Source organism: Eupeodes corollae, chromosome 2 (assembly GCF_945859685.1).
Source record: "Eupeodes corollae chromosome 2, idEupCoro1.1, whole genome shotgun sequence".
NCBI classification, from domain to species: Eukaryota; Metazoa; Arthropoda; class Insecta; order Diptera; family Syrphidae; genus Eupeodes; species Eupeodes corollae.
The window spans coordinates 15433890-15491352 of NC_079148.1; the positions used below are offsets into that span (position 1 = coordinate 15433890).

The 57463-nt window shown below is 31.8% G+C and overlaps 3 protein-coding genes across 3 annotated transcripts; 2 read left to right on the plus strand and 1 right to left on the minus strand.

The window, feature by feature from the left end:
* Nucleotides 1-24899: 24899 nt before the first annotated feature.
* Nucleotides 24900-30810, plus strand: LOC129948177 (uncharacterized). Its single transcript, XM_056059057.1, has 2 exons — nucleotides 24900-25737; nucleotides 29139-30810. The coding sequence occupies exon 2, from the start codon at nucleotides 29141-29143 to the stop codon at nucleotides 30422-30424; it is 1284 nt and encodes a 427-aa protein (XP_055915032.1). The 5' UTR covers nucleotides 24900-25737; nucleotides 29139-29140; the 3' UTR covers nucleotides 30425-30810.
* A 1281-nt stretch (nucleotides 30811-32091) lies between these two features.
* LOC129944759 (uncharacterized) lies at nucleotides 32092-37877 on the minus strand. The gene is made up of 7 exons (XM_056054424.1): nucleotides 37698-37877; nucleotides 37245-37448; nucleotides 36973-37176; nucleotides 36072-36264; nucleotides 35834-36006; nucleotides 35390-35552; nucleotides 32092-34934 (listed from the first exon to the last, which is right to left on the minus strand). Exons 1-7 carry the CDS (start codon nucleotides 37875-37877, stop codon nucleotides 34471-34473), a joined length of 1581 nt encoding a protein of 526 aa, XP_055910399.1. The 3' UTR covers nucleotides 32092-34470.
* Nucleotides 37878-46456: 8579 nt separating this feature from the next.
* LOC129944760 (uncharacterized) lies at nucleotides 46457-49891 on the plus strand. The gene has a single exon (XM_056054425.1). The coding sequence runs from the start codon at nucleotides 46457-46459 to the stop codon at nucleotides 49889-49891; it is 3435 nt and encodes a 1144-aa protein (XP_055910400.1).
* The last annotated feature ends 7572 nt before the right edge of the window (nucleotides 49892-57463 follow it).

Sequence of the window (57463 nt, forward strand, 5' to 3'; positions counted from 1 at the left end):
GGCCCAATTCTGAGGAGGCCTGAGTAAATCCTTTAAGTTCCTGGACTCAATTTTAAGCAAAGCTAAGGAGAAATTCAATGAATGGTTGTGAACAGCAGTAAACATTGGTGAATAGTAATGAATAGTAGTGAATGGTAGTGAATAGTAGTAAATGGTAGTGAATAATAGTGAGTATGAGAAGTAGATTTTAATAGTAGAATTAGTGAACTTACTAGTACCAGTTATTGTTGTAGTTGTAATAATAGCAGTAGTAGAGGTAGTACTGTTTAAGTAGTAAAATAAGTAATGAAAGCAGTAGAAGGAGTAGAAGCAGAATCATTTTAGTAGTAGAATAAGTAGAAACAGATGTAAAAGCCCTTTTAACTGTAGTTAAAGTGCACTTTAAAAGAGAGTGAGCTGTCAAAGGTCTAGGGACCTAATTCCTGCTTGCATTAATATCTCCGATTGGGCCCTTCACTTAAACACGGTGTCATCATGATCATATATAGTCCGTCCCCTATTCATAAAACTATAACACTGCTTCTAAATCCACGAACACGAGAAATAAAACTAAAGTCTCGTTTATAAAACATTTGGTACTGGAATTTATTCCAATGTCATCACACCATTTATTATATCTGTTTTGCATTTAGTGTTGCCTAAATAAGATAACAGCAAGGACTAACGCGTATTCCAGTTAGTTTCATTTGTTATTTATGAGGACAATTTAGTAGGGTTTTCTATACCATATACTCGTATATATTATGTCCTATAATACCTTTACCTGGTTTCTAAAGAAAATTATTGCATATAAAATGCAACCTTTGCGCATTGGATACTATAAATTTGGTTCTGAATGAGAAAGTTTGCAGAAAAATAAGGGACTATGAATTTAGGGAAAAATAATTCAAAATTTTAACAACAGAATAAAAACATCTAGTAAAAGGGTGACGCGGAAAGAAGAAACTATCACAAACGTAACAAGAGATTAAGAAGGTAGCAAAAATGTTTATACATAAGTATTAAGAAATTTCAATTTCACTCACACAAATATTTAAGATTGAAGACAAACAAGTTGTTTATTTGGACAGTTTGAACTAGTAACATAAACTTTAGGGTTTAACATGAATATATCAAATCATTGGTGATGTACATAAATACATTTTTAAAATGTCAAAAACGCAACTTAAAATTCGTTGGTAGTTTTGAAGAGTATTAGAAAATTGCCATACTATGAGTGTCTGGTGCAATGTTATTCAATTTTTTTTTAAAGTGGCATGCGTCACAAACATAACAAAAAGTTTTCCTACAAATTTCGATTTACCAATCGTTAAATACCATTTTTATTTTTTATTTTAAATTCTTAGATGTAGTGCATACAGAGGAATATTGAGCTTGAGTTTTTAAAATCAATGTCATTTGGGTAGCAAAGGGGATTGCTCATTTTATAAGGGACATCCGGCACGGAGTGTACACCAATGAATTTGGTATCAAATTAAAGGTTGTTCTTAGCCGGATATATCTGCAAAAATATTTTGTCGATAACTGATGGGAGATCCGAGATATTTGAGATTGAAGTTCGAAATGTCCAACCATTAAAAATCAGCACTTTTTCGACATAAATGCTAATATCTTTGGATACAGAAAAGTTAGAAAAATCCTGAAAAAAAAACTTTAGATGGCACAAGTAGGGTTTGAACCCAAGACCTCTGGTATGATGTTCTAATGCACTTTTTTTAAAATACATTTTTATTAATTTATTTTTAAAGCTAGACAAAAAATCATAAAACTAGCCTACTTAACCATAACTTATAACTAACTGACTGGTCTTATACGGAGACTCTTAGTTAAACAATAATACTTAATTCTAATGCATTTCGGCCCTAAGATCTATTTAATTTATTTATTTTTTATTCATTATAAAAAAATTAAGAAAAAACTAATATCAATATCCTTTCTTATTTTTACTTTAAAATTACTTAAAATTAGGTCCTTAAATAAAACTTAAACTTCCCATTCTACTATTAACAACTTTAAACTAGAACAACCACAGCAGCAAATTTAACAACGAGTATCTAACATTTTTTGTTTTTCATTTTTTGTTTGCCTTTTTTTTGCTTTATTTTTCCTTATTCCATGTTTTTTTTTAATTTTTAACTTCCCATAGGAAGTTATTGTAATGGGTCCGATTTGTCAAATTGAAAATTTTGACATTTCTCGACGTTTCAAGGTCCCTAGAGTCGAAATAAAAGATTTTTAGAAAGATGTCTGTGCGTGCGTGTGTACGTACGTTTGTACGTCCGTACGTCCGTACGTCTGTACGTCCGTACGTTCGCGACGTTTTTTTCGTCGTCCATAGCTCAAGAACCAGAAGAGATATCGACTTCAAATAAATTTTGTTATACAGATAATAAGGCAGAAAGATGCAGAAAGGGCTCTCAAAAAAATTGCGTGGGTGGTTTTTTTATCATAGGAGTTTAAAAAAAAGGTGAAAATTTTGGTTAACCCTAAATATCTTACGAACTAAAAACGCTAGAGGCTTGAATTAAATTTTATATAATAAACTGTAACGTGAACTCAAAGAAGTATATTTTTTGAAAAAAATCTATCTAACGGTTTTTTTTCTAAATCAAAAAAACTGAAAAAAAAAATTTGTCACCTCCCAAATTTAACGACTAACATATGATTTCATCTCCGAAACAATTTTGAGCAACGGAGAATAATGTTCTTGAAATCTGATAAAATTTTGAGAAAAATTGAATTGACAGTTTTTTTATAAAAAATAAAAATCTAAAAAAAACATTACTCAAAGTTCGTAAAAATCAAATATCGATTCAAATATCTTTTCAAAAACTTGAAATTTAGGCTTCAAGCTCATTTTATCTTATAAGAAATATTGTTTTCAACCTTCAGTAAAATTTTGAGAAAAATCGAATTGACAGTTTTCTTACAAAAAATTAAAACCTAAAAAAAATTAATAAAAGTTGGTAAAAATTGATTTTCGACTCAAATATCTTTTCAAATCTTTGAGATATTGGCTTTAATTTACTTTTATCTTTCAAAAAATATTGTTGTCAACATTCAGTAAAATTTTGAACAAAATCGAATTGACAGTTTTTTTATAAAAAAATGAAAAACCGAACAAAAATAAACAAAAGTTGGTAAAAATTGAATATGGATTCAAATATCTTTTCAAAAACTTGAAAGTTAGACTTCAAACTTATTTTATCTAATAAGAAATATTGTTTTAAGCATTCTGAAAGATGTGGAGAAAAATCGAATTGACAGTTTTTTTTACAAAAAGTAAAAACCTTAAAAAAAAATTTATAAAAGTTGGTAAAAATTGATTTTCGACTCAAATATCTCTTCAAAAATTGTAGATATTGGCTTTTAACAACTTTTATCTTTCAAAAAATATTGTTGTTAATATTTAGTAAAATTTTGAAAAAAATCAAATTGATAGTTTTTGTAAAAAAAATTAAATACCTAAAAAAAATTTAACAAAAGTTGTTAAAAATTGATTTTAGACTCAAATATCTTTTCAAAACTATAAAATATTGGATTCAAACTAATTTTATCTTATAGAAAATATTGTTTTCAACATTCGATAGAATTTTGAAGAAAATCGAATTGACGGTTTTTTTACAAAAAATAAAACTCTAAAAAAAAAAACAATACTAAAACTTGGTAAAAATTAACTTTCGACTCAAATAGCTTTTCAAAAATTAAAAATATTGGCTTCAAACTTATTTTATTTGACAGAAAATATTGATTTCGATATTAAGTGATTTTTATATTAAAATCCAACAGTCCGTTTACGCAAATTTGGTAAAATTGATACTAGTACATATAGACAAACTTTTAAGCAAGACAAATCGACAGACGGGATGGGAAGTTATCAGTGTGGGTCGCATCCCAGCCTCTTTTTTTTATTTTGTTTGTGCCACGGTGCCTATTCTACTTAAAACTTAACCCTTAAACTATAAAACAAGTATGTTAGCCGGCTAGAAACCCTATCCCGACTACCCACTATCAACTGCCGATTGAAGCCACCAAAACTGGTTCTCCACCCTATCAGTTCGGTCCCGTTTGGACACAGCCCTACTGAACCGAAGAAGCTCTGCTCCGCCTTGTTTAATAGCGTCCCGATTGTTCAGGAGTCACCTATCTACGGTTTGTAGTCTGACGTGGTAGATTAGCGGAACTGCCCATCTATCCTGTATCAGACTGCATCTATCTAAGAAGAGGAATGCCTCTGGTGGAATGAAACCGCTCAAGCGTTTACTCTTAAAATACTCGTCTTTTGGAAAGAACGCTCCGAAAATTAAATTGTTGGTCGAAGACATAGCTCTTGCAATGTCACTTCCAACCTAACCAGATACCGAGGTACTTCACTACACTTTTGCTCGCTAATCGCTGCACGTAAAGATCAATGATGACCATCTTGCGCCAATTCTTGCACGTATCCCTCGTGGGCGTAGCCAACGGAGTCCGCAACAGAATTGTCTCCGACTTCTGGACATTTATTTTCAGTTTCCAGTCGTCGCAATATCGCTGAATCTTATCGAAATTACGCTGCAAGCGAATTCTAATATAACCTCAAACTTTTAGGCCGTTCTGTATGCAATTATATCGTTGGCGTACGAAATTGCCCTTGTAAAACTACCTATCAGATCGCTGGTGTAAATACTGAAGGGAATCGACGAATTCACCGCTCCCTGTTGAATAGCATTTTTAATACGAATGTTGTGGTAAAAGTTACATTGCCACTTTTGACAACAAACTTTCTACCGTTAAGTATATCATACAGTATATACAACAACGGTTTGCTTATGCCAAGCCTGCTCGGTTTGAGGTAAAGACCTTCAAATCATACGGTGTCAAAGGCCTTTTCCAAATCAACCAGAACAGCACCTCTGCATTGTTGTTTTGATTTATTCCATTGGATATCAGAAACAAGTTTAGACGCAGCATGAATTGTGTCATGACCCGCCTTAAACCCGAACTGTTTATCCGGAATTATTTTGTTGTCCGCAGCCCACTAAGTCGAAGATTTGTCGGGTTGGAGTTGTCCTTTCCCTTTTTCGGGAGAGGATGGACCACAGCGGTCTTCCAATACACTTTATAATATGCATTATTCAGTGCATTATTAAAGAGTGTGGCGTAAATTGCCTCCATCGGTAAATGTCTTAGTACAATGTTGGATATACCATCGACACCTGCTGAATTTTTGTTTTTTATTAAATTAAAGATGAGCTAAAGCTCAACCTTCGTCACTAACAAGGTCATTCTAACGAACTAACCACCACCCCACGGGTACCTCTTGTCACTTAGAATTTTGAAGTTACTATCTTAGCAATAGTTTTCGATACATGAAGAAATGAAAATATAGGTAACAAAACAGTCCGCAGTCTATATTTTTTCTAAAGATTGCCAACACTATCCAAAAAGCAATCAATTCGAATCTTGGATTAATTTTTGGATACCCACTAGATATGACCAATATCGTTACAGCAATATGTCTGCAATCACCTGTCAATGGCATACAAACAATAAACAATATTTAGTTTTAATTTTCAAATTTTGCCAGAAAGTTTTTAAGCAGGAAACAACAACAAAAGTTTACAGAACATTAAAAGAATTTGAAAACTACGAACATCGAATAAGTAAGAAGTCACCATTTGCCAAAATAACGATAAGGAAGCCATACAAACAAAGAGTTTAAAATACATGAGACGCACAAACAAATTTTACAAGATACCAGTTTAATTTTTTTCAAGTGCCTAAAATAAATGTTCATAGATATCGTATCGAAAAAATGAGTGTAACAATTGTTTTGATTCCTAAAAATGTTCAATTAATATTTTCCAACATCATAAAAATACCAAATATGCCACAAATCGACATCTGTTTGAATTTTTGTCCAAATCATGATTCGCTGTTTTTTATAGAAACCTTATGAAGTACACGAACAATTAAGAGAATGGCTTTAAACGAGAACACTTGTACCAACAAAAATGTGTATACATCCAAACCCTGTTTACAGAACTTCATCAGAATTTTGTGTACAAAATCCTCTAAAAAATTATGTACTTATACGCCATAGTGCACCATTATAGTATTAAGCGAAACTACCCTAATTTTGTTCAGCAAAGTTTCAAAAAGAGTAAAACATACAAACCCTCACACGCCTTTACTAACTGTGAACAAAACACTAAGTCCCAAAACCCAAAACCAACACAGTTCTTCAGATGTTTAATGACATTTGACGATATATGGGCGTTAGAAATTCTGTTTCAAGTGATAAAATACACTCAAATTTTAGTCACTGTAATAAATTAACTTATAAAAATGATACATACGAGAATTTTGTTGATGATCTCATTTTTCATTTTATTATACCTACACTACGAATTTAATATTTGTTTTTAATTCCCTGGCAATTAAATGAAAACATTGAAAATTTAGGGCAAAATTAAATGACAAAGAAACCCTTTAAATTTATATTATTATTATTTGCTAATGGGCTTTGCATTAAAAAAAATACGTAATGACTTGACGCTCATAAAACCATCCAGAGCCATGAGCTGGAGGGTGGAAACTAGAAGAAGAAGAAGAAGCTCTTTAACAACTCCCAATGAATATATTGGTTATAAGCTCTATATCTCTATAAACCTACATATACATACATACCTAACATTAACGAGAACATTTTCATTTATAATTGTTCGTTCAATCTGGATGCTATACATATAAAAGCAAAGATGCGCAATGTAACGCACAAAACGACATTAATAACGAGATTGTCGTCTCATTAATTATATTAAAATCTAATTACCATTATTTAAGTTATATGTACAAGCAACAAGGAATTTAAAATTTGTCCTTAAAATTTATACAAGGATTTTGGCAGCGTTAAAGAGAGATATCAGATCATCAATTTCGATAACAATTTCAAGACTTATTTAGCTGTAACTGGGCGATTCTGGAACGAAATTATAATTTATGAGTCATATGATTCGCGTTAACTTAGTATAAAATCCTTGAAAATCGAACAAGGACATCGGACTCCTGACTACTGACGACGACAACCAACGACAATGCATGAATTAAATTAAACAAACTTTATAAAACAATTATAGAGACGTATGCGGTCGTCAATGATGGTGGCATTGAACGAGTCTTAAACGATTTCGTCCAAACAATTTAAAGCTTAAAAATTGACCTAAATCCTGCTGAAATTTCGAGAGAAATGACATTCAAATTGTGTTTGTACATCTCTACCAACCACACTAAATTGCGTTTATGTGACTTTCATTTGTTTTCATTTCAGCAGATAATTATGTGCCTGGCCAAGGATTTGTGGTATAAAATGCTCTTCCACAATATAGAACGTAGTATACCTCTAAGGATATAATAGGAGTATGCGGAGTATACCTGTAGTCATAGACACATATAGGATGACACAATATGGTTTAAGTTGAAACAATTTAATGCAAAATACTCCGGACAACACTTTGCTTGCTTGGTTGGTGTTTTGTGATTAATTAATGCAAAATACGAAATTCCTTGCACACAAATTGCGAACAATGAAGAAGAAGCAGCAGCAAAATCAGGAGTAAGGACAGGATTAGGATTAGAAGCAGGATGCATTCTTCTTGAAGATATTTTTAGAATCGAAGCAAAATTTATTTATTCAAGCATTTTTGAAATTTTCAAAAAAAAAACAAAAGATTTAATAACAAATTCTTGGCGAGTTTAATCTTGAAAAGTTTGTTGAAGTGATGGTACCAGTTTTGAATATTTTAAGGTAGATTAGATAGAACAACATTCGATGAAAACTCGGATACAATTTTATTTATTTAGATTTTAACAGGGTTTTCCGATCAGTATACCCTTTCGTAAAACTTTTCACAATCTTCCAGAGAAGGTTTGTTCGTAAAGAAAATTAAAACAAAAGTCTTGAAAAGGTGTAAAATCAACATCTTTCTATACTCCCATATACAAGAAATTTATACTAATACGATTTTTTGATAACCTTGGAAATGTAGAACGAAGCTGTAAAAATAATTGAAGATATGTGTCTAACGGTTGTAAATAAAGCATTAGCACAATTGGGTATGACCGCACCAAATCATGAGATACATGATTTTTTTGATCGTGAATTGCAACGTGAGCAGGATTTTAATTTTAATAATTTACGTTTATTTGTACAATAGAATATTAGCAAATTAAATATTCAACAAAAACATGTGTATGACATAATCATGCAAGCCGTTTCCAATAATGCAGGTGGATATATTTCTTGGATGCACCTGGTGGTAACGGCAAAACATTCGTTGTATCATTGATTTTAGCGACTATTCGATCGGAACAGAAAATTGAATTTGCACTTGCATCTTCGGGAATTGCTGGTGGTGGTCGGACCGCACACTCTGCATCAAAATTGCCATTGAATGTACGGGCGATTGGAACTCCAACTTGCAATATTTCGAGAAATTCTGCTATGGCAAAAGTTCTGCGATAAACGTCAATTTTTTATGGGATGAGTGCACAATGGCGAATAAAAAATCAATAGAAGCATTTAATCGAATAATGCACAATTTGCGCGGTAATCAACAGCTGTTTTGGTGGTGCTCTGATATTGCTGTCAGGGGACTTTCGTCAAACATTGCCTGTCATTCCTCGATCAACTCCTGCTGATGAAATAAACGCCTGTTTGAAGTCATCAGTTCTTTGGAGGTATGTGCGAAAGTTGACACTGAACATTAATATGCGTATTCACCTACATAATGATGCAACTGCCCATGAGTTATCAAAACATTTGTTGGAAATTTTTAATGACAAAATACCAATCGACAGTACCAACGGATTGATCACTTTACCGAACAATTTTTGTACAATTGCGCAATCTATAGATGAGTTGATTGAATGTGTTTTTCCGAATATTCTTCAGAATTACAGAAATCATGATTGATTGAGAGAACGCACCATTTTAGCACCGAAAAACAATTATATCAATGCCATTAATTTTCAAATTCAATAGAAACTGCCAAGGTAGTCAGGACATATAAATCAATTGACAGTGTTATGAATCAAGATGAGGCAATGAATTATTTAACTGAATTTTCAAATTCATTGGAACCACCTGGTATACCACCACATTGCTTGAATCTGATAATTGGTTCTTTGATTATTTTAATGCAAAATATTAATCCACGAAAACAATCACATGGCACCAGATTGGCAGTAAGAAAGTTATTGCCAAATTTGATTGAAGCTACAATCTTAACTGGTAAAGTAAAAGGATAAGTGTTTTTAATACTAAGTATCCCTATAATTCCAACGAAAATGCCATTTTAATTCAGAAGATTACAATATCCTGTGCGTTTATCATTTGCGATGTTCATAAATGAGGCCCAAGGGTAAACACTTAACGTTTGCGGTCTCAATTTGGAGGAATCATGTTTTTCACATGGCCAATTTTTTGTTGAGTGCTCCAGAGTCAGTGTCCCCAACTGTTATTTATTCATGCCCAAAATGAAAAATAAAAATAAAAATATTGTTTATCCAACTGTTTTAGACTAACCCATATAGCCCACCATAGTAAAGGTACCCAATTCTTTTTTATTTTTACTCTTTGCTGATAAATATATAAATATAAACAATATATCATTTGGGTCATTAGACTTTTGAATATATAGCAATTTAAATTAAAATTTTGTTTGAATTAATGAACTTAATAATAATTTTTTTTATTACTATGCCTCATACGTAGCGAAGCACGTACCGAGCCGCTAGTATCTTCATAAATTCTACTTTTAAGATCTTAAATTGGTCCTGGAATATTGGCATAGATCATATTTGGCACATGAAAAAAAGTTAAGAGATGTTAAATGAAAAGAACAAACAGTACCTTTTTTGAAGATGAAGAGACATTTTAGCAAACATTCTAAAAATGTTCAGCCTTTAATAATAATCAAACACTCAAGGATTTACAATACCCTTATTATGTAAAGACACAGCGTGAACATTAGGAGAGGAAGAGAGGTTTTGAAAGGAGATATACATTGGTCGTAAATTCCTCAATATTGCAATGGGAAAGACAGAGGAATGCAATTGGATATTTTTCTTGAGCATTCACATGCAAAGATAATGGTTGTGAATCTAAAATCAAAAAAGAGGCTAGGATGCGACCCACGCTGATAACTTCCCATCCCACCTGTCGATTTGCTTTGCTTAAAAGTTTGTAGGTTTTCGTGTTGTGTTTAAAAAGTTGTCAGTATAATTATTCTTAAAAATTCAGAATTAACAACAATATTTTTCCTATAATGAAATACTGTTATTTTGAAAATCTAGTTTTGTTAACGAGATTTTCAATCGTAAACCACTGTTTGGCAGTTTTATTAAAAAATTCTTAAATTGGGTGACTTACAACTCTCAAACATTCCATAGTCCCTAACGCAATTTTAGTAGCTTTTCTTAAAAGTTTTTAATCCTTTTATAAATAAATACAAATTAGATGAATAAAATTAATTTGAAAGATATAGAGAACCAAACATCAATTCTTACCAAATTTGCGTAGCTACTATTTTTGGTATAGGTCTCATTTTTGTATGAAAAAACCGACTGTCGAAAACAATATTTTATGTGAGATAAATAAGTTTATAGCCAATATTTTTAATTTTTAAAAAAACATTTAAGTCGAAAGTAAATTTATAACAAGTTTTAGTATTGTTTTTTTTTTTAGATTTTTATTTTTTGTGAAACGAAAGATCACTTCTCCAAATTATATAACGGCGATGACGAACCGAATTCCGCTGTAAGGGAGACAGAACTACTCAACCTCGGCTACGCAGATCAACAATTCCGCCTACCCGACCTTGACTAAGTGAAAATAGCTATATCTAAACTAAAGTCAAACAAAGCTGCTGGAGCTGACGGCATCGCTGCCGAACTATTCAAAGCACCAGGCTATGACTTGGTACGAAACATGCACCAACTCATCTGCAAAATATGGTCGGAAGAAAGCATGCCCGATGAGTGGAATCTCAGCATAGTGTGCCCGATACATAAGAAAGGAGACCCTCTAAACTGCGCCAACTACAGAGGCATCAGTCTCCTTAACATTGCGTATAAGATCCTCTCTGCTGTATTATGTGAACGTCTGAAGCCATTCGTCAACAACCTGATTGGTCCTTATCAGTGTGGCTTCAGACCAGGAAAGTCCACTAACGACCAAATATTCACACTACGACAGATCTTGGAAAAAACCCAGGAACTTTAAATCGATACCCACCATCTCTTTATCGATTTTAAAGCCGCGTATGACAGCATCTATAATGAAGAGCTCTACCGAGCAATATCTAGCTTTGGCATCCCTGTCAAACTTATTCGTTTGTGCAGAATGACGATGTAGAATGCACGCTGCTCTATCAAGGTCGGAAAAGATCTTACCGATGCATTTGATGTCAAAAAAAGGTTTTAGACAAGGCGATGCACTGTCATGCGACTTCTTCAACACCGTTCTGGAAAGAATTGTGCAAAACTCAACCGTCAACACTAGAGGCACAAGCTTCCAACAATCCATCCAATTATTCGGATACGCAGATGATATTGACATAATTGGACGATCAAAGCGTGATGTCAGTGGAGCATTTTTGAGCATTGCAACGGAAGCGAAGAAGATGGGTTTAGTGGTCAATGAGGGCAAGACCAAGTATGTGCTGTCATCAAAAAAGGACACTGAACGACGACGTCTTGGACAAAACGTCACCATGGACAGCTATAACTTTTAGGTAGTTAAGGACTTTGTCTATCTAGGCACCGCTATTAATGCAGACAACGACACCAGTGCTGAAATCAAACGAAGAATAACTATTGCAAATCGCTGCTTCTTTGGACTTAGAAGGCAATTGAGAAGTAAAATCCTCTCTTGAGCATGTAAAATCACCATCTATAAGACACTCATCATCCCGGTTTTCATTTATGGCGCTGAGGCCTGGACCCTGTCAAAGAAAGATGAGAGCGTCTTAGGATACTTCGAGAGAAAAATTCTTCGGGTGATTTTTGGTCCCGTACGCATAGATGGAGAATGGAGGAGAAGATATAACGACGAACTGTACGGGCTGAACAGCGACACTGACCTAGTTAGCAGAATTAAAGTCCAACGGCTTAGATGGCTAGGTCATGTAGAGCGGATGTACATCAACGCTCCAGCCCGGAAGGTCTTCGAATCCACTCCTGAGGGACGGCGCAGTAGAGGAAGACCGCGACTCAGGTGGCGCACCCAGGTGGGAGAGGACCTCAACCAACTTGGCGTTTGAAACTGGAGACAGCTAGCTAGGGACCGAGCTGGCTGGAGACGCTTGTTGGTTGAGGCCCAGGTCCGCCCGGACTGTAGCGCCACCTTAAGTAAGTAAGAAACGAAAAAGTCGTTTCGGGTTTTCTCAAAATGTTTTCAAATGTTGAAAACAATACTTTTTATACGATAAAGTTTGTTTAAAGTAATTTTTAAATTTTTCAAAAGATATTTGAGTCGAAATCAATTTTTACCAATGGTTTTTTAGTAATGCTTTTTTTTGGATTGTATTTTTGTAAAAAAACTGTCGATTTTTCTTAAAGTTTTAGTGAATATTAACAACAATATTTTCTTAAACATAAAATTAGTTGAAAACCAATATTTCAAAGTTTTGCAAAGGTATTTGAGTCGAAAATCAGTTTTTAACAACTTTGTTTTCTAGGTTTTTAATTTTTTTAAAACAACTGTCAATTCGATTTTTCTCAAAATTTTACTAAATATTGACAACAGTATTTTGAAAAGACACATTTTAACGCTAATATTTTAAAGTTTTGAAAAGATATTTGAGTCGAAAATCAATTTATACCAACTATTTTAATTTTTTTAGGTTTTTATTTAAAAAAAACACACTGTCGATTTTTCTTAAAATTTTACCAGATGTTGAAATCGTTATTCTTCGTCGCACAAAATTGTTTTGGACATAAATCTTTTTTTTTCAAGCTTTCAAGATTTTCAAGCTGATATTTTTGTCGTTTTTTTGAATTATAAAAAAAAACCGTTGATTGGAATTTTTCACAAAAATCTATTTGTTTGGTATCACAATTTATTATAAAGTAAAATTTCATTTAAATCTCTAGCGTTATTCGTTCGTGAGATATTTAGGGTTAACCAAAATGTTCACCTTTTTTTTAAGCTGCTATGGTACAAAAATCCGCAATTTTCCTGAGAGCACTTTTTGCATTATTATCTGTATAACAAAATTTATTTGAAGTTGATATCTCTTCTGGTTTTTGAGCTAAGGACGACTAAAAAACGTCGCGAACGTACACACATCCTTCTAAAAATCTTTTATTTCGACTCTAGAGACCTTGAAACGCCGAGAAATGTCAAAATTTTCGATTCAACTTATCGGACCGATTACAATAACTTCCTATGGAAAAATAAATTTTAAAAGCTTAGGCTACTATAGCCAACGAAGCATTCAACCGGATTAGAAGTTTCAGACAAAAGATTATTGATAGTAATGAGAAAGAGTGTCGGAGACAAAACAAAGCCCTGGGCCACACTAATATTTATTTTGTGTTACTCGGACTTGAATCCATCTAATACTAATTGTATTGAACGGTCCAAAAGGTAATTTCTAATTCAACGCAGCAGGATTCGTCAAAACCGTAGGCAATCAATTTCGATAAGGAGCTTGAAGTCAAACTCTATCAAATGTTTTCGAAATATCAAGTGAAATAGTCTTACTTTCTTTAAAACCAGATTTAATAATTTGCTTAAATGATCGGTGGTATAATTCTTCAGATCACGATCAAACCTATTTCTACAAAATCCCGGTCATTAAGAAGTCTTCGATCTTCGAGATATTTCTTAAACTAAAAGAGTTATTAGCGTTTTCATAACATTGGAAAGAAGGGATGTAGGTGCAATCGATCGAACTAGACATAAGGAATAGGACAGATGAAAAATCTTAAGCAGTTGTTTTGTCAACGTTGAATAACACCTCATGATGGTTAGGATGCCATCCGGGTCAGCGCATTTATGTATTTTGAGCTCTTCATAAAATTCTTACAAATTATAATTGTTATTTCAAGAATGAAATGATACAATTGTTTGCTCAAAGTGCACTTCAATCCTTTTAAAGTTTATCTTTTTCACGTTAGCTGGGTATTTTTCAGCCTTTGATGTATTCACTGGTTTAGTCTTTGTTATCAAAAAAAAATGTTTACTCTAGAGCTTAGACAAAAACACTTTAAAAATGTAATTCACTAGAAAATGTCGCGACCCTGCCATGCAAAAGAAACGACTTAAATGTTTCTTTTAAATTCATTGAAGTCAACTTTGTCAAAAGTCATACAAATGATTTTTAATTTTCCTAAAAATCAAACCAGACTTTAACTCGAGCGAAATACTTTGAAGAATTAAAAACTGCTACAAAAAAAAAAAAAACAAAAACTTCCACTGACAAAATTTACTTCTTCTTGGTGTCACACTATCTGCATTCTACAAACTGCAACAGTTCGGATGACATTTAACAGATTACACTTGGACTTTTGGTGGGAAAAGTTCTTTGGCCATCATACATAACCAATGCATGGATGGCTTTTTCTTTTGCATTAAACAGTGGGACAGGTAACTATCGAAACTTGGTATTTTTTGGAAGTCACTTACTTTTATTGCACTATTTTCCATGGATATGAACAGATGACTTCTGTTTACGAGAATTAGTATCAGTTGACTTAATTTATTGATTTGAAAAGTTGTTTTTCTTGAACAATTTGTATATTTGAGACATTTTTTTTGCAAAACTTCCAACTGCAAACTATCATTGCAAAATGTTTACCAGTTATAAAGTAAATTTTACCGATTTAATTGCTTTTTTGAAGCATGTATCTCTCAATATAAATTAATGGCTTAGTTAATACATGTCAAGTGTCAAAAGATGACAGCATTAAAAGTGACATATACTCTAATTGGGTAGCTTTCACATTTAATGCTTTTAATGGGTATTTAAAACGAAATCTTTTAATTGAAAACTCAATATGGAATACGTAAAGGTTTTTAACTTTCAGACAAAAAGAAGTGAAAAGAGGAGATAAACTTAACATAAGACCATCCCTTCAAATTTGAATTGCATTGAAGTAAAAAGCCCTACTGTAGGTGCATTTGTTTCTTGTGACGGGGTGCGCCCGTGGTGCTCTGTTTCCACTGTGGTCTTCTAAACTGGAGTAAAATATTGCAATAAAAATGAAAAACCGAGAATGATTTTTCAAACAAAGTGAATCTTAACGAAATTCCGCACATGAAGTGCAGGGACACACCATAAACTGATCAAAAACTTTTGCAAGCTTATATTTTTTCAAGAAATAAATGTCAAAAAATTGGTGTAAATTTCAACTTGGATTTTTTTTCGTAGTATTTTTTATCATGATTTGATTTGGTTTGGTTTATTAAGTTACAACTTATATATAACTTTTTTTGATGATTTATTTTCTTGTGTCGCGCTGTCAGTTAAATAAAACTTATCTCTTTGCTTGCGTCAGACACGTGGCGTGGTATGCAGTCGAGTTGGTCGTCATCGTTTGATAGAATAAAACGAAGTTTAACAAAACTTGAAATGTTATTATTTGAAGCTTTCAAAGTTAATAAGCCTCAGAGGAAAGGATATTTTTGGGGGATGATGGAAAATTATGTTTTTTTTTCTTACTGATTTTTTCCCGAAACTGACATTGAACATTAGGGAATTCAACATTTTGTGTGGGTGCTGCAAGTCTATAACAAGACAAGCAATAATAACCCACGCACAAAACATAAAGGGTCGAAAATCACAAAACTTTTTGTTATTATTTAAGAATAAAGTCTTGACATTAAACTCATCAGAATGTTAAAAATAAAAAAAGAGTTTATACGAACAATATTTCTATTCAAAGAAATAATATCAGTCTTTTGTTAGTAGCGTTTCAAGTAGTGTGTAAAAATATTACATAATTTAAAAATTGTTGAATATTAGAATTTTGATTTCGTTTGGCGGGATTCAGATTAAATTAGCTGGGAAATAATTTAATTTAAAAAAAGGAAATCTTGGTACTCCAATATTTTTATTATTTTTTCTGGTCAACAAAATTAAGGTTTGTTTTTGCGCCCAAACAAAAGAGTCCATTTTTAATGGATTAAGATGTCCTAAATTCAAATCTCGCCTTTAAATAATCCTATCACTTCGGTTTTTTATAAAATCTAGCTTAAAAATGCTTAAAACAGTCCAAAACAGGGTTTTTTTAAGGCAGGTTTAAACTAAAAAAAAAGAGGCTGGGATGCGACCCACACTGATAACTTCCCACCTTGTCTGTCGATTTGTCTTGCTTAAAAGTTTGTCTATATGTACTCGTATCAATTTTTACCAAAATTGCGTACTATTTTTGTAGATTTTATTTTTTATTAAAAAACGGACTGTTGGATTTTTATATATTATTACGATATATTACTGAATATCGAAAACAATATTTTTTGTGAAATAAAATAAGTTCGAAGCCAATATTTTTAATTTTTGACAAGCTATTTGAGTCGAAAGTAAATTTTTACCAAGTTTTAGTATTGTTTTTTTTTTAGAGTTTTATTTTTTGTAAAAAAAAACTGTCAATTCGTTTTTTTTTGAAATTTTATCGAATGTTGACAATATTTCTTATAAAATAAATTTAGGTTGAAGCTATTATCTTGAATTTTTGAAAAGATATTTGAGTCGAAAATCATTTTTCACCAACTTTTGTTAATTTTTTTTCGTTTTTTTTATTTTTTGTAAAATAACCGTCAATTCGATTTTTTTCAAAATTTTACTGAATGTTGACAACAATATTTTTTGAAAGGTAAAAGTAAATTAAAGCCAATATCTCAATGTTTTGAAAAGCTATTTGAGTCGAAAGTAAATTTTTACCAAGTTTTAGTATTGTTTTTTTTTAGAGTTTTATTTTTTGTAAAAAAAATTGTCAATTCGTTTTTTTTCAAAATTTTATCGAATGTTGAAAACAATATTTATTATAAGATAAAATTAGTTTGAAGCCAATATTTCAAATTTTTGAAAAGATATTTGAGTCGAAAATAAATTTTTACCAACTTTTGTTAATTTTTTTTTAGGTTTTTAAATTTTTGTACAAAAACTATCGATTTGATTTTTTTCAAAATTTTACTGAATGTTAACAACAATATTGTTTGAAAGATAAAAGTAGTTTAAAGCCATTATCTTAAAGTTTTGAAAAGATATTTGAGTCGAAAATCAATTTTTACCAACTTTTATACTCTTTTTTTTAGGTTTTTATTTTTTGTAAAAAAAACTGTCATTTCGATTTTTCTCAACATTTTTCAGAATGTTGAAAACAATATTTCTTATAAGTAAAAATTAGTAAGAAGCTATCATCTCCAATTTTTGAAAAGATATTTGAGTCGAAAATCATTTTCACCAACTTTTGTTAGTTTCCATTCGGTTTTTAATTTTTTGTACAAAAACTGTCAATTCGATTTTTTTTTAATTTTATGGAATGTTGACAACAATATTTTTTGTAAGATAAAAGTAGTTTAAAGCCATTATCTTAAAGTTTTTAAAAGATATTTGAGTCGAAAATCGATTTTTACCAACTTTTATTATTTTTTTTTAGGTTTTTATTTTTTTTTAAAAAACTGTCAATCGATTTTTCAGAATGTTGAAAACAATATTTCTTATAAGACAAAATAAGTTTGAAGCCTAAATTTCAAGTTTATGAAAATATATTTGAATCGATATTCAATCTTTACCAACTTTGAATAATGTTTTTTCTTTAGATTTATATTTTTTTATAAAAAAAACTGTCAATTCGATTTTTCTAAAAATTGTATCAGATGTCAAAAACATTATTCTTCGTTGCACAAAATTGTTTTATAGATGAAATCATATTTTAGTCGTAAAATTTTGGAGGTGACACATTTTTTTTCAGTTTTTTAGATTTATAAAAAATCCGTTAAATGGATTTTTTTCAAAAAATATACTTCTTTGATATCACGTTACAATATACTATATAAAATTTAATTCAAGTCTCTAGAGTTTTAGGTTCGTAAGATATTTAGGATTAACCAAAATTTTAACCTTTTTTCAAACTGTTATGATAAAAAAACCACCCACGCAATTTTCTTGAGAGCCCTTCTGTATAACAAAATTTATTTGAAATCGATATCTCTTCTGGTTCTTGAGCTATGGACGACGAAAAAAACGTCACGAACGTACGGACGTACGAACGTACACACGCACGCACAGACATCTTCTAAAAATCTTTTCTTTCGACTCTAGGGACCTTGAAACCTCGAGTAATGTCAAAATGTTTAATTTGACAAATCGGACCCATTACAATAACTTAAGTTAATAATTTGAATATTCATACAGATTTTTAAAATCATCATGGATTTTATTTAAAAAAAAAGCTGCTTCATAAATTTATGTGGCGTTAAAAAGTGCGTTTTCGAATTTTAAAAAGTAATATCTCAAAAAACTTGAGCGATACATTGATTTGAATTAAGGCCATCAAAACCCATTGAAAAAGTGTAATTTTATTGCCAGTAAGAAAACCTTGTCGACTAGTGTAATGAATGACACTAAAAACCAGTGTATGTAGTGTCTTTCTTGTTGTGGTATCAATTAGGTTACGCTGGCATTTGATACGTCTTGAACTCAGCTGTCAATTGAAGGGTCCTAATATTATTTGAACGATATGTTTAAAAGAGACATTACCTTATTTATTTATTGCCTTAATACGTTTTCTCGTAAATTTTAAATAAATTATAAAGAAGAGGCCCAACATGACTACCTTGTGGTACTCTAAAGAAATTTTGTTTTATTTCAAATTTTATGTCCTGAGTAAAAAAACACTCTTTTCTCTTTGATAATCAATGCCTGAATTGATTATTCATCAAAGACTCATTGATTAAAAAATGGGTTTAAAAAATACTTATAATATAAATAAATAATTTATTTAAAAACAAAGAAACCATGCGATGTTTTTACCTATTTGAATATGTTATTTTTTGTTCTTCTAAGTCTTATAAATATTTTACCGGCGTTAAAAAAATGTAACTTAAACATTTGAAAAATAAAAATAGACTAGAATTCGACTGACACTAATAAATAACAATTCGTGCTAGTCGGTCGATACGTCTAAAAGTTTAACAAAATATAAAAAAAAAATTGTGCGTGTAAGATAAAAAGTCGAGTGAATCCGTCTTAAGAAAATAATTATTATTTAAAAACAATATTTAGAATATAATATTCTTTTTGATAAGATATTTTAGTCGAAAATTATTTTTTTTCAATTTTAGTAGCATTTTAGAAAGTTTTTGGTTTTCTATAAAAAACAGTACCTACTGATTGAATTTTTATAAAAGCGTTTTCTTACGTTAACAACGAAATTTTGCAAAGAATAATATAAATTTGAGGTCAATACCTTCATTTATGCTCGAGATATTAGAAACAAGCATCAGTTTTTACCAATTTTGTGTAGAAATTTTATTTTATCTTCTTATTTTTAATAAAAATGACTATTAATTCGATTTAAATGCAATATAAAATAAATATACGTGTATACCCTCTCTCATTTCAATTCGACAAAGAAAAAATATGAAAATAATGTTAAGAACAGGTGATTTCAAAATATGAACAGATAGTTAAAATCGAAGTTCAAATACGAAACTAGCACTAATACGAGAATGTTTTGAAGTGTATCTAAAAGACAAAGATTGGTCTTTGCATCTAACAATTTATTTTAAAAAAGTGTGCTGTGTTTTATTTTGGCCTTAAAAACATCATTTTTGTGAGTCTTAAACGTTTTTAAAGAAGCATATTTTAAAAACCTGATGTGATACAAAAATAATAATAAATGGAGATTCGAATTAAAAACAATTAATTCTTAAAAAAGATTTAGTTTTGGATTTATTTTAAAAAAGATTGGGACTTAAGTCAGTGTTTAATGCACTGTGAAAAATGATGATTTATTGTTTTTTTGGCCTTCCGTATATAGTACAGTGAGAAATTGCCAACAAAACCATCCGCAGTAGCCAGATTTTTTTAATTAAAAGTTGGTACAACTGAAAGAAGATCTGTCAGAATATTAATAAATAAACACACAAATAGAAGAAAGTTTTGTGAAAATCAAAAGTTAAAATTGACTAAGCAAAAAAACTAACTAAAACTAAAATGGATAATTTTCAAGGAGAAATGTTAAGAAAACATCTGGAAATTGAGATTGAATAAAAAAAAGCTAATTTAAAAATTGCTTCAAGGAGGGGGTTTCCTCGTAGACTGCTGCGATGAAAACACCAAAAAAAATGTATTTAATCTAAAATGAGATAAACCTTTATTACTATTTTATTAAAAATAGCAAAACTTAATTATCTTTTCTATTGTTTTCTCTTCTAAAATAAGCCCAATTGGTCCATTTTCAGTAACAAAACTAAATAATATGAACAATAATAGATTGATTTTTTTTCCCAATGGAAAGCCCACATGATTCCAAATGCACAACTACTCAACGAACACAGCCATCGAAATACAAATGCAATATCAATCGTACCAACATTTGAGAACGAAACTACATAAGATCTATTCGAGACTCGTATAAATGTCAAAAACCCATCCATAGTAAGATTCTACTTTAACTTTTATCATTTTTATTCATACTACGGATATTGTTTTTGCTATTCGTGTAAAATCCTACTATACTATAGATAGATTTTCCAACAAAACACGGGTAATCTTCATCATTTTCAAAAGTCGTTAATTTCATTTAAGAACTGAATCATTTCAAATGTTTTCAAACTAAATATTTTTTTCTTTGAATGAAAGATCAAAATTTTAAAAATAATTTAAAGCAGAGAATTTCATGTTTCTAAATATTCATTAATCACCGTCAATTCTTGTCATAATTGTTCACTAATTTCAATTTGTAACCATTCAAATCAAAAAAATAAAGTTTTCAAAAATAAGTGTCGAACATTTTTGAGTTATTTTGTACTTAAGTTTTAATCTTCATTAAATCTTTTTAAAAATCAAAATTTTGTAACTTCTTATATTCAATTTTATGTTTTAGAAAAATACTTTTTTTTTAATTATGAATATGAACCTAATTCAAAATCCACTCTTATGTCCATGTTTAAGTTCTTTTTAAAACTAGGTCTACGAGATTTAAAATTTTATGAAATTTTCTGATATAACTTATGAACACAAAAACATCAACACAACCGTAACTTCAAAATATTTTAGTTTTCGATTTGACTAGGAAAATTTTTAAAGGAATTTTAAGTAAGTTTTATTCAAAACTAAAATCTTTAAGAGTTCTTATATTCCCAAAGAGTCTATCATAATATTAGAATTTAAAAGTGAGTAATTTCAAAAATCAATTTGTACTAAGGCCAGCCTTACCTCAAACTTTTGAAAAACTCTTATTAACTTCCTATAGGAAGTTATTGTAATGGGTCCGATTTGTCAAATTGAAAATTTTGACATTTTTTAACGTTTTATTGGTGCCTAGGGTCGAATAAAAGATTTTTAGAAAGATGTCTGTGTGTGTGCGTGTACGTATGTACGTACGTCCGTATGTCCGTACGTTCGAGACGTTTTCTTTTGTCGTCCATAGCTCGAAAACCAGAAAATATATCGACGTCAAATGCAGATAATAAGGTAAAAAGATGCAGAAAGGGCTCTCAAGAAAATTGAGTGGGTGATTTTTTTTACCATAGCAGTTTAAAAAAAAAGGTGAACACTTTGGTTAACCCTAAATATCTTACGAACTTATGATGCTAGAGACTTGAATTAAATTTTATATTATGTATTGTAACGTGATACCAAACAAATCTATTTTTAGACAAAAATCCAATTAACGTTTTTTTTATTAATCAAAAAAACTGAAAAAACATGTGTCACCTCGAAAATTTTACGAATACAAAAAGATTTTATTTCTAAAACAATTTTGTGCAACGAAAAATAAAGTTTTTAATATCTGGTAAAACTTCACGAAAAATCGAATTGACATTTTTTTATAAAAAAATAAAAACCTAAAAAAATATTACTGAAAGTTCTTAAAAATTGAATTTCGACTTAAATATCTTTTCAAAAATTTGAGATTATGGCTTGCAACTTATGAGAAATATTGTTTTAATTAAAATTTTAAGAAAAATCTAATTAACATTTTTTTTTTACAAAAAATAAAAACCTAACAAAAAAAAATACTAAAACTTGTTGAAATTTACTTTCGACTCAAATAAAAAATCCAACAGTCTGTTTTTTTGTTATAAAATCTGATATCTCTCAAATAAATTCGATTCATCCAATTTGTAAAAAATTTAATAAATGCTACTTAAATTGGTAAAAATTTGTTTTCGACTAAAAATCTATTTAACTAAACTATTTCTTTATATAAAAAATATTGTTGGTAATTTTGAAATTCTTAAGAATAATTCAACTGAAAACTTTTTTAACCTAACACGAAAACCTACGAACTTTTAAGCAAGACAAATCGACAGACCGGATGTTAAGTTATCTTTTTTTAATTTAAGATGAAAAATCTAATTGACTGGAGTGTAACCTTGAAATCATCTGTAGTTGGCCTTAAAAATATCCAACTACATAATTTTAAAGTTATTTTACCGAAAGCATTTTCCACTATCATTGAAACTTTGAGTTTAAATAATAAAACCATTTAAATATTCAGAACTTTGAATATTTTGCTCATTTTGGTATCTACCCCAAAGTTCCGAATTTAATTTTCACGCTAGGATTCATCTTTCAGGGAATCAAAGAAATCTAAATAATTCTGCAACAAATTCTTCTTCTATATTGTTTTTTTTTTAATTATCCTCAATGAAGCAGTTAAAGTGAAAAGTTTTTCATTACTTTGTTGCCATGCTCATCCCTAATTTTTAGAATGAGAATTTTCTTCAAAAGAATGAAGGTACATTATAAACGAAAATTCCCTTCTCCTTTTCGTCTTCTTATTTTTTCCTGATGGACAAGCAAACCAAAACTTCATCATTAGAGTGAACAGAAAGGACATCTTTTTTCAAGAGTGTTGCAGATAGTTTTATAACATTGGGAACCAAAGTCCTTCGAATCCCTTCACGAACATCAAGAATGCAATTTTCTTTATCACCCCTGCAAAAGACTGCAACTATGTTAAGGATTTTCAGGGCGGATTTTAAAGCACTATATATATTATAATAAATAAACAAAAATAAACGAATTTATATTCCTTAAACGGATAGAGATAAAACGAATTATGGTCTAACCTAAACCCTCTACTCGTATAACCTAGACCCTAGCTCTAGAGCCCCAGGTGTTGAAAGATTTTATTATACTGATTTCATATGATAAACGAATGCACTACTTTACATCTTTGCAACAAAATTCAACTTTAGTTCGTCTTACAACGTTATTTTGGACACAAAATAAAATTAAAAAAAAAAAGTGGAAATAATTTGTCTTCCAAGGTGATGGATCACCTCGAACTTTGAAAGATTGAAACTTCTAGAATTCAGATAAATCGGATCAATATATACAAAACTTTGCAATGATTTACATCTTCCTTTTTATTAGGGGGAAGGAAAAGAGAGAAGATATACATTTTAAACTTAACATGAGGGGAAATACTTTAAACTTCCATATATGCAGCAAGATATACGACACGACGAGAACACGTCAAAGGGAAGCGGAAGAAGCCGATATACGATAATTCGAAATAGGAACAAGGAGTGCAAAGTTGTTTATCCTTAAAATATATCTCCTCGCAAGAAAACCAAAAAAAACATTGTATAAGGATGTGTCAGTCAATTTTTGTTTCCCATTCTCAGAGAGACAGAGAAGACGCACGGATTGATTAAATTCTGGGGTGGAGTATTCTTGGAGGAACAAAACAAAACAAAACAATATTGAAAGGCTCTAGGTTGGTTAACCGCACGTAAGACAATCTCCCCATTCACCCTTAAGTTTAAAGAAGCTCAAATAAGCTTGAAAGTTGCTACAAGTGAAATCCACCTCAAATGTAATCTCTTTTAATTTGGTTCTAGGGGCCCTATAGTTTCATATTGGCTCCATAAATATTACACAGAGTGGGAATCAACAATTGTCGAAACAAGATCCCGGAACGAAAATCGAAGCAAAGTACTTTTTATACACAAAGGGATGTGTACTAAGGCCGTTCAAACGGGTGTTTTTCTTGTAGGGGTACAAAACTTTAAGTTGGCAACACTATTTTAACTGACTTGAGTTTGACATTCCAACATTAATTGACTGAAGGCCATAAATAGACTGAGATACCACTTAAATTAAGACGACGAAAGCCTTCAATCCTGTCTACCCTACTATAAAGCAAAGGAAAGATTGGCATATCTAAGCTGAAGTCTAACCAAGCTGCCGGAGCAAAAAGCTTAAATGCCGAGCTTTTTAAAGCGCCTCCATATAATTTGGTAAGAAAAATGAAACAATTTATTTTTAAAATATGGTCGGTAGAAAGCATGTCCCCTTTATTTTTATCGATTTCAAGGCCGCATACGACAGCGACTACAGAGACGAACTGTATAAAGCTGAGTCTAGTATAAGCATCCCTCGTCGTTTTGTACAGGATGACCACTAAGAATTCACGCTGCTTCAAAAAGGTTCAAACAACTTAATAGAAGAATAGTGAGAAAAGGCTCTACACAAGGCATTATTTTTCAAAATTTCGTCTAATTTGTCGTAAATGATAATGACATTGATATAATCGAAAGATCACAGCTTGACGTCAATGGAGCTGTATCGAATGCGCTTAACACATTCAAGTCAATTGTCTTATTCCTTTGTATTAGTAAAGTTATATATTTATTCTTGTAATTGTATGCGATTGTAACTTGAAGAAATAAGTTCACTCATATTTACTTTGTGAGTTAGTTGCCTTTTAACTCTCGTCACGAGCAGGCCGGCCTCGGATGAAGTATAAATATAACAAATAATTATTGTAAAGAAAAGTAATCGTACAGAGAAATATTATAAATAAAATGAATCAATAGTCGGGTTTTTTAAACACTTTTCCCGACTCTAAAATGCCGTGTTTTATTTTTCTATGGTTTTACAGTCCGCTTTATACATTTGGTCCACGTCGAGACCGGATAACGCCAGCATAGTAAAAATATACCGGTAAAAGTGCTCCCCTTGTTATAATGTGTTGTGTCCGTAAACCCTCTTTTTGGTGCGGTGCCGTGTCGTGTTGTACAGAAAGCAAAGTACAGAAAACAACAAAAAAAAATTATTATCATAAACAAGCATGCTGGTTCTTGTCGCCTCGCCAAACGTCGCGCGCCGTCGCGACGGGGTCTTATACATACCCATGCAAAAATTAGACCAAAACAAAAAACACGCAACAACACGGCAACAGCAAGCCTGTGCAACAGTTACGCAGCTGCCTATGTGCACGTAAATATGTACATAGCAGCCACAAACTAAAATGAAGAGGAGAGAAAATTCTCCGCGCAATGCGATAGCGTCACTTTAGTTTCAACCACCGGACAGTGAAGTTGACAAGTAGATAAGTAGAAGTGAAATCCAAAATTAAAACAAAATCTCAAAATTAAAACAGTTTCAAAAGAAAGTTTAATTAAAATTGAAAAAAGTACAGAAATTTCAAAAAAAAATAAAAAGTACAGATATTTCGAAAAAGAAGTACAGAAATTTAAAAGAAAAAGAAAATTTGGTACAGGTAAGTCTCTAAAATATAAAATAATTAAAAAGTGCTCAGGGTAGTGATAGATATGTGCAGTGCCGGGTGGTAAGACGTGCTAGTGTTCCTTTGCTACGGTACTTTTTGTGTGGATGTTCTGTTGACAGAAACAAGCCAAAACACAAATAAGACGAGCAAAAACAAAGCCCGCGTCGCGTGCCATCGTATGTATTCCAATTTTTTATTATTATTTATTTATTCGTCTTAACGACGCGCGCCGCTGAGACGGCAGCAAAGTATATAATTCTGGAAGTTTCCAGGTGCATACGCGCAGAAAGATATAAATATAAAAAAGGTAAATTCCCTTCTCTAGTTTAAGTTTCGTTGACGTATATTGTATATACCTCAACTTGAGCAAACCGTCTCAGGCTTCGTATGCATACATGCATACTCACTCGGCAGCAAATTTGTTCGTAGCCAGACAGCCAGCTGCAAAGAAATTGTTGGCAAAATAAAAAATGGAGGGGAAGAGAATGCTATTCCTCTATGCCGATGAGGGCATACAACCAGCATCGGCATGGAGAGGGGTATACTCTTTCTCATGTGTCCATGTGTGTGGCTTACAACCACCGCTGGCACATGCACGCATGCGAAGACAAATGGCAAGTAGAGAACTCCGCCCATAATGCGCAGTATAGTTATAAAATATAGCGAATGCATTAAATGAGTCTCTTACGTATATGAAAAGAATATAGACAGCGCATCTGGGTGAGCGACGCGAGGTATTTATATGAGAGCCCTGTTAAATAGGAGAAGAATCCGGGGCGACTTTCCATTACCGCAGCACGAATTTCCTTCTGATTTTTTTTTTACAGTTAGGTAGGGGCCTCAATAGAACATGTTTTAAATATTAGGGCGAGGAAACAACTTTAAGTCATAAAAAAAAATATTTTCTTTTTCGGACTTAACCCTACTTTTTTGTATTGCATTTTTTGAGCCTAAAACAAGTTTTTTTTAATTGATAGCACGGCGTACTAAGAGCTAGGTATGTAAGGGGGGGCATGCTGCCCCCCTGCAACCCCCCTGCTTGGGGTCACTATAGGATTTGGGGTGGGTGCGAGTTTGGGTATATGCAAAGTACTTTTCCATTTGAGCACTAAAATAAAAGAAATTACCAAGAAAAAAAAACAAGTATGGCAACACTGAACAAAAAACAGGGAAGAAATGTCAAAATCAACCATTTTTGAGTGTTTTGTATGGAAAAAAGTGAACTTTAAAAATTAATTAAAAATAGAAATAAATGTTTCCTCGCTCTAAAATTGCTATAGTTATTATTTATTTGCACATATCTATCGAATAAAAAAAACCGCGAGTCGAAATTCGTGCTGCGGTAATGGAAAGTTGAGCCAAGAATCCTTACTGTATAGAGCCAATTTGAAGTGTATATAGAATTTTGTAGTACAGAGTTTTGAATACAAAGTACATGTAGATTATTTTTTGAACTTAAAAACATCAGTTAATTAATGCTTATATAAGGGTAGTACAGCTTAGAACATTTTTTCCAATGCGATTGGCTATTGGCAGTGTTTAGTTTGAGCGCATTGAGTTACTAATGCGAACGCAAACACTTGCTTTAACCATTTGCAGATTAAGCTATCATATTCTCTTGGGATTGTACTGGTCTTTGAACATGAGTTGCAAGTTATATGGCACCAGTTCTAGATACAAGTGTGCGTTCGCAACGAGGGTATGAAGCGTTACAGTTAGAACGGTATATAGAGTAGCATAGCTTCGTGGAGGTTGTGATGAATAGAGTATAGATTAAAGTATAGATTAGTAAATTAATAAAAGAATATGTACAGACTGTCAACATAATTTGAAGTACAAAGATTTAACCTAATAGGTACAGGATTTAACAGGGGCTCTAGTATAGGATATGAAATAGAATAAAAATGTAAAAGAGTAAAGAATATAAAGTAAAGAGTAAAGACAAAGAAATGAAAAGAGTACAGAACGTTGAGTATAGAGTACAGCAAATAGAAGTAAAGACTGAATTCAGGTACAGATATATGCAAAACAAAACAAGAAATGTTATGGCGCCACTTCGACGGGAGTTGGTAGCTAACGCCTATATGCTGGAACTGCAATAGGAAGCCGTAAGTCGTATTGGAATATTAAGCGCTTTATAAGTTTTTTGGAGATCAAAAAAAAAATAATAGATATTCATACGCAGGCAAGTGAACAATCAGGTCTAAGTTCCCGTTGGTGTCTTATTTCTATTTCTTACTTCCTATCTTATATTGAAGTAGAAGAACGTCCGTTCGGGGATAGAGCGGATCAGAATGTAGGCCCTCAGTCCCTGTCGTCCGCAGCTGCAGATGCGTATTGAAGCTGTTTGGTTACACGTTAAGTGCGTACAGTGAATCCAATACTGAGGCGAGAAAACTGGGAGAGCCTCTTCGTGTTTTGTTCTCCTTAGAATGGGCAGTTCACTACGATATTTTTATTTTTATTTTTCAGGTTTCTGACACTAGCGGGGGAGTTGACCTGAAAATAAGCACGCACACTAGATAATATAGGCACTGAAAAAGCACATATAGGCAGGCACAAGATTCAAATAGAAGCAAAGCCACTACTGATAAGCCGAGCACTTATATATATAAATGAAATTTGATATTTCAAGTACAGATATGAAATTTGATATTTCAAGTACAGATGCCTAGGACAAATTCCTACAGGCTAAGATATGAAATTTGATGTTTCAAGTACAGATGCCTAGGACAAATTCCTACAGGCCAAGGTATAGATTTTGATATTTCAAGTACAGATGCCTAGGACAAATTCCTACAGGCTAAGGTATAGATTTTGATGTTTCAAGTACAGATGCCTAGGACAAATTCCTACAGGCTTAGATATAGATTTTGATATTTCTGGTACAGATGCCTAGGACAAATTCCTACAGGCTAAGATATAGATTTTGATATTTCTAGTACAGATGCCTAGGACAAATTCCTACAGGCCAAGGTATAGATTTTGATATTTCAAGTACAGATGCCTAGGACAAATTCCTACAGGCTAAGGTATAGATTTTGATGTTTCAAGTACAGATGCCTAGGACAAATTCCTACAGGCTTAGATATAGATTTTGATATTTCTGGTACAGATGCCTAGGACAAATTCCTACAGGCTAAGATATAGATTTTGATATTTCTGGTACAGATGCCTAGGTCAAATTCCTGCAGCCTAAAATATAGAGTACAGATGCCTAGGATAGATTCCTAGAGGTTTAAACATAGGTTTATATTTTGTACAGATGATAGAATACATAGATTTGATAAATTTGTACAGACGCCTAAGTATGTATGCTTACAGGCTTGTTAGGAATAGAGAAAAGAATTCATAAGGCTAACCGGAAATTTTTGTTTTTCTCTATTAAACAGAAATGTTCACGAATAGAGCGCGCTGTGCAGCCAATGCCATCAAGACCACCAAGGCCCTTGTGGAGTCAGATGAATTTGGGGAGTTATCATACCTCCATGCCAAATTGCGTTTGACCGCATTGGAAGCAGATTGGGCCAAGTTTCAAGCTCTAACCGACGACACGCTAGATGTGGTTAGCAAGAGAGACTTGCCAAAGGTCTTACAAGAATATGAAACCACGAGAGTGGATTACTTTCTGGCCAATGCAGCACTCCAAGAAAAAGTAGCAGCCACATGCCCGCATACCGAGAGCCAGCCGAGTACAGGTGACGATAGCCGTCAGATCCAAATACAGGTCAATATGCCGTTCCAACAGCAGGATGTTACTAATACATGGGGTCAGTTCGACGGAGCTTATACCAAATGGATAGGCTTCCGTGATATGTTCGAGGCAGCAGTGCACAACAATGAGAAGATCTCGCCTGCCTTCAAGTTCTCGTACTTAAAGAAAGCTCTTGTTGGCGATGCCGCAGCCACTCTCGGTGAATGGCAACTAACCGAGGAGAACTATAATGATGCTTGGGAACGGCTAAATAGCGTGTACGATAAAAAATATCTCATTGGGCGCGACCACCTGCGCCAACTATTGGATCTGCCAGAGCTGCGCAATCGTCCCTCCGCATGCGCCCTACAAGCCATGGCTAACGGCACTCATGAGGTTATGAGACAACTAAAGGCGTTGGGTCACCCAGTCGAGCACTGGGATTTTTTCGTGATCCACATCCTCACCGAAAAACTTGACCCAGAGACAGCACGCCAATGGGAACTGCAGCGAGATTCCGACCATCCCAGGCTGGCGACCATGCTCGCATTTATCGACAAACAGGCAGCAGCATTGTCGAATGTCTCAAATGCCCGTCAGCGGAGTCACGGACAGGGGCACCCGCGGGAAGCCGCTGCTCTCGGTCAGCGACAAAGGCAGAAGCCAAGTAGAGACGAGGTAAGGCCATGCGAGGTATGCAATGAGAGCCACAGGTTATGGGAGTGCCCCGACTTTATAGCCCTCTCTTTAAGAGGCAGAACAGATTACGTTGGAAGACGCGCAATCTGTGCAAACTGCCTAAAGCATGGGCATAAAGAGAATAATTGCTTTATGCGCGGCTGCGTCAGATGTCTGGGGGCTCCTAAGCACAACATCTACCTCTGTCCAAAACGAGAGGTAAACAAGCCGGCACTTGCTGTTGTGGCAGATGACGTTGCCTCCGGATCGGTAGCCAGGCGACGCACCAAGAATAAAGCCGATTGACTGGCAGCTAAGGGCAGACGTCTCAAGCCCTCATGTACAGGTCGTACAGCGTACAGACGTAGAATAAAAAATAAAAACCGAAACATCATTATGAAAAATCCATTCCAAAACGCAATCAAAATTCGAAGTACAGATCATTCAAACCATGAAGACCAGCAGAAAGACAAAAACAAAACCAGTACAGAACTAGCTCCCACAATGATAGGAAAATCATCAGGTAGAGCCTCATTTTCTAACAAGTTGGATCTTATCAGCAGCAAAATAGACCTGCTATCAAAGAGGGAAGAGAGTCCAGAGCCGCAGCTTTCGCCGTATAATAAGAGAAAATGGTCTATTGCAAAAGATGTATTTCCAAACAAAGTTTCGAAAATAAATTATGAAAAATATGTACAGGCTATTAATTATGTAGAGAGTAGTACAGATTTAATACCAACTGCTATGGTAAAAGTAGAGGTAGAAGGTATTCTTTTAGGTCCTTATCGAGCAATGCTTGACACAGGTTCCCATCTTAATTTAATGGTAGACAAACTGAGAAAGGCACTTAAAATTCAAACTAGGCAAGTATCAGGTAAGCTAGTTGGTATTGATGGAGTACCATTACTAGTCAAGAGGCAAGCTATGCTAAAGATTTTGCCATGGTATGCTACCAGAGCAAGCAAGCATAATGTAGCGGAATCATTCTGGTTTTTGCCAGAGAATTGCCAGTGGCAGCCGAGGTTGCCACTCAGGCTCGTCAATACCCAAGGGTATTCAGACTCGTACAGATATGCCGATCCTGAGTTTTACAAACCGGGGGAGGTGGAAATATTATTAGGCATAAGCACACCGAAAAAAAAACGTTGGTGATATCAATCAATATTCTTGGTTAATTTGGCGTCAACCAAGAATCATTCTTGATTTCACTATGGTCGCGTGATTAATACTTTTATCAAAACTTTACAATGAACGGTGTTGATTTCGTATTCGATGTATCACCCCTTATAGTTTTTTGACAATATTTGTGTTACACTGAGTATTTTCGTACTCAAACGATCATGGCTGTTGTGCTTCTTAAAAATTATTTTTGAGTATGACCGTGATGAATAAACTACTCTTCTGATAGTTTAACCATGTACGTTGTTGAATGAATATGTTTTTTTAGAAACACGTTCATAGTAAAATGACAATGTTCAGGCTTAAACTATAATGTCTCCGTTATTCCTTAACTACGTTTATTGTACACCTACTACAACTGTGATTGCTTAACAACGCTTATTTCGTTGTTAAATGACAATGTTCAGGCTTAAACTATAATGTCTCCGTTATTCCTTAACTACGTTTACTGTACACCTACTACAGCTGTGATTGCTTAACAACGTTTATTTCGTTGTCAAATAACAATGTTCAGGCTTAAACTATAATGTCTCCGTTATTCCTTAACTACGTTTATTGTACACCTACTACAACTGTGATTGCTTGACAACGCTTTATCTTCAGTGGTTTTTTGATTTCATACTTACTTTAAAATCTGTGAACTCTTAAAAGGTAAAATAAAAAGTTGATTTTCATTAATTTAACTGTATTTTATTGTTTTTTTTTTCTTGAATTTTAAACAATGTTTTTAAAGAATAAAATAAAAAATATACACATTATTCAAAAATAAAATTATAAAATTTTTACCACTAGGGTTTGAAAGCAAGGACACTGGAGGCCCATGAAATTCATTAATATTATAAATATAATAATTTTGAGAATCTTTTAAAATTTCAAAAGCGTTAAAATGATCAATGTATTTAGATATTACTATTTTTTCACATATTATATATGGAACATTTTTTAACAAAATAATACAATTAATTTTGTACACATCATTAAAAATACTAATATAGTCATTACTTTTATAGTAAATTTTGCGATATGTAAAAGAATTGTAACTTATCACCTCATTTAAATTCATTTTGTAGGAAGAAGCGTTTTGTAAATTTGGAAAACATAAACGATCTTTTAGTAAAGTGCCACTTTTTGGTATATTGGAAATTTCCGGAGAGATTCCCAAGCTGCAAGTTATTCTTTTACAGAACATTAATGAGGTTTTAATCCCTAAGGACAATGGAAGATTTCTACGAGAAGTGATACTATTACAATAATTTTTAAGTACTTTGTGCTTCGATTCAAACCGGAATGACCAAAAATGTTTTAACGGACCAAGCATTCGCATGACATGAGGGTAGTGAATCATAAAATGATATTTAGGTTTCAAATTTTCATTAAAAAGCTCAATATAGGTCGAGTGGTGGCTTGAAATAAGGGATTGAAGATTGGAAAGATCAACTTGTTCATAATTTGATTTTAAAACAATATCAATGATTTTATTAAGAATTGTTAATAGTTTCCAGTGCTCGTTACCTTCTGGAACGAGATCACCAATAATAATTGGTAAAAATCTGCAAAACGTCCACATTTCTTTTGCTGACATATTAAATTTATTCCGTTTTATATGTTCGGACTTGATAACTGGAGGAATATTTCCAATTTCAGATTCACTATACCTGAAAAGTTGTGTTCTGTTATTTAAAACGTCTAAACTAAAAAAATTTTCTTCAATTATAAAATGATTGATGAGCTTACACAAATCGTAATGGCATACACCCTCAAATAAATCATGCATTATATCTACAGTTAAGTTTTGAACTACATGAAACGATGGAATATTGTTAAAAGTTGATTCTTCTCTTATTCCAGTATTCAACATTCTATCACTTGATTTTGGGAATCTAGATATATCGAGATTATAACCATTAATAGTTCTATGGTTACTACTATTATCAGAACAAGTTGTATAGTTATCATTTTTAGAACAATTGCATATACGGCAATAGTATTGAGAATTAAAACTTTTGCAGAAACCTAGGATGGTATTTAACCCAAGATTATCTCCTGTTATCAATCCCAATACAAAGTAAAGATGTTTTATCTCACCTGATCTTAGTTTAATAGGAACTCCGTTTTTTTCCAGCATTTTTATTTCATCAACAAGGTGGTAGAAAATCGAATTTTCACCAAAGCATTTATATTTGGAATAAAACAACATTGCCACAAATATATTGTCTAACTCTGAATTAATGTGCTGTGGAAGACCTGGAAAATTGTAGTATACGGCTCCAATGGAATGACTTCCACCGTGTGACCCTAATGGATTATTTGATTCAAAATCATCGAAATATAAATTATATGGCATTACTTGGGAACGCTTATCTTCCGGAAACTTACTAATTCTTTCCTTCCAAATTTCAGTTGTTATTAAATGTGGTGTATTTTTAAGAGTAAGAGTTTTCATATTTTCTATTGCGGATTTATAAACTCCAGGTAATTCAAAAAACTTTCCAAATTGAAATTTCAATGGTAATATAATACCATCAGATTCTGTTATATCAATAGTGGGTGTAGTTCCACTTTTAACACAAACCTCATTATTTATAACATAACTAGAAGGTTCTCGATATAAATTATTATTTTTTGTTACCTGAATAAATCTGTGAAAAGTTTTAACTTTATCGAAAGGATTTTGTAGAAAAAGCATAGTTTGTTTAAATATGTCTTGCTTTGCCACATTGATATGTTCAAAAAACTCTTGTTGTAGTTTTTTAAATATAAGTGAAAATAATCCCTCAGTCAATGCATTAATTATATCTTCTACAATCTTCCGCGATAAATTAGCATTCCCATACAAATTACAGAGGAAACTTATTGCCGAAGATTCTACAATTTTAAACAAATCAGATTCTTCATAAGTACTCTTCGTTTCTTCTGGGTTATCGATTTGAAAGTTATTTTCAAAAAATACATTGTTCTCTTGACTAAGCGAGGGCGGAGAATCAGACGAGTTTAAATTTATGCCCTTACATGATCTTTCTAAATGTCTTCTAAAACTTTTTAGGTTGTATATTTGCTTACAGCTAAAACATTGATAGTCGTCTGTTTGTTTGAAATAATGTATGGTCTTATAGTGACATATAAGCTTTTTAACATCAAATAAAACAATTAAACATAAATGACATTTATACATTTTATTTTTTTAACGATTCTATGAGGATTATGACATCAGGCGATACTCTCTCAGAGGTTTCAATTTGAAAAAAAAATTTTTGTATAAAAAGCCAAACAGATTTACATTGGATTGGATATTTGAGATTAAGTGCAAAAAAAATTTTAAAGCAAGTGTCTAACGCAGGTAAAAAGTTTTGAAATTTATATTTAATTTCGTTAAAATATACTAAATATGTGTTATCATACCTACATTGAATTATAAGCGGCTGTAGGTTTTGCCCTTGTTGCCTCACCTTCGTAGCAATTCTATCGATGGTGGGGTTGAAATCATTAACTTCCCCTACTTCAACCACCAATGACTGCTGGGAGTCCTTAATAGTTGGCTTCAAAAACTTTTTTTTTTTTTCGCTTGAAACAGCTGCTTGTCGGGTTGTTGGCGGTAGGATGGCGTGGAGCAGGTTTATAATTAAAATATCTTCTGGATCTGAAAAAAAATCAAAATTATAATTAATATGTTACTCTTGGCTTTCGTAAAACAAACACGATTTTAAACAATTTTCAAAAGCAAAAAATACTAAAAAGATGAAATAAATAACTGGTGATTTTAAAATATACAAAAGATAGAACGATGCCTTTCTGACTTTAAAGGCCACAAAATAGTTCAAAATCGACTACAATTAAGCCGCTGCCTTAACCTTTCGATGATAACTGTTTGTTTTTTTAACAACATACATTTTTTTATTTTAACTGTAATTTTGATTCAGCTTGTTTTCTTTTTCCACCCTGTTATAATACTACCCCTTTTTTTGTGGTTGTATATTTCAAATGAATTCATATCGGAAGGTTAATTGTACTCTGCTTTAAAATAGATTGTATTTTATATCCATCCATATACTCATATCTACATAATGTTAAAAATAAAATCGATTTTTTACAAACCTCTTAAAAAATTTTTCTTGTTTAACTGACAAAGAAGGTCGTGGCAGTTTTTATCTTTAATCTTCTCATTAAAAACTGGTAGAATTGCTGATTTAAAACTGTCCCATTTTTCAATAAGAAGACTTTGTTTTCCCGGAAATAAAATTTCGAAATCAATATTGATCTAGAATTATAAAGCAAATAAATATGGGAAAATAAGATGAGGCAATTATTAATTTTTATAAAATCGTGACAATTGAAGAAATTTTGAAGTTATTGAATATCATTTTGACATCTAAGTTACGGTCAGAGTATCTGAAACATACCAAACGATCTTATATTGAAATCGATTGACGAGACGATAAAATGATGTAAAGTGAAACAAATTATTGACGATATCGCTTTGAACATTACGGAATCCAGACTATCTTAAAAAAGCTATGTACTTAAAAACGAAATATTTACCAGTGTTACTCCAGCCGAGTGCTTGAGCAAAGGCCAAATATTTAAAATGTCAGGGAAATTTTGTTTCTTTATATCCAGTTGTCTCGCCTTATGGGTTTGTTGCCATTTAAATTTAACCTCCTCCCAAGGTTCTTTATGAATCTGAAGCCACTTGACATCCACCGAAATGTCATCTTAATCAAAAAATTATGATTAAAATAAAGTTTAAGTTAGATCTGTTTGCTGTTAAAAAATATACCATTTAAAAATTCTACTTCTTCCTCATCCAAAACAGGATTTACATAAATTGAACTGGAACTACAGCCAGGTTCGTTATTGAATGCACAGAAACCAATTTTTCTATGACGACGCTTTAAGTTATAATACCGGCAGTACAAACGTCCTGAAGGATTTTCCTTTGAGCCCTTCTTAGGTGGTATGAAATAAATATTCTGCAATTTATAAATTTTGTCAAGGTTGTATAACCAATTTTAACATACGTAAATGATATCACCATCTGCGAGCAAAAACTATTTATCTTTTTTTTGAATTTTAGCACGAATTATAGTTTTATTCCTTCGAAATAGCAAAAGTTGCAAAATTGTTTTGTCACAAAAGCAAATTTTCAGTAATTTTTTCTATGAATGTATGTGTCGACTTTTATTGTGTTCGTTGAAACGTAGAATTGAATTGATAATTTCAATGGTGAAAACAATAACGTAATCTGTAATTCCATTTATGTATAAAATTGTTTTTATTCATTTCAATAAGCTATACAATAATCATCAGAAGTTAATAAATTAGAACACAATTTTATTTAAGAATGAATTGAAATTTTAAAATGAAGACAAATTGGAGGATATATAATAAAATCAATGGATTTAGAACATTTCACATGTTACATTGAACTATTTGGAATCAATTTCACTTAAAAGACCAAAGTGGTTAACAATTTATCTCCTTAATTTAAATTTTTAGAAAAAAGAAACTGTTTTCAAATTCTAAAAGAACTCAGCTATTTTGTAACTTATGTTTTTACCGAGAGTAGTAGACAATATAGATGCATTCAAGTGGTGATATTTTTCTCAATATTACAATATTTTGTATTATTGTTGAAAACTATATAAAATAACATAGATTAAAAAGAAAAAAATGCTTACAGGGTCTTCGTTAAATCGATCATGTATTTTTGTTGCAATATATTGAAATTCTTTTCGGGTCACTGATTGATTATTTTTAAGCAGCCAATTTGTGATGCATTCCAGCAAAATTGCTCGTGACGAATCTCCAATTCTGTTTAATTGCTGAAATTCATTTATTACAAAATTTCCGGATGGAAATAATTGAAGTATTGCATCGATGTCCTAAAATTTAGTATTAATTAAGAAATCATAGAAACAGAATGACCTTGAAGAAATTTCAAATAACTCACGAAGCTACCAAAAGTGACACTAGGTGATGGTGGATTTGATATGAATGAGGTATTGGATGAAGGAGACGATGGCGTTGAACCTTCTGCCGAATCGTGAGACAAATGTGAACAACAATGCTCTGCTACACGTTTTTTTACTTCTTCTTTTATTAAAAGTTTAATATCATTAAAAATGTCTATCGATGAATCTAAAGTGCGAACTCCCTGAAATTATTCAGCATAATACTATAATCATAAAATTATTTGAAGAGTATTTACATTTTCTTTTCGCCATTCATAAAGTTTTTGTTTAAACTCAACTCTTAATTTGAACGATTTATTAGCAAAAACTTCTTTCAAATCTTCATTACTAATGAACTTTAAAATGTTAACGTTTAATTTAAGACTTGAAAAATGCTCATATATGTCGACAAATCCCCAAGAAGAAAGTAAATTATACAATTCGCTATCAACTAAATTGACTTCAGGATTGTTATCGATATTATCTATTGGAGCTGAAAAATTATCAGATCCGTTAGTAAGAGTAGTATAGGTGGCCTGGTATTGCGATTTTTCTATTTCAGAATATGTATCATACTCTGACTGTTCTTGAAGAGTGTAGTCTTCACTCAGTATTTTTCTTAGATCCTCCATTTTCAGTTCCTTATTATATTAGGACAAGAGAATTAAAATATAAAAATTTATTAGTGGTATGTAAATTTTAAAGAAAATTCTAAAATTAAAGCGCTGATAAGAAGAAAGGGTTAAGTGATATTTCTGATTCTTATCCGATTCCAAATATAAACGAAATTTTAGATCAACTTGGTGGTGCAAAATATTAAATGATAAACTATTGAAAAATAGCTTTCTCAACACCTTATGGCCACTTCGAATATACACGAATGCCATTTGGAGTTAAAAACGCTTCTTCGTGTGTCCAGAAAATGATGAATACCTTTTTGTCGGATCTAATAGGAAAACAATGTTTTGTTTACACAGACGACATCGTTGTCTATGGTAGCAGTCTAGAGGAACATAATGAGAGACTTACAAATTTAAAAATTCAATTTGATAAACTTGAATTTTTAGAGAAGAAGTTCAATACTTAGGTTAATTTATTACAAACAAGGGCTTATGCCTAATTTTGAAAAAGTAAAAGCAATAAATAATCTACAAGAACCTAAGAATCCCAAGGAAACCAACAGTTTTTTTGGGAATGATATAATACTATCGAAAATTCATAACAAATTTTAGTATAGTGGAATCGCCTCTGTTCAAGCTTGTTAAAAAAATGCTAAATTCATTTGGAAAGAAGAACACTCTAAAAACTTATCGAAGTTAAAAGGCTTCTTACAAAATTTACTTTGTTACAATATCCTAATATCAAAAAATAGTTTTCTATCACAACTGATGCTAGTAATTTGATCCTTGAAGCTGTTTTGTCACGAAAAAACTCAGGTAAAGATATGTCTATCCATTTTAAAAGTAGTTACATTAAATAAAGCTGAAATCAATTATAGCTCTAAAGAAAAACAATGTCTTGCATTGTATGGGCAATACAACGGTTTAACCCGTACTTTTATGAACAAAAGATTGTTATCAAAACTGATCATTGACCAATAAATTGGTTATTTAATGTAAAAGATCCTAGATCAAGATAAATAAGATGGAGACATAAACTAGAATGATTACAAGATTTGTTATAACAAAGGCGTAGATAATGTTGTAGTTGACGAACTAAGTAGGAATATGGTTTTTCCATTATTTAAGAATCAAGGCAAAAGTAGTATAAAATATAAATTATAAAAAGAACAAACAAATTAGTACGAATGGAAACCGAAGCTTAACGAACTATATGTTACGAAAAACAAAAAAGAATGATACGATAAAAGAATACATTCTAATGTTGAAGATTTTAAGAAAAACGATTTAATTTTCATTGACAACGCTAAAAGAGCCAAGTTAAAGTTTTGGAAAATTCAGTTATAATTAGACGAAGCAATATATCTATAAAATATAATGAAGGTATAATAAAACACTACAAGAATTTATAAAAAAAAAAATTCTTTACAGATTTTTATTAACTTTAAATGGCATGTAAATTTTTGTATAAGGTTTCTGATAATAAATATATATATTCGCATTAAGTGATGAAACAAAATACAAATGTAATTGATCTGAAAAATAAATTATTTTGAAACCTATGAAATTATTGAAAACAAAGATGTACCAATGGATTTTTGTAAAAGTGTAAAATTGAATGATTTAGATGTCGAAAATGTAAAGTTGACTAAAATTAAGCTTAAAGGTTTAACCGAATTATAAGACTTAAATGTGGAAATTAGAAAACAAGAAAACTTAAGGAAATACTACCTTATATTCAAGGCGAATTGTTTGGTGTAATTGGAAGGATTGCTTTAATAACAATAAAATTTATTTTTATTTTCTTTTTCTCTTGCGTAATTGTTTCAATAAAAAGACTTAACACCGTGTTGCAGAAAAAGAGAGGATAGTACATTATCATAATAATGATAAAAGGGAAATTGTACTAAGATCCAATTCAAATGTATTTGATATTAAGGGATTTTGATATTGAAGAAAATTAATTTGTCAAGAAAAATATAATTTTGATTTTTCAAGAAGGGAATTGTTATGAATGAAATGAATCTCAAAATTATTTATTAAAATTTCTGACTTACCCTTTTTCCAGTTTTTTTTTTATTTTGATTGTTATGCACAAACACTGATGATAACTGACAGAATTAAATATCTTGAAATCTTTTGTAATTTTTCTGAAAATAAATATTTATTCGAATTAAGTGATGAAAAAAAGTACAAAGGTAATTGTTATGAAACTACAAATTAATGATAAACGTTTTTGACTTACCTTTTTTCCACTTTGTTAAATATAATTAGTAAACGTTTCGTTCAATGTCCAAACACCAACTGGAACTGACGACGGCGACTACGAGCCGATGCTGAAACTTAAACACTGGAAAAATTATTCCGTTATCGATGAAGCGCGTCCTAATGATCACGTACGTTGTTGACTGCACTGTAATCATTGTCAATTGTAACAATATTCGTGATGGAAGTTTTATATTCGTGTTCACTGCACTATAATGGAAGTATTAAGCTACTCTTACACTTCAACAAATAATTTAATGAAAACAAATCAGATTCACATTTGGAAAATGATAATTACAAAGCTTGTTAAAATATTGTCAAGATTTCTAACAAGGTTGGAGGAAAACGAAATCATTTCAATGGACTGTTTTTTCATAAATATTATGCATATATTTTTTTTCAAGAAAAAAATCCATTTTCTTAAAATTATCCTGTTTTTTACGTATATGGAAACATCCACTTAAGAATTACATATATTATTTTTTTTAAATGAAATAAGATATTCGATATTTTTGACTTAGTCGTTACAGGGCCTAAACATATTTTAAAAACTAAAACAGAAACTTCCAAACTTTTCACATTGGAATGAGCAAAAGACAAAAAATTATGCCATTTTCGATTAAGCGCGTCCTAATGATCACGTACGTTGTTGACCACACTGTAATCATTGTCAATTGTAACAATATTCGTGATGGAAGTTTTATATTCGTGTTCACTGCACTATTATGGAAGTATTAAGCTACTCTTACACTTCAACAAATAATTTAATGAAAACAAATCAGATTCACATTTGGAAAATGATAATTTCAAAGCTTGTTAAAATATTGTCAAGATTTCTAACAAGGTTGGAGGAAAACGAAATCATTTCAATGGACTGTTTTTTCATAAATATTATGCATATATTTTTTTTCAATTTACAAATATTGTATGATTTCTTTTAGGCTACAACAGTTTTTAAAGTGAGTTCTCTTCTCTCTTTTTAGTTGTAGACGGGTTTTAACAATGCTGTTTTTAATGGCATAAACAAATCTTTAGATATTTCTTTCTCAATTTGTGTGTACAACAATAAGACAAAAAACGTTTTAATTTTTAATCCACTTTCCCACTAGGAAAATAATGGCCCAGAAAATTATTTTAGATTATTTGAAATTTTTTGTAACACATACAGTCAAGCTGCTTCATTCAAAAGAAAAATAAGAAAACATGTTTTAAAAAAAATTAGAAAAGCTATCATAAAATATGTCAAACTAATAAACAAAATTTCTGCTTTAATATATTGGGTATATCTTTTTATATCAACCCAAATAAATAATGTAATAGCAGTGCATGAGTTTGACACTGATTATGGTTACAATTTCATAAGTACCTAATGTCCATTTTGAAATATGAATGATAGCACGAATTAATTTTAAAGTAAATCAAATTTTTAAGCGAATTATGATATTGTAATGCACTGTAAGTTCTGATTACAATGATTAAAAAAGTATTGATTCTCAAAACAAAAAAACGAATGATTTCTAGAAAGAAAAAAAATCCATTTTCTTAAAATTATCCTGTTTTTTACGTATATGAAAACATCCACTTAAGAATTACATATATTATTTTTTTTAAATGAAATAAGATATTCGATATTTTTGACTTAGTCGTTACAGGGCCTAAACATATTTTAAAAACTAAAACAGAAACTTCCAAAATTTTCACATTGGAATGAGCAAAAGACAAAAAATTATGCCATTTTCGATTAAGCGCGTCCTAATGATCACGTACGTTGTTGACCACACTGTAATCATTGTCAATTGTAACAATATTCGTGATGGAAGTTTTATATTCGTGTTCACTGCACTATTATGGAAGTATTAAGCTACTCTTACACTTCAACAAATAATTTAATGAAAACAAATCAGATTCACATTTGGAAAATGATAATTACAAAGCTTGTTAAAATATTGTCAAGATTTCTAACAAGGTTGGAGGAAAACGAAATCATTTCAATGGACTGTTTTTTCATAAATATTATGCATATATTTTTTTTCAATTAACAAATATTGTATGATTTCTTTTAGGCTACAACAGTTTTTAAAGTGAGTTCTCTTCTCTCTTTTTAGTTGTAGACGGGTTTTAACAATGCTGTTTTTAATGGCATAAACAAATCTTTAGATATTTCTTTCTCAATTTGTGTGTACAACAATAAGACAAAAAACGTTTTAATTTTTAATCCACTTTCCCACTAGGAAAATAATGGCCCAGAAAATTATTTTAGATTATTTGAAATTTTTTGTAACACATACAGTCAAGCTGCTTCATTCAAAAGAAAAATAAGAAAACATGTTTTAAAAAAAATTAGAAAAGCTATCATAAAATATGTCAAACTAATAAACAAAATTTCTGCTTTAATATATTGGGTATATCTTTTTATATCAACCCAAATAAATAATGTAATAGCAGTGCATGAGTTTGACACTGATTATGGTTACAATTTCATAAGTACCTAATGTCCATTTTGAAATATGAATGATAGCACGAATTAATTTTAAAGTAAATCAAATTTTTAAGCGAATTATGATATTGTAATGCACTGTAAGTTCTGATTACAATGATTAAAAAAGTATTGATTCTCAAAACAAAAAAACGAATGATTTCTAGAAAGAAAAAAAATCCATTTTCTTAAAATTATCCTGTTTTTTACGTATATGAAAACATCCACTTAAGAATTACATATATTATTTTTTTTAAATGAAATAAGATATTCGATATTTTTGACTTAGTCGTTACAGGGCCTAAACATATTTTAAAAACTAAAACAGAAACTTCCTAACTTTTCACATTGGAATGAGCAAAAGACAAAAAATTATGCCATTTTCGATTAAGCGCGTCCTAATGATCACGTACGTTGTTGACCACACTGTAATCATTGTCAATTGTAACAATATTCGTGATGGAAGTTTTATATTCGTGTTCACTGCACTATTATGGAAGTATTAAGCTACTCTTACACTTCAACAAATAATTTAATGAAAACAAATCAGATTCACATTTGGAAAATGATAGTTACAAAGCTTGTTAAAATATTGTCAAGATTTCTAACAAGGTTGGAGGAAAACGAAATCATTTCAATGGACTGTTTTTTCATAAATATTATGCATATATTTTTTTTCAAGAAAAAAATCCATTTTCTTAAAATTATCCTGTTTTTTACGTATATGGAAACATCCACTTAAGAATTACATATATTATTTTTTTTAAATGAAATAAGATATTCGATATTTTTGACTTAGTCGTTACAGGGCCTAAACATATTTTAAAAACTAAAACAGAAACTTCCAAACTTTTCACATTGGAATGAGCAAAAGACAAAAAATTATGCCATTTTCGATTAAGCGCGTCCTAATGATCACGTACGTTGTTGACCACACTGTAATCATTGTCAATTGTAACAATATTCGTGATGGAAGTTTTATATTCGTGTTCACTGCACTATTATGGAAGTATTAAGCTACTCTTACACTTCAACAAATAATTTAATGAAAACAAATCAGATTCACATTTGGAAAATGATAATTTCAAAGCTTGTTAAAATATTGTCAAGATTTCTAACAAGGTTGGAGGAAAACGAAATCATTTCAATGGACTGTTTTTTCATAAATATTATGCATATATTTTTTTTCAATTTACAAATATTGTATGATTTCTTTTAGGCTACAGCAGTTTTTAAAGTGAGTTCTCTTCTCTCTTTTTAGTTGTAGACGGGTTTTAACAATGCTGTTTTTAATGGCATAAACAAATCTTTAGATATTTCTTTCTCAATTTGTGTGTACAACAATAAGACAAAAAACGTTTTAATTTTTAATCCACTTTCCCACTAGGAAAATAATGGCCCAGAAAATTATTTTAGATTATTTGAAATTTTTTGTAACACATACAGTCAAGCTGCTTCATTCAAAAGAAAAATAAGAAAACATGTTTTAAAAAAAATTAGAAAAGCTATCATAAAATATGTCAAACTAATAAACAAAATTTCTGCTTTAATATATTGGGTATATCTTTTTATATCAACCCAAATAAATAATGTAATAGCAGTGCATGAGTTTGACACTGATTATGGTTACAATTTCATAAGTACCTAATGTCCATTTTGAAATATGAATGATAGCACGGATTAATTTTAAAGTAAATCAAATTTTTAAGCGAATTATGATATTGTAATGCACTGTAAGTTCTGATTACAATGATTAAAAAAGTATTGATTCTCAAAACAAAAAAACGAATGATTTCTAGAAAGAAAAAAAATCCATTTTCTTAAAATTATCCTGTTTTTTACGTATATGAAAACATCCACTTAAGAATTACATATATTATTTTTTTTAAATGAAATAAGATATTCGATATTTTTGACTTAGTCGTTACAGGGCCTAAACATATTTTAAAAACTAAAACAGAAACTTCCAAACTTTTCACATTGGAATGAGCAAAAGACAAAAAATAATGCCATTTTCGATTAAGCGCGTCCTAATGATCACGTACGTTGTTGACCACACTGTAATCATTTTCAATTGTAACTATGTTCGTGATGGAAATAATATGGTCGTGTTCACCGCAGTATAAAGCTACTCTTACATTGCAACAAAAGATTTAATGAAAACAAATTAGAAAATTACAAATTTTATTCAAATATTATCAATAATATTATACAATAATATTATACAATAAGGTGAATTCTTTTGACTTCTTTTTAGTTTCAGCGACGCTTTTAAACAATCCATATTATTTAATTAACTTATGTGTACAACAATATATGTTCCTTAACTTTTATTTTCAGGAATATTTTTTTATTTGAAACATGAACAGTGTGGCGCTCAAATTATCTTCATGTCAATGGCGTGTAACGTAAATTTTTCTTCCGAACACTACTACAAAATTGGTAATTCTAAATGAAGGCACTTGTCATCTTGTCAAGTTAAGTTATTTATATGTTTGAACTTTGTCTGAGAAGATACGCACCTCACAGAAGTTTTTAACGAATATAACTATATTTATATTAAACACTATATTTTATTTTAAAGTACATATTTGTCATGCCTGTAGCTGGATAAACACCGATCTCCAGAGCTTTCGCAATTAGACTGTTACAAAATATGATTTTTAGGGACTGGTTAAAAATTGTAATTTCGCCACCCTTCGAACATCAGATGCAGAATGGTTCCAAACATATTTGTCTTTTGCTGCGAACTTATATAAACATTTATATCAGAGTCCCCAATGATGCATGCGTTAAACTCAAATTAATAAATACAAAAAACGAGGACAAAAATGATTTTATTTACTTAATTTTGTTTTTCCTACGTAAAACTAAATGCTCTGATTAACATGGGCTTGTTTGTACTCTTCGTCGATGTAAAATTCAGGATTGAAAGCTTAAGGAGATTTTACATTCACTATGTTGATAATCAGAAAGATTTTCTTCAAACTAATTTGCTACGTTCCGTCGGTTGTTTCTGTGATTTACAAACAAGTAAAAGAGTTCTGACCGTTTATAAATAATGTATATATTTTTAATTTTTTATATAGTACTTAAAAATATACAACAATACCAAGTCTGCTTGGTTAATCTAAACATGAAACCTTGGTTGTTGCAACAGTAACGTACCATTTCAATTTTACTTTTTCTTATTTTAAATGAACTATGAATGTGATTGAGTGATTATTTTTACGATACTTAAAAATCGCAAATATCAACCACTCTGCTTTGCTGATTTATTATTAAACCTTGCTTCTTCAAATACGTTTGTGATTGTACTTTCATTTATTAAAATATTTTCGAAAATTAACTATAAGAGTGATCATTGAATTAATGTTTATGGTATTTAAAGGCAACAAAATATCAACAACGTCTAGTTTGTTGATTTAAACATGAAAAGTCTTGGTTGAATCATCACAGACGTACTCAATTTCACAAATTTATTAGATTTGTGTTGCTTACGACGTGCATTGTTAAGCAACAATGAAATCAACAATTGAATTATCGTTTTACATTTAATTCATGTTTGAATCAGCTATGTATGTTATTGATATCACTATTTTTATGATACTTAGCACGAATAAAAATCAACAATGCTCGATCAGTTGATTCGATCACGACGCCTTAGTTGATTCGACTACAAAAGTAGTGATTTTCACAATTTTTTCTGAATTGTCAACCAACAATGGAAAATACTTGAATCAACCAAGCTTTTTTCTTTCGGTGCATTTTTGCAAAATCAATCAAATCAGTGATTGGCAGAACACTGTCCGGTACGACACTACTAGAATCCTCACTTGGTATATTAGTGATGGGATCAAGTCGTACGGTTGACCCAGAAACAAGCAATGGTCGTCCAGCGGTAGTCTATACTGCTGGAGAGCAATTAGACAAGCTTCTTAGTAGGCTTTGGCAGATGGACCAGGTCGGCTCATGCTCAAAGAGGTCAGAAGAAGAAGAACTTGTGGAGCAGCATTTTGTGTCCTCCCACTATCGTGACAATGACGGCGTGTTTGTTGTCAAAATGCCTCTAAAGCCAAACTATACAAATATAGGTAGCTCGCGCGAAACAGCGTTGCGCCGATTTATGTGCCTAGAGAGAAAACTAGAAAAGAACGAACAGATGAGAATGGCCTACGTAGAAAAGATGCGTGAGAGCATTGAACTAGGACATGTACAGATAGTAAGGAGAAATCCTAGTGCAGATAAGCCAGTATATTACATACCTCATCATTGTATAGAAAAGAAATTTCGCATCGTATACGATGCAAGCTGTTGTACAGACATGGGAATTTCGCTGAACGACATCCAGATGCTAGGCGAAAAGCTCCAGAGAGACCTGCATGAGACAGTAATGCGATTTAGAAGGCATCGTATAGCAATATGCGCCGATATTAAGAAAATGTTTAATCAGGTCCGTCTAAATGAAGAGCAATGGGACCTTCAGCGCATATTCTGGAGAGAGAACAAAAACGATTCGCTATGCGAGTATTGGCTCACAGTCGTCACCTTTGGGCTAACGTCATCAGCTCATTTAGCGGTGAGGTCAGTAATGCAAGCCGCAATAGAGGCACAAGATAATCTGCCAAAAGCAGCAATGGCAATCAGAAATGATTTCTATATGGACGACTGTGTAACAGGCGAGATCAATGAAACGAAAGCAATTGCATTAGCCAAAGACATGTACAGAATATTAAAAGGCGCTGGGTTTGAATTATGCCAATGGAAATCAAACTCCAGCAAGTTCATGAAAGCAATGAATCCTAGTTCAGTGGATGCCTCCTTGGTGTTTTCGGGGGAGGAAAAATCATCCATTCTAGGTCTGAAATGGCTGATAGCAGCAGATCAGTTTACATACGAAGTAAAAACACCAAAGTTAGCTGGCACACTGACTAAGAGGAAAGTTGTAAGCTGCATAGCACAGTTATATGACCCAAATGGTTACATATCTCCAGTCACGGTCATAGGCAAAATAATGATTCAAGACATTTGGAGGCTAAGTACAGATTGGGATGAGAAAATTCCTGCAGAAGTAGAAGAAAGATGGCGAGTTTATTGGGATGATATTACGTCTCTTGAAAAATTCCGTATAGACAGATGGCTAGGCACCATCGGCTCAGAAAATGTACAGATCCATGGGTTCTCAGATGCATCCAGCGTAGCATATGGCGCAGTAATATATGTTCGTATAGAAAACTCAGATGGTACAGGTACATGCAAGTTATTGATGTCAAAATCACGGGTGGCTCCGTTGAAGACAATAACGATTCCAAGGCTAGAGCTAGCTGCAGCCGAGTTATTGGCAAGGCTGCTCGTAGAAGCAAAAACCTCCATGGAATATCTGAACACGCCCTATTTCTTGTGGTCAGATTCCACAGTAGTACTTCACTGGCTAAATAAGTTGCCATACAACCTCAAAACATATGTGGCGAATCGTGTTTCATCTATCCAGACGAACACAGAAATAAAATGCTGGCACTACGTCAACACTAAAGACAACCCCGCTGACTTATTAAGCAGGGGCGTGCAGGCGTCCGCATTGGTAGACAACAGGCTATGGCTAGAAGGCCCAGTATGGTTGCAACGGCCACGTACAGATTGGCCAGAATACGGCTTTGGTACAGACGATTTGGTACAGGTACAAGATGAACTAAAAATAGTCGCGCTTACACAAGTAAAGCCAGCGTTATGTATAGGTTTAAAGAAAAAAGGGAATAATGTTCCTCTATTAGAATATTCCAATAAACTGGAAAGAGTAATCAATATCTTAAGTTATACAATGCGTTTCATAGAAAGATGGTCAGCCAATCCGACTTTCAAAATAAGAGCCAAAAGGCGTAAGCCTGAAATCCAGCAGCCGACTATAGAAGAGAGAGCCAGAGCAATGGCCTACCTCTTACGAGATTCGCAAAGGCAGTACTATGGTACAGAATTGAAAGCAATACAAGAGCACAACAACCTTCCCGAGAAAAGCAAATTAGAGCCACTCAAGCCAATCCTAGATTCCAAGGGACTTCTGAGAGTAGGAGGCAGACTTGACAGAAGCAGTAATTCGTACGAAATGAATCATCCCGTAATAATACCGAATGGTTCTAGATTGGCGTGGCTAGTGATAGATCATTCACATCGTAGCACCAAACATGGTGCCGCACAGATTATGATGCAGTTTATCAGGCAAAAATATTGGATTCCGAAGCTGCGCAGTGAGCTAAGAGGCTACCTCCACAAATGTGTAATATGTGCCAGGTACAGCGCAAAGTTGGAACACCAACTAATGTCAGAATTACCAGCAGACAGAGTACAGGTTGGAAAACCGTTCCTGCATTGCGGGGTAGATTACGCGGGTCCATTACAAGTAAAGATGATAGACAAGCAAGGCGATCAAATAACCAGAAGCAAATGTTGGGTGGCAATATTTGTATGTCTAAAGACACGAGCCGTACACATTGACTTGGTCACAGATTTGACCTCAGTGGCGTTCATTGCATGCTATGAGCGTTTTATAGCCAGAAGAGGGCGATGCGAGCGAATGTACAGTGACAACGGCACGACTTTCGTCGGTACAGACAAAGAGTTGAAGAGAGCCATACAAAAATGGTCAGAAGAGCAAACTATAGCTCATCTAAACAATAAGAGTACAGAATGGCGGTTCATGATACCGGCCGCACCACATCAAGGTGGCATTTACGAAGCAGCCGTGAAATCGATGAAGTATCATCTAAAGAGGATAGTTGGTATGAGAGTGCTACCATATGAACAGCTCCTGACGCTTCTAGCACAAATAGAAGCCATCCTCAATTCAAGGCCGATCCATCCGCTAAGTGACGATCCGTCCGATGTACAGGCGTTGACTCCAGCGCATTTCCTAGTGGGCGAGCCAGCCATACTTCCAGTCCCATTTGATATCGGCAGCCAACCGAGCACAGTGGGGGTTAAACTTTGGAAAGAGCGACAACAGATGCTGACACATTTCTGGAACAGATGGAGTACTGAATACTTGTCCACTCTGCAACAACGGAAGAAGTGGCGTAGAGAAAAAGAGAAGCTCCGAATAGGACAGCTAGTTACGATTGCGAGCGAAAACTTCCCTCCAGCATCCTGGGCGCTGGGCAGGATATGCGAACTCATCACCAGCAAAGATGGCGTCGTCAGATCCGTAATTTTACAGACAGAGACAGGAAGATTGAAGCGAGCAGTACAGAAGATTTGTATTATACCCGTAGAGAGCGAAAAATTGCATGAATAGATTCAAGTAAATAAGATGCGGCTATGTTAAGCCCAATTGAATATATATATTAAAAAATTGTTAATTTTTGCTGGCACTGTATCGAATGCGCTAAACACATTCAAGTCAATTGTCTTATTCCTTTGTATTAGTAAAGTTATATATTTATTCTTGTAATTGTATGCGATTGTAACTTGAAGAAATAAGTTCACTCATATTTACTTTGTGAGTTAGTTGCCTTTTAACTCTCGTCACGAGCAGGCCGGCCTCGGATGAAGTATAAATATAACAAATAATTATTGTAAAGAAAAGTAATCGTACAGAGAAATATTATAAATAAAATGAATCGATAGTCGGGTTTTTTAAACACTTTTCCCGACTCTAAAAATACCGTGTTTTATTTTTCTATGGTTTTACAGTCCGCTTTATACAGGAGCTTTTGTGCATTATGAGACAGATGTGGGCTTAACGAAGTAGATGCTGTCATCAAAAACTGGCCTATGACACCAACGAGCGACTTCTCGGTCAAAACGTCACCACCAACAACACCAGCACTGAGATCAAAAGAAGAACTAACCTTTCTAACCGTAGTTTCTTTGGTAGTAAAGAGCTCTCTCGAGCAATCAAAGTGCCACTATAAAAGGCTGTCATTATTACCGCCCTGCTCTACGGTACAGAAGCATGGACTGTGACAAAAGCAATTGAAAGCACCTTGGATCGTTTCGAGAGAAAAGCCATTTACGGTCCCATAGAAGAAAGAAGGTGAGGAGATGACAAGATGAAACGACGAGCTGTACAACGACTTTACAAAACAAAAATATGATAAATCTCGAATTCCTGAGATGGCTAGGTCACGTACAGAGAATGGAAACCAATGATCCGACCCGAAAAGTCTTCGAATCCACGCCCACTGGACAGCACATTAGAGGAAGTATGTGGATAAGGTGACCTCACCCAACTTAGAGTGCACAGCTAGCGACCGAGCTAAATGCAGAAGTTTGTTGAGTGAGACTCTACCTCTAGTACACAGAGGACTGTAGCAACACCTTCATTAAGTAAATAAGAACTTTAGGTTGGCAGCACTATTTTCACTGGTGGCCATTTCTTTCAGCTGTCAAGTGATGTATTTTTGGTTTGCCTTAACATTTTAACGTGAATATAAACGGACGCCTGAACAACGCTTCCCAATTGTGCAAATTTATTGTAGTTTCAATAAGACGGCGGCCGGCGGTGCAACATATTCCACATGCTCGTGCTTCAATATATTTGTTTAAGTAAACGTTTGGTAACCGCATAGATTCGAGTTACGGACCCATGAACTGACCTTCTAGATCGTGCGATCTAACTCCGCTTATAACTATTTTATTTGACGAGTGACCACACGGAGGAGAATATTACCAGCATCATTTTCATTGGACCTGTCAGCGAAAACTGGACCTCCAGATTATACTACACCCGAGACAGCCGATCCGAGGCGGTCATATGACAGAAATCAGATTTAAATTTCAATACCAGACGATTATTTTTCGACCAAAACAATTTTCAAGTAAATTAAAAAAAATATTGTTTGTTTTATTCGATTTTAAAGTTCTTCACCTCTTAAAAAAACACCGTTTATAACTTTGTTCGATCATAACAAGAATGATACACGTCATGTGCCTCAAGAATGTGAGAGACTTAAAGTTTATCATTTTTTTATGGTTTTGAGTGATATTAAGAAGATTCTTCTAAACCTACCTAAAATGTTTCTTGTATGAATGATACCTTCATACATGTGTCGCCACATAAATAGGTACTCCCATTTTGAAATATTTTAACGCATGAACGATTTTTTTTTGTCTTAAAAAATTATGTTTATTTGTTTATAAGAAACCATCAGATATGACTTTGACTTTGAATTGTTTCAATTTTTTTTTATCTTCAGTATGAAGTCTTTGTGAAGGTAGTTACCTATCTACCTGCCTTTATTCCTACCTTTACAAGAGTCAAGTTAAAAAACTTTAAATTTTCATTTTTGTGGCACATATACTCGTATGTAATATCATAAAATGTTGCCACACGTGTCATTTATACGTTAAGTCATCTGCTTGTGGCATAAATCATAATTTAAATACCTCCATACGTTTGTAAATACATAAATTATATTTTATTTAAAAGAAAAAAATCAATTCCACCTGACACATTTCACTTTATGTAGATTAAACTTTTGAAAATATAATATGTACCAAAAGTCATCCCGTTAAAGTTTATTCAAGGCTTCTTTTTCTGGAAGAACCTCTGTCTCCAAAATAAATATGCAACATGTACATATGTAAGCCAGTCCAAGACTAGCATCACTGTTACAATTGTCAATTTATCAATAAGCATTTTATAAATTTGTCTGCAATTAGCATTTTAAAAACAGTTTTAACGTATGTACTTGAGATTTTAGATATATTGTGAATGATTCCAATTGACAGTCACTCTTATAGGGTTTTCCACGAGGAAATTTAGATTTCCATCAAAAATTGAATTTTTTTTGTGGTGCATGGAAAACGATTACAAATTGTTTTCTTTTTTTGACATTTGATTAAAGTAATTCCTTGTAATATTTTTTTTTATAATTTTAAATATTAGTGTTAGTGCAGAGGGGTAAATCTGCCGAAAAATCCAGATCTGCAAATTTGATATTAAATGAAAAATAACTCAATGCAAAAACAGGGCAAGTTTGTGTTTTGACATGGTAACGCCATTATTATAAATTACATTTGTTTAATAAATTTTTTGTTTTAATGACATTATAACAGTAAATTACCAATAAATTTGACCCATTGTGAATATAGTTTTGCTTATCTATATTGAATGAAAAAAAGAGGCTGGGATGCGACCCACACTGATAACTTCCCATCCCGTCTGTCAATTTGTCTTGCTTAGATTTTATTTTATATGAAAAAAGGGACTGTTGGATTTTTATATAAAAATTACGAATATCGAAAACAATATTTTCTGTGAAATAAAATAAGTTTGAAGCCGATATTTTTAATTTTTGAGAAGCTATGTGTGTCGAAAGTAAATTTTTACCAAGTTTTAGTATTGTTTTTTTTAGAGTTTTATTTTTGTAAAAAAAAAACTGTCAATTCGATTTTTTTTGAAATTTTATCGAATGTTGACAATATTTCTTATAAAATAAAGGGGATTGCTCATTTTATAAGGGACATCCGGACCGGAGTGTACACCAATGAATTTGGTATCAAATTAAAGGTTGTTCTAAGCCGGATATATCTGCAAAAATATTTTGTCGATAACTTATGGGAGATCCGAGATATTTGAGATTGAAGTTCGAAATGTCCAACCATTAAAAATCAGCACTTTTTCGACATAAATGCAAATATCTTTGGATACAGAAAAGTTAGAAAAATCAAAAAGGTATTAAAATAAAGGTGTCAAAAATATCTTTTAAATGAAATTAAAATAACATTTCTATGATTTATATATTTTGAGTTATTTTTAATCAAGCCTTTTAATAACAGCATTTTTTAGGAAAATTTTTTTACAAGAATATCTTTTAAAATTCAATGATGATATTAATTTTGTTTGGCACCAATAAGTGGCTTAGTTTACAACCTTTATTTTCATATATAATTTTTTAGGGTTTTTTAACAATTTATTCATTTTGACAATAATTATTTAAAAATATGCTCCTAAAATACAAACAAAATCTTATACCTATCACTATAATGTTAGAAGAGTAGCATGTGAGAGGTATAAGCTTAACATACAAGAAAGAGTTAACCACTTACGCTATTAAATATCTGTCAATTAGTTTTTTTCCGTTATATTTTTTGGTTTGATGCAGTTGATATTTGGTTTTTTGATGTGATTTCTTCTTAAAATATGTTTTTTGACAAAAATGGATTACGATTCAACTTTTAATGAAAATCCAAGTAACGTAAATAGTTCCCAAGTGCAAAGAAACGAACCTAGCTCAGGTGTGGGAAATCGAAGACAGGTATGCGTTAATTGCCAAAGGTCAATTCAACAATATTATTGCAATTGCCTAGTAGGTCGAAGAACGGTTGGATGTTACGCTCATGTTATGACCATAATATGGTTTTTAAGTTGGGCAAGATATGAGAGTATTTTAAGAACACCTTCTCAATTTTTAAACAACCTTTTAGTGACCTATAATTCAGATTAGAATTATGTTTTCCCAAACCCATTGCTTATTTATTTTTCTTTAAATTATTATTTAGTTTATAATTATTTATTATTTTTCTTTGAATTAATTTAATTTTGTTTTGTCGATAATGTGATAACAACTTGTTTTTTTTTGTATTCTAATATTTCCACCACTTTAATAAGAATTATTTATTTTTTGTTTTAATTTTTCCACTATTACTATAAGAATTAGTTTTATTTTAGTGTTAGTTATAAGATTTTGTTTGTATTTTAGGAGCATATTTTTAAATAATTATTGTCAAAATGAATAAATTGTTAAAAAACCCTAAAAAATTATATATGAAAATAAAGGTTGTAAACTAAGCCACTTATTGGTGCCAAACAAAATTAATATCATCATTGAATTTTAAAAGATATTCTTGCACAAAAGTTTGCCTAAAAAATGCTGTTATTAAAAGGCTTGATTAAAAATAACTCAAAATATATAAATCATAGAAATGTTATTTTAATTTCATTTAAAAGATATTTTTGACACCTTTATTTTAATACCTTTTTGATTTTTCTAACTTTTCTGTATCCAAAGATATTTGCATTTATGTCGAAAAAGTGCTGATTTTTAATGGTTGGACATTTCGAACTTCAATCTCAAATATCTCGGATCTCCCATAAGTTATCGACAAAATATTTTTGCAGATATATCCGGCTTAGAACAACCTTTAATTTGATACCAAATTCATTGGTTTACACTCCGGGCCGAAAATGAGCATACCCCTTTATGTTGAAGCTATTATCTTGAATTTTTGAAAAGATATTTGAGTCGAAAATCATTTTTCACCAACTTTTGTTAATTTTTTTTTCGGTTTTTTTATTTTTTGTAAAATAACCGTCAATTCGATTTTTTTCAAAATTTTACTGAATGTTGACAACAATATTTTTTGAAAGGTAAAAGTAAATTAAAGCCAATATCTCAATGTTTTTAAAAGCTATTTGAGTCGAAAGTAAATTTTTACCAAGTTTTAATTTTGTTTTTTTTTTTACAGTTTTATTTTTTGTAAAAAAAAACTGTCATTTCGATTGTTTTCAAAATTTTATCGAATGTTGAAATAATATTTCTTATAAGATAAAATTAGTTTGAACCCAATATTTTAAATTTTTGAAAAGATATTTGAGTCGAAAATCAATTCTTACCAACTTTTATACATTTTTTTTATGTTTTTATTTTTTGTTAAAAAACTGTCAATTCGATTTTTTTCAAAATTTTACTGAATGTTCGCAACAATATTTTTTGAAAGATAAAAGCAGTTTAAAGCGAATATCTTACATTTTTGAAAAGATATTTGAATCGATATTCAATTTTTACCAATTTTTAGTAATATTTTTTTTTGATTTTTGTTTTTTATAAAAAAAAACTGTCAATTCGATTTTTCTCAAAAATGTATCACAGGTCAAAAACATTATACTTCGTTGCACAAAATGGTTTTGGAGATGAAATCATATTTTAGGCGTAAAATTTTGGAGGTGACAAATTTTTTTTTCAGTGTTTTTGATTTATAAAAAAAAACCGTTAAACGGATTTTTTTTTATATTATATAAAATTTAATTCAAGTCTCTGGTGTTTTTGGTTCGTAAGATATTTAGGGTTAACCAAAATTTTCACCTTTTTTTCAAACTGCTATGGTAAAAAAACCACCCACGCAATTTTCTTGAGAGCCCTTTCTGCATCTTTCTGCCTTATTATCTGTATAACAAAATTTATTTGAAATCGATATCTCTTCTGGTTCTTGAGCTATGGACGACGATAAAAACGTCGCGAACGTACGGACGTACGAACGTGCGTACACGCACAGACATCTTTCTACAAAATCTTTTATTTCTACAAGTTCTAGCAGGATAACGCTCCTATCTACACCTCTAAGCTCGTACAATTTTGGATTGAGCTTTAAAATATGCCCTTATTAACATAGCCGCCATACTCAAAATAATACAAAAAAAAAATAAGTTTGGGGATAGTTAGCAGACAAGTTATATGAGTCTGGAACGCAATATCGAACTAATTGAAGGAATACAAAGTATAAGGTCCTAAGACAAAAAACAAGTCTAAGGCACTATTCGGTTGTCGGGCAATATAATTTTTTTTTATAATAAGCGCACACTCAAGGCTATATTATTTCCCTTATTATATAAAGACACAGTGTGAGCACTAGGAAGAGGAACAAGGGTGGATCCAGACTTTTCATCAGGGGGGGGTCACACACTTAGATGAGTTTTTACTCACCGCTTCTTTAATGTTTTGTAAAGGATCATAACAAAATTTAATAATTGCTTAAATGCCCACTTTAGTTATCAAATTATTTAGAACACTATTGTCCAGCAAGGTATGGTCTTACTATTTAATTTGGATGACTCATATGAAAGCATTCGAAGATTCCAACAGTTTTCTAAATATGCCATATTTAAGAAAAATTTAATTTGTAATTTATTTATTAGCGTTAATTTATCGTTTAAATTTATTTAAAATACAATAGTTTAGAGGGTTTTTGGTGCATTTCGCGCAGAAATGTAGGAAATTGTTTTGAAACGTTGCTTTTTTCCAAAAACAAAACGCGCTTTTCTTGTTTTCATTACTATTAATGCAAAGAACGCTGCAAATATTTAAAAATCCTGAAAATGAGAGAGGATCTGATATGTAAAAATGTCGGGATGTAGTTTTTTTTTAAATCAATCTCCGTGAGTCTCTTTTTACTATATCGTTATCAATCTGCTTACTCGTATTTTGATCTCATAAAGGCGTCAACAAAACTTAAAAATTGTTGAGACAAACAGGTTTGATTCTTGAATTCAAGAAAATAGTTGCATTTAAGTACATTCATTCTCTATAAAAATTAGATTAAAAAAAGTAAGGTAAGTAAACAAATAAGTTGGGAAGAAAAGTTTTGTAGTACTCACAAATTACACGTTTCAAAGCTTTTATATCAATAGATATGAAACTTTTATTATGTTTTACGCACGAACTTGATAATTTCTTCCAAAGAGTCTGTTTAAATATTTCCTATATTTTAAGATTTAAAAATGTACCTGCAAAATAAGTTTTTCTCCAAAATTTAAATGTCAAAAAATCTAGATTAACCTATTTTTTCGAAAATCATTTTAAATTTTGTCTTAAAAATATTTTTGGTATAAGCACTAAATAAAGCGCTTATAAATATATGAACATTTTACATTAAAATTTCGTCAACAAATTTTGTCCCTGAAATATCGAGTTTTTAGTTTAGTATTTTATTAAAAATCAATTTCATAAAAAAATCATTATCAATTTGATCATTGACAAGAGCTTGCACAGAAAGAAAAGAATTTTGAAATCGTTCCATTAGTTCTTGAGAAAACTTAAAAACAAAATTAGGAGTTTTTGAATGGTACCTTTTGGAGCAATACGAA

Coding starts and splice junctions, on each gene's coding strand:
- LOC129948177 (XM_056059057.1), top strand. CDS start 29,141: ATGTTCACGAATAGAGCGCGCTGTGCAGCCAATGCCATCAAGACCACC.
- LOC129944759 (XM_056054424.1), bottom strand. CDS start 37,877: ATGGAGGATCTAAGAAAAATACTGAGTGAAGACTACACTCTTCAAGAA. Junction 37,177..37,244: donor GTGTCACTTTTGGTAGCTTC/GTGAGTTATTTG, acceptor ACTAAATTTTAG/GACATCGATGCAATACTTCA. Junction 34,935..35,389: donor CAAGAAAAATTTTTTAAGAG/GTTTGTAAAAAA, acceptor ATTTTTTTTCAG/ATCCAGAAGATATTTTAATT.
- LOC129944760 (XM_056054425.1), top strand. CDS start 46,457: ATGGGATCAAGTCGTACGGTTGACCCAGAAACAAGCAATGGTCGTCCA.